Source organism: Micrasema longulum, unplaced genomic scaffold (assembly GCF_059751315.1).
Source record: "Micrasema longulum isolate JH-2025_06_02 unplaced genomic scaffold, ASM5975131v1 h1tg002296l, whole genome shotgun sequence".
Lineage (NCBI taxonomy): Eukaryota > Metazoa > Arthropoda > Insecta > Trichoptera > Brachycentridae > Micrasema > Micrasema longulum.
This window is the reverse complement of record NW_028279450.1, coordinates 19822-91910: the sequence shown is the minus strand read 5'-3', so window position 1 is coordinate 91910 and position 72089 is coordinate 19822. Positions and strand designations below refer to the sequence as shown.

Below are 72089 nucleotides of genomic sequence, written 5' to 3'. Positions count from 1 at the left end.
TGTTTTTCAGACCGGTTCCGTAATCATAGTGAAAAAAATATACAAAATATATCATATAACATATTGAATCTTTTTGCCAGCTACTTTATTAGAACTATTTATTCTATTACAAATCATATCTCAAAATATAAAGTAGGCTGCTAAATTTCCTTATCTCTTCAACCTACATCCAATATTTACAGTTTCAATATTTTTTGTGATTTTTTTACAAATAACATAATAAATCTACAAGTAGATTTAAATCACTGATTGATTTTTTTTATTTATTTATTTTATTTATTTATAAATTTATTGCAAAAAAATAATATACATACTTAATAACAGGGAATCTATATAAAACCAATTAATATAAAATGAAAACGGAGTGTTCTCTGTTTATGATAGTCTCCATCTAACATGGAACAGCCTGTTCTAAGATGGAGATTTTTTATCTTTAGAGCTTAAGTAGTCCTATACTAATAAAACAATAGCATAAAAAAGAAAAACTAATTCTACTTTATTATAAATGCCTAGCTAATCAAATGTAAGAAATTAAAAATCATTAGTATACAATTATAAAGTATATATATATGTGCCAAGAATACATGTTACTTAAACATATATAATATAGTATAATACATAATAAAACAAATATGAAGAAATGAAATACATAAAAATATAAATAATATGTGTACCAATTATATAAAGTACTACGTTTATTTATTTACATATATTTTTCAAAAAAATCTCTCGCTACACTATTTATATGTGCAGTTATTTTTTTAAATATTTTTAATTTAATTTTTTAATTTTTTTAATTGAATCAAATCATTGATTTGTTTCACACAAAGATATTCGTTGACGTGTTTACGTTTACGTGAACCCTATTCACCGGCGGCCTCCGTAATGTAATGGCTAAAAGGTTTGACTCTTACACGGAAATTCCAAGTTGAATATCCGGTGAGAATACAAAAATTAAAATGTGATTTCTCCCATGCCTGGGCCCCGATTACAATGGGAAGGAAACAAAGTTATATTCGACTGTCTATAAAGAAAAGCCGATATTTGTGTACGAAAATGAGTATTACGCATAAACATTCAAAGTATCTTCGTCGGTAATCTATAATTGAACATGTTTAGAAGAAAAAACTGTGTGCATATTCTGCGTCTTATACAGAAGATTTAATTTAATTTTGTAGATACAATTGAAGATAAATGTTAACTTGCCATTGTAATCGGGGGGCCTGGTAAGTTTTTTGCTGTATTCACCGCGGGCCTCCTGTCCCGTCGTGATGCAAAAATAAACAAATAAAAAAATACACCTTTGGTAATACTTGAGTAATATTCAATCATTTTTAAAACATGTACGCAACTCAGTAACTTGGCTAAGCCGTACAGTCGTCACTCTGCACAGTGTTTTTAATGTCCTGGTAGCTGGTATTACAGCTCAAGACACAAGGCCCGATGTGGAGGAGAGGACAAGCTCAAGGTAAACCAGTTATTGTGCTATTGAGCAGAAGAGTGCCGACCACGCGCTAGCGCTGGTCAGCAGCTTTTAACTTATACCATTATCAAAATAACATACTCCTCAAACAACAGTAACATTAAGCCATAAAACATGATTTATTTATGAAGCTTTTTCCCTCTCTTCCTGTTCTTTTATTCCACTTTTCCTTATGAAGACTAGTATCGATATGATTTTTCGACACACAGGTACACATATATCTAGTTCATTTTTTCTTTCACGTAAGTATTGAAACTAAAAAATGAATAAAAGCTTTTATTTTATTGGTCGGTTAAAAGGAATTGCCATTCAGCAATGAGCCCGCCAGAGTGCAAATATAATTTTACAATAACTAAATATTTCGTATCAATAAAATTAATAATAAATACAATTCAAAATACAAATAAATAAATATAACTTTCTATGTAAGGTACACGTAGTTCGATACCAGGCAGATTTGACGTGAAATATTGGTTTTGAGAATATACCCAACAATATCTCGTTGTCCTTGATTGACATCTGAAGCGTAAGATTGGTCACCTTACCTCAATGTAACAAAGGTGATTAAGATAGTTTCAACTGAAGTGCAGTGCCCTATGCATTCATAGATGCGGATAGGGAAATGTTGACGATGAATTATTTATATACACGTACTTTTTGATAAATTAATGATGGCACTAAATAAATAAATTATTTTTGATTAATTAATAATTTATTTCTCAAGAATTCATAAATTATTTCTGATGAATTAAAAAATGATTTCTTGGCTACTAGACGTAAAATTTTCACGCAAACAACGCAGACGCAGACTTTGAACAAGGGGTAGTGTTGTTTTTACAGAATTTAGTGCTATAATTAGGCCTCGGTCGTGTCTGGAACCTAATTTCTACCCGAGTCCGCGAGAAAACAATGCCAAACACACACAAAAATAATAATAAAGGCTGCTATTCTCTGCGCAGAACGTCCATAAAACCGGTGGAGCAAGTAATGGTATGTTAATCATAAAAATCAAGGGCAAAGTGGCTCAAAGTGCAAGGGGAAAAAACAAGACCGCCATCATAATAAATGTGATTTATAAAAAAACATTTTAAAAATGGCGAACGCGTACTGCTAGCTAGCTCTATAATCATCTGAAATAAGTACAAAAACCAGCGACTTACATATACGAGTATATTACAATAATTAACATAAACATAATAAACGATTGAATATTTTATTTATTGGTGTTAACTTAAGTTGGGTCCGTTTTTTTACCTTTTTTATTTCATATCTAACTTTTGTATTATACATAGTATTTGTACATTGGCGGGCTTATTAGCAAAGGATATTTTTTAAAAGGAATACCCCGCTAAGTCTTTATTCTAGAGCGTGTCAGCAGATGGAGAGACGAGGGGATATGGTTATGGAAGTTGGAATATGGAAGTTGAAATATGGAAGTTGAAATAGGTAGTATCATACATGATAAATATAGCGCAGGAAATTGGTAAAATAAACCAAAGTAGGGAACAAAATGCCGAACACTCCTCTAGTGGAACGGAAGGCCTGTTGACTACTGCTAACAGGCCGGCTTCTCCTGAAGAGTTTTAAGTGGTTTCCTCTCCACGTGAGCAAATGCTGAGAAGTTCCTAATTAGCCCACATTAATATATCCCTCCTGATCCCAATAGTTTAGATAAATTTTAAGATATTTAATTGCAGAAAATTCCACTTTTTGAAATATGAACCTTGTATATTTTAAGCAAGGTAAATAATAAAGCAACTCCCATATAAAAAAATATTTAAAAAAATAAAAATATGGAAGTTATAAAAAATACAAAAAAACATCCAGACCAATTGAGGAAAAATATTTTTATTGCAACTGGTGGGGTCAGACCCGCGATGCCAGTTGCACAGTTCGCCAAGGCGCCTGTCCAATCAACAAATAAAATAAATGGTGTAATATATTGATTGAAATATTGATACTAGTTTTCAATCGGAAAAGGGGAGTAAAAAGAGAGGTAAAGAAGGGTAATTTAAGAGGAGAAGGGAAATGTTTCTTCAGACGTATTTGAACAAAGTCGCTGTAGAAAAATCTTTGATATTGGATAGGCGATGATTCTAGTCTAGCCGCATGGACAGTATAGGTATGAGCTTGAAAATAAGGAGGAATATTATGGATAGAAAATAAAAAGGTGCTTTGAGAATGTGAAAGATAAGCATTGAAATTTTAATGTATGGGAATGCATATAAATAATCATCAACATAATTTCTCAAATATAAAGCGACCTATGTATATATTTGGAGCAGGAATGAAAGGAAACATTCACTAATCTTAACCCCGAATATAACGCGAAAGTTTTTTTTAGAAAAACATTTTCAGTAAAAAATATCGCGTTATATTCGGGCTAATACGGTAGAGTTAACCCTCCTACAACACGGTATTCCTGTAACGCGGTTTCTATAGAACGCGAAGCAAAAATTGAAACCAATCCTCCGATAGTGGGGTTCCATGTAACGCGTTTTTCGTACAAAACAACATTCCGACAACGTTAATGACTTTAAAAGTTTATCTATTGCTCCATAAACAGAAGTTTTGGCAGAATTACAAAATAAAACTACTTTTGAAAACCAAGATGAAAATTTGTAAAGTGAATAGGATTTTCCGCCCATGAAAAATAAAGGGTTAGGCCAATAACATGACAGTGATGAATGAAAAGCATCTAATATAGTATTCAATTAAGCTTTTTGGCAGAAACATTTTTTTTAGATTAAAATTTTATTACAATATAACAATAAATCATATTAAATAAACTTCACTCAAATATGTATACAACAAATATTAATTGTTGTTTGTATTATGTTCGTATACAATTTTATTTAATAAACAAATCCTTCAAAACTTGGACATTGAGAATGAAATTTATATATATTTATGTGTGTAATGAAAAACAAATTGGTCTGATTTATCCACAATTTCATGATTTCTTCAATTCGCTTATTCGCGGTTTCCATATAACGCGGCAGTGGTTTCTATTTAACGCGATACGAATTAATCGCGTTATAGGAAGGATGACTATACTTCATATAATATGAACGAAAACAGCATAATCACCAAACAGCCTAATCTAAATTTAGGTAGTAAGTAGCATAGGAGAATTATGTAATAATATCACCTAATCGTTTTCTTGCCACCTACAATCTACATGGCACTTATTCGTTTAAAAAATCCTAAAAACAAAAACATTAAAAATATTTTTTTGTACCTGATGTAAGAGATAGATAAAAAATGTACACGATTTAAATATGTATTGTAGGTACTGAAGAACTGTAAATATACAGTTCAGTAGGACTTACATAAATAATTGTTAATAATATGTACATAGCGGATATATTATAATTTTATGTAAATAAAAATACTAAAATATTGATTGGCTTCATAATTGAATGTGTATTGTTTATAAATCAAGCAACAAAATGTTAAAATCAGTACTGGAATAATTTCAAATGGAACAATAGAACCACAACGAAAAACTAGAGGTCGTCAAACAAAGAAAAATACATTTAATGGTAAAAGTTCCAACCTTGCTATAATCAGCAAGGTAAACATGGCATTTATGGTTAAATATGTAGTTATCAGTAGTATGCACTTGGCGAAATTTATTTATGCGGTACTTTGAAAAATAATGCAAATTTCTGATCGGGTTGTGTAAATAATATATTCTTATTCTTAGAGGTGGGGGTCAGTGCTATGATTTGAGCTTCTGACGTCACTGCGACATGTGAAAAAATATTGTGACGGTGAACAATCCTCGCCCTCCAAGCCCAGGTCTATAAAGAGCCTGGCTATTGTGTGGAAGGCGAGAGTTCTCATTTTGCTAAATCTCTTCCTCCAAGCCCAGATCCGTAAAGTATCGGGCTATTAGGTAGGGGGCGAGCTCTTTAGCATCCTCAGGTTAGCCAGTGGTCCCCCGGGAATGAGGCTTACTTTATTATGTATAGCATCACATTCACATATGTGTTTAGTGTATAGGTGTTTCCTCATCTGCACTGCAGAACCAGAAGTTATTAATTGGTTGGCAATTATTGCTAATCAATTTGGGAATATTGTTGATATTTTCAACACGACTGATTCACAAATGAAAAGATGTCTCGAATCTCACGTTTTACCTTAAATGTACGTCAATTATATTTTGTTTTCTTCTCATATACAAGCGTTTATTGTCTCTTATCTTAATTTTGATCTCTCTTTTTTTTATTTACAATTTTAAAAAACCCGTTAGGGTTACATTAGAAATTTAATATTGTCTAGTCATTTTATGTCTCGTCTAGTCTAGTTAGTTCAGTCATCATGTGCTTTTTCAGATTGATTTTAAATTTGTCTCCATTAAAAGTTTTCAAGTAGTAAGGTAGGTCGTTGTAGTGTTTAAGTCCATTATGTAGTATTTTTGACTGTCCTGTGTTTGTCTTTGCTTTTTCAATATGATAGTGTTTTTGTTGTCTGGTGTTATATTTATGTATGTCAGCATTTTTGACTAATATTATGTCGTCGTATTGTATATTTCCCAGTGTTATTTTGTGCACAATTTTTAAGGTCTCAATTTTAGTCAAGTAGTTTATGTCAAACTGGTGTGTTTTTTTGTACAGTTCAGTCGTAGAGGTCAGGTAGGGTAGGTTGTATGTTAGTTTAAGAATTTTGTTTTGTTGTCTTTGTATTCTTGTTATGTCTGTCTTGTTACCAGTTCCCCAAAAGGCGATCATGTAACTCAATTTACTTTTGACATAGGCTTCGTACATCATAATTTTTTCCTTTCTTGATATAAAATCTTTAATTTTGTAGAAGAGGCTATGTAGTGATGCCATTACTTTAGTGAGTCCGTCTATGTGTTTTGTCCATTTTAATTGTCTGTCCATTGTGAGTCCTAGGTAAGTCACATGTTCTAGTTCTTTAAGAGTTTCGTTGTTTATTTTTATGTTCATGTTATAATTAATTGTATTTGGTTTATTTAATGTATAATATAATATTCAATGTAATTTATTTGATTTACATCACGTGTACCAATGTAGAATGTTTATTTAATTGTATATTACTTTGCACAATAAAAGGCGGTAAGCCGTGTAAAATAAAAATAAAAAGCCTTTTACCTTAAGTCGTGATAAAATAACTATTGTAACATTTTATAAGGTTATAAAATTGACTACATTAACAGAAATAATCTATGTTTCATAGATGAAAAGATTGATTATAAATGCTTTATATTTATTTCCGGGTTAAAACATCTGAATAAAAAAAAAATATGGCAAAGGTAATTTTCAAAAACATTATACAATAAAAACATTGTTCTTAAGATACTATAATTTTAAAATAAAAGAAATCAAAGAAGCAGTGTAATTTTAAAATTGCCTTTGGGCGTAACAGGATCTTACGTTTGCATGTATAATAAGAATTCCATTCACTAGATTTTAATACGTAAAGCCTCTGTGTAATATTTTGCGGAAACAGCAATAAACAAGCGACCTATTTATATTATTGGATATCCAAAATCTGAAACAGTGATCTCATAGCGTCTATTCGCATCTCGAGCTGTATAACAAGTTTATATTATTTTCTACTAGGCTCAACAATACAACTAACGAACAGGTTTGAAGCCACACGGAAAGTTTACAATACGTACTACGTACGTGATAGATCACTGTATCCTTCATCAAAACAACTCCACATGTTCAAAACAAAAGGTAAGGAAAAATGCTTAAGGTGTAATCGAATTTATTACCCAATACATTATACATACAAAAATACATCAGTGTTTTATGACAAAATAAAATAAATGGAAAGTTCTGTTGAATAACGTAACTCTCGATTTCATTCTCGATAATTAGTCATTTATATGGTATTATTATTTTTATTGCGGATAACTTATACAGTAACATTTTCGTAATATAATACCTCAAAACTATTACGCGCTTTACAAAGTAAAAACACCGGATAACCTCTTTTTTCACAGTAGATTCTTTCCACGCGATAAGGCTTCTTGTATAAAAAAATCTGGATAAAAAAAAAACGTTGTTTACTAGTTATTGTACCTTCATTTAATTTCAAAATATAACTAACATGACAACGAAAGCCTTTAAACATCGTAACAAAGATTACCTAGTATTATTGTTATATTTTACGCCTAGTAAGGAAAAGAGTCATGCATGGCATTCAAAAAACTAATAGTATAATATATTGTGGTTGGTGTTGTGCAAAAATGTGTTAAGCTACACAAACCTCAACTTGAGAAAATTGATGTTAAAGTGATTCTGAACGAAAATGTGAAACAAATTATTCAAAACAAAACTATAAAATATTTATCTTATTTTTTGTTTTTACATCATTTTGTGAAAATTACCTTAATTATATTGTTATGGTATTTGTTACAATCAATATAATGTAAAGTTTCCGCAAACCAAGTTTTGTAAAATTTTCATTGAAAATAAACGTAAAAATGGCATTTTTCAATAAAAAATTACAAAAGCGCCATCTATAAATAATTAGTTTCATATTTTCGTTTAGAATCATTTTAACATGTGGCGCATTTAAAAATACGATTAACAATTTAGATTGGTTAAGTTTAATTTATAAAAAAGTAATAAAAATAAAAAAATGATATAATCTCTGTTTATTATTTTTCAATATATTATACAGAACATTTAAACAGAAAAACGCTTAAATGTTTAAAACAATGTTAAAAAAATAAATAAATATATATCTCTGTTAACATCCCACTGTACTCGATGCATTGGGCAACTATGATTCATGAATTTAAACAATACAACTTCCAGAACGTACAAATGTACAATTATTCTTTAATAATATATGTAAAAAGGATCCCTTGGCTTCACGTCGTTTAATATAACCGCTTTTTATAAATAAATTTACTAAACCATATTAATCAATCGTGAAATGGTGACCAAGTTGCACGCAACCTGTTGTACTTTAGTTTTACGCGATCAACAATCGTTAAACATTGCACGGAAAATAAAATAACATTCATTTTCACACCCCGGGATCGAACTCACCGCCCTAAATATGGTTGACACGAAGGGCGACACAGGGTAGGGCTCCCGGCCTGACCTATTTTCTACGATGCTAATATCTACTTCCATCCTCGCCGGAAAACTCGAAAACAGGAAGTGTACCTTATCCACTCAAAGACTGCGAATAATAGATGCCAAAAATATTGCTTATTGAAAATGAAAAGAAGAGGAAAAAAATGAGATGGAGAAAAAACAGATGGGAAATTTGTATTCGGTAATGTTAGTAAATATGAGTATATAACCACTTACCGAGTTTTTAGTCTACCGGTTTCGAGACGCACCCGTCTCTTCGTCACGACACTCACAACACCAATATGCAAATACTAAAATACACCTCCACCGTAGTGTATATGTATATATTTATATATATATATATATATATATATTTATATATTTATTTATATATATATAATATATAAAATCTCCTTTCTCTTCCTTAATCTCTCCTCTTTTCCTTTTTCCTCTTTTTTCCTTTTTCCCATTGAGTAATAGTCTTGATTTAAGGTAATTTATAAACAAATACCTTTTTCTATTTTTATATTTCTTTGGCTTTTTAATCTTTATTTTCTATTGAATATGTTCTGTAACTTGAATTATAAAAATAAAACTTTAATTTTATTGGTTGGTTGGAAGAAATTTCCATTTGGCAATAAGCCCGCCAATGTACAAATAACATATTGTACAAAAAGTTAACTAAATAAATAAATAAAAATTAAATTTCCAAAAACGCATAAATCACATGCAGATTTATAAAGATGCGAACTCCACCGTGTCTAAACATTCACTAGGCTTAGTTAAAAAATATTTTATCTTATATTGAAGAATTGTCAGGGAGTTGAGAAGGAGGGGGGGGTAGAGGTGGGGTTACCCGATTGGTCAATTTTTAATTCAAAAAGAGGGCTTTACTAAAAACTTATTTGATTATTTACTAAAGGCTTTTTTAATGTGAAACTCCGTATTATTTCATTAAAGTCCTTTTTTATTATTTGAATGCAAAATTTTTACTCCTTTATCCTCATCAAAATCGTGATTTGAAGTTGAAAAATTATTATTATTTAAACATCTCATATGTTCTTTAATGCGAATATTGAAGCTACGTGACGTCCTCCCGATGTATCTCGTCTTCCCAATGACGAAGAGACAGGTCGTCTCGAAACCGGTAGACTAAAAAAGTCATTAAGTGGTTGTATGCTAATATTTACTTACATTCGTCAAAATGTTTGACCACAAAGTTAATGCTTTAACATAAATAATATTTGTATTAGGCGTTTACGTAAGTTTTGACAGTTTTTTCCAAATTTAAAAATGAGCACCGAAGTAAAATAAAAGGTAAAGGTTATTCGAAAGAAAATTTTCTGCTTAACAAGATATTATATTATCCGCTTAACAAATCAATAAGGAGAATACATTTGGAAAAAGGGGACACAATTTATGTTAACACCCATACTTGAGATAATAATGAAACATTCACGGCGGTTTTCAAAAAAGTTGTTTTCATTTAACAACGACCCCGACGATTCTCCTTCATTTAACAACAAATTGGTCAATTATTATTTTTTTAATGTTTAAAACACAGAATTTTGAAAAAAAAATATCGAAGTCAACATGAACATGATCACAATGCCAGAGAAAAGGTAAAAATCAGACAACCACTTAGAAAAAAGGCTAAGTAAAAAAAATCTGCTTTATAAAAGGCAGTAAAAAAATATTATGAAATGGGAAAAAATATTTATGAAGAAAAAAAAACAGAAGGTTAGAAATACGTGTTAAATAATTCAAAAATTAAATGTGTTAACATTGTTATTATTAGAGCACACATAAGAATATGTTTATGTGTGCCCTATTTCATGATTCAAAATAATTTATTTTTTTATAAAATGTATTCTCCTTATTTGTTTTATTATGTATCCATATATATCCTTTATTCCCTCGATTGATCGCGAACAGAAGGCGTCGAAAATGCTCAATTTCGTCTGCTTGACATTCCATTTTGAAGGCTTGTAATAAAATAAAATAAAACATGTAACGTAAAAGCAAACACAATATCTTGTAGAGCAGAAAATTTACTTGCGAATAAAGTATGTTTTTTACAATTTTGTTTCACTTTTGGTGCCCACTGTTCAATTAAAAAACAGACTAAACGTATTTTAACACCCAATTCAAGTATTTTGTTAACAATTTTATCGCAATCGTTTTTAATAATAAAATGGTCATAAAAAGGAGTTGTAAATCAAAATTATCTATCTTTAAGAAGATATTTGTTATTCTGGATTCCATAATAATTTCTTGAGCCAACATATTCAGAAATACTTACTTAAATATGTAAAGGTATCACTTCACTATTATATTAAATTAATTCAGGATACGAAATAGTAATAAGCAATACAATTACCATCAAAATACGCAAGTAAAAACAGTATAAACCCAAAATGAATAAGTAAAAAGGTCCATATTTTATTGATGAGACTGATCAAATTAATTCAGTTGCTTACTCATATTAAATAATGCGAATTTTCAATTATTTACATCGTCATATTTTTAAAATACATAATTAAAAGTATAATAAAATGGGTACGCCTTTCCCAATCAACACAATCCATGTATATTACAATATTATACTTACGAGTAATTACAATAATGTTCAACAAAATTAATAGTAATGTGACCATAAAATTAATTAATGCAGCCATAATTCATTAAAAAAAAACAGTAATTAAATTTTAAAGAAGGTACTTACGTACCTACATTAAGAGGTAAATACATGGTACATTTTAAGAGTTTAAAAACGAGCACATACAAAACGTATCGCATTTTGTTATTTTGACGTTACAAATCATGCCGCCGAATGCGGTTCTAACAATAGGGAAATATCACATTTTTATTTTTTTTACATTTTTAAAGTAATAAAGGTCTATGAAATACTACTGTCCAGTAAAAACAAATATTACTTATTAGTAGCATTAAAAATATTTTTAAATTTGTAATTTTGAATTCCCGCAAAAACGGTCACTCCATTGGCCACGCCGATTACGAATCATTTTTATTTGTTCCTGACTATTCAAATTTGTTAAGAACATTGTCACGAATCTTGACGTCAGAACTATTAAGGTTAAACATGTCGCGTTTTTCTTGTGAAGGATTTAAGAAAAATATTTTTGAAATTTAAATATGAAAACATTTCTCCACAATATCCATATTGATTTTGAAAATAAAATTAATTATTCTAAATTTTTTTTCATATATTTTTATAGGTATCTGTAGAATGTGATATTTCCCTATCATTGCCGCTTGTCCCATAAGGGCGCGAAACGTCTCATTTTCAGGTAATTCAAAATATGCGTATTTTAAACTATTGTAGACAATTTATCCGACGTCGCACGAAAAATATAATGATACTGTTGCCATGGTAAGTTTTTGCTCGTATTTTAATCGTCCAAGTTGCTGTTATTTTTTAATTTAAAAAAAATAAATATTTGCGTTCGAATAATTTACCCAAATATTTACATTTTAGTGGCCATTTTCAACGGGTTGTAAATAACTCACTATTAGAAAATGGAAATCAAGTTGGGGTAGCGTGGGGTTCGAACCTCGTACCTCTGATCCCCGAGTCCCCAACACTAGCCACGGGACCACAATCCGATTCTTATGTTATGTTATATCTGTCTCGGGTCTAAAAAGGCCAATGTCAGTTTTCACTTTTCCTAGCCAACATTTTGTAGAGGGTTGACGTCAATTAACATATTTAAAAAAATTATACATACATACATACGTGGTAGTGTTTTTTTTTATTGAAAATAGTTTCAAAGACCTCAAACAGTTTATTATTATAGTAATTAAAATATATCATGATTAGAATGACAGTTGTTAGAAAAAGTGACGACATAACTTTGTAGTAACGTCAAAGGAGTTATTTATATTGACACACGAAAAATCATTCGTATCTGGCGAGTTAATTTTTTTTTAACACAATGCTTGAAACATAAATCAACATTAATATTTAAAATCATCTTTAAAACTAAAAGAAAACTAAAATAAACCTAATTATTAACGACGTTCTTACAAGGTTACATCATTTTGCAAAAATATTAGGACAAATTGATCAATGTAAATTGATCGTATAAAAAAAAAACTCATTTCATGTTGTTCATGAAAAAAGTATAAATGTCTCATTTTTTGGTGAATAATTGTGTTAAACACACTATAATAGGCTTGTTTTTGCGTTTTTTATATCAATTTTCGGAAACAGAGTTTCATGATTGCACGAAATAACTGATAAAATCGATTTGATCAGTGATCAGTAATTTCCCATCACTAATGAAATTAGTTTGACAGCTGTCATTCCAATCAAGCTATATTTTAAGGACTATAATAAAATTACTCTCCTGTAATGTTGTGATTTATGACATTGGTCTATTTAAACCTAAGCCACAAATATTGGGCATTTTTTCCAATATATGTTCTAGCTTAATTTTAAGATGTATTTTTCTAAAGTGTATTTTTGTAATTATATTTCTATGTAAATAATATATGTATGGAAATAAAAATTTTAAAAAAAAAATGGTATGCTATTGTTATAATAACATATTATGCAATTGTTGTTATATATATGATATTGTTATGTTATAATAAATGGTATGTTTTATAAACCATGAGGAGCGAAATAATCGTGAGAAAAACTCTAAACATACACGTGTCTCGTAATTAATCTCATTTGAAAACCTAAAACTATTTTTACCATTTAGATAACTAAACAAGCCTCTTAAATGCAATCCAATTTGCGCACATTTTTCACATATGAAGTGAAATTTTATTGGAGGTTTGCGTAAACAAAGCAATTACGCGTAATAATAACGGAATACCTGGTGTGGTGTGGTCACACTGTTTGGCCGAATCAAAACTGTAAACTGATCGTTATTTTACTTGTACAATATACTAGGGATGTTCGGTTCAGTATTCTTCAAAAATCGAGAGCATCAACTTTATCTATAAGCAAGATCAGTATTTTTAAAAGAATATATTGAACTAAGAGAAGTAAAAAATAAATAAATGTGTATCGGATTATAAGCGCAATGATTTTTTTAAAGTTTTGTATTTCTGAAATTACTCCGCGTGTGACGTCTCAAGTTCTTTTCCGCTTCTTCTCGGTCGGATTCATAGAAAACGTTATTTTTTGTTTTCCTTATATTCTTGTATTTTTTTACCTTGTATGCCTAGTGTAGCATATTGTCTAAACACCTACAATATGAACATAAAATTGAAAAAAGTTAAAAAAAACATGTTTTTCTCAGTATTTACCATAGAATTGAGAATAGTCCAGAACCGCATACGCGCAACAAACAGAAGGTGACTAAACTACTAAACTAGGAGTAGTTTTACGTTTTGACTCATTAGTTTCTTTGTTGACGTCGCTCAGTACGCAACTACCGATTTTAATTCAATTATACCGTGTTGTGTCCTTTTAAAGTGCAGAAATATTGCTGAGATCTTAAAGATTCAGGATCGGATCACATTTCATGTGTAATTAGCAAATGCATGTGTAAGTAGCATTCCATCTGTCAGATTGTCGAAAAAAACAAAATGGAGATTTTTTTAGTGTTGTCAGGGTAGTCAAATTTTTTACGCTACTTTGCTCATCTAATGAGATAAATAATGAAAATTGGACCTCTCAGAATAAACAACGCCGGGGTGGACATTTGACTGATCTTTTAAACATCAAATATTATTTAACATGACATTAAAATATCAGTTTTGTGTGAAATATATTTATATTTTTTTTAGTTCAAAGTTCATGAATTAAATTACTCTTATTAAATTGTCCTGTACTTATCTATTGTCAATAAATATCTCTGTTGTCAATAAATGTTTTCGCGTGTAAAATAATATTTTAGAGAAATTAAAAATTCCTTTTAAAAAATATATAATTATCTTACATTTGTGAGATGATTATATTTTTCGCGATCTGGCAACATTACGCAGCGACTACGCGCAGCGAAAGTGGGGCAAGGTGGGGGGTTTTTGGACACATTCCGATGTATTCAAATATGATTCTACGCTCCTTCTGGACTATTCTTAATTCAATGGTATTTTCATAATAAAAAACATACACAAATTTATATTTTTAGAATTAAAGCTAATTAAGCAACCGGTTTGACTAATTCAGGCTATGAACTAAAATTTTGAATGCGATCTAAATCTCTAAAACTACAAACTTTTTTTGGTATTGGTCAACAAAATATATTATATTTATTATGTTAAATTCAAAATATATTATTATATATTTAAAATATCGATCTACATAAAAGATCGCACGAGGTGCATCACTATCCCAGAGTACAGTAGACAGTGGTACCTAAAAGTACCTTCAAGACTTTACAAAGCGACCATAATACGGTTAATTTAACTGTAAATAGAAAGAAACGCGAGTTACTTACTGTAATGACCAATACAAAAGTTGAAAATCAAAATATTGTGTTCGGTAAATATCAAAGCGTTGAAACGAGACAATCACGCCATATTATAACGCTGCATTTCATAATTTACTCATAGATCGATTGATCATTACTTTGAGACAGGTATAGAGAACAAATAGAAAAACCATGAAGAAGTTTCCCTTTCATGTTTATTTTAAGTATTTACGTAACTTAAACATAAACGTAAATTTTTGTAATAATAACAATAAAAATCTTTATTATATAATATACATTATTATAAATACAAAATCATACAAAAAAAATACTAACATTTTGAGAACTAACCATGATTGGATGTGGGGTCGATTCTGTGTGGTTTTTTTTGTTTAATATCATCATCATCACCTTTCCGCACCCAATAGTGCATAGGGCACTGCATTGGTACACCAATCGCAGCGTACCTTGATCATTTTTGGTACATGAAGGTAAGAGGATCAGTGTTACGCTCCAGGAACCAGTCCAGAGACTATGAAATATTTTAGGGGAAATTCCATTTAAATAAATATTTCATATCAACCATGTCGGGAATCGAACCCGAGACCTCTTTCATGGTAGGCAAACGCGTTGGCCATTACACCACGAGGCCTTAAATATAAAATTATATATTTTAAATAAAAAATCTTTTTTTTTTAGTTCTTATGATTCTTATGACCCGAATATATAATTTTGAGGGTCATTTACAATGAGTCGTAAATAGCTCACTTTTAGAAAATGGGAACCAAGTTGGGGTAGAATGGGATTCGAACCACGGACCTTGGTGAGTCTGAAACACTAGCCACGAGACCACAATCCGATTGTTTAACATCTAAACATACATAATGGAAAAAATAAAAGCAATTCAGGTTGAACTTGCCAAAAAAGAATCAGGCTTTTGCGTATTAATATTATATTTTACCTTCAAATAGATAAATAACGTTTATCGATAATTACACTATTCATAAATACTTTGAGCCAACAAACATATTACTAAAACTAACAATGCAAAAAAAAAGATATCCAAGTTCGTGATCGATCTTCAATTACCCCAATCTGTGTGGGATTGTTTCCACAAATCGATTTATAACGACGGCCATTTTAAACATGCAAATACTTAGTCAGAAATAATGAGTAAGAAGTCAGTGGCTTGTAAGTCGGTCAGAAATATTACAAGGGAATCTCGATTACCATCATGAGATAGAACGATTTTAGTAACACGCGAACTTGAGGCTTTACGTTACATTTCAATATCATAACTAACGGATATAAAACAATATCAGTGAATAATACTATTTTTTTTTTATTTATTAAAAGACAAAAACAGCCATTGAAACAAAAAAAACAATATTTACAAATAAACCAAAATTATAGGCCAATTTTATTTATTTATTTTTGAAACCAACACAGTCATAGTTATAAACAATACAAAAAAAATAACAACAAATAACCAGACCAATTATGGGTTTTATATAGGAACAAAAATATAAAAAAACAAAACGTACAGTTCGCTAGGGGTGAAAGGAAGTGGGATGGAAAAATAGGGAAGGAAGAGAAGAAGAAGAAATAGTAAGTTAATATAAAACAATGAAAAAAGAAATAGAAATGTATTTAAATACATACAACATAATATAGACATACACACACACATCCATATATATATATATATATATATATATATACACATATACATACATACATACACATACATACATACACATACATAGTTTAACTTCACTTACTAAACGTAGAAGCATTTATGATCTGTCTTTCCTCTTCAAAATTTTAAACAATTTTATCGATAGTCCATATCTCTTGAAGCGTATTTCAATCAATTGTCCCGTAAAGTCAACACGACAAGTTCATTTTTTTAATAATTTATTGCCTAAAAAAAATATGTTCAAAACTCGTTTATTTATCGTAGCTGCTCCAAATTTAATTTACTTTGTCCCCATTTAGATATTTTTAATACAAAATTTTGTGACTTAAAAAAAAAACTTTTTGAAACACTGTAAAATAAAACATCTGTCAGTGTGTAGTAAGTTTATGTTCCTTTAATTATGTTTATTTTATTATAATATCAAAATTTTGAATTGGTCAACTATATTATGAAAATCCCTCTCCTCCACTCTATTTCCTCATCCCTTAACCTTCGTAAGAGCTCTTTTTTTTCTCATGTCTTTTATAATATATCATTTTTCTCTTTACTGTGTAACATGTTCTCTCATTATATTTGTGAAAAACTTTAACTGGATGTATGTACTATTTTTTATATTTTGTATTCTTATATAACAACTGTTGTTTTTCCTTAATAAATAAAAATTAAAATTAAAAAAATAAAAATACATATACACACATGAACATGCATATATATACACATACATACACACATGGACATATACGCATACACTAATAATACTTATACTGTTATGTTAATAATTCATTGCCACTTGGTTATAAGCCCGCCAGTGTGCAATTATAATTGTACATAAAGACAAAAAAATAAATCAGTGCATGAAAATTACCGAAATTAAAAATGAAAAAAAAAAACGTATAATTGGGTATAAGTAAGTATAAAATGAGTCTATAAAATGAAATGATCATGTGCAGTGATTAAATTAAGTTAGGACAGTGTTTTTCAACCATTTTGAATACGCGACCCTTCAACGAGTAGAAAAATAGGTGGCGAACAGGAGCGTGCGGTGAGGATTTTGATTAGGGATGCAGTCACTTGGTACTAAGTACACAGAAATTCAAATAAAGTGCTTTGAAATAAACTAAAATACAAATTTAAACTGCCTTAAAGGAAGTAAAACACTTGCGCAGTTCCATATTCCAGAATCAGAGAGAGCACGGTGTATTTTATATTTCATACCAGCCCGCGCATAACTGCATAGCCGAAAGGTTATGTGTGGGGTTGTCGCAATTTTTTAGGAGTTATAAATAAATGAATAAATGAACATCGAACCTATCTCAGATCGCTACGATTAAAACAAAAACCAATAACAAAATATTTCTTGTAGTTATTTAAAAGATTAGTTAACTTATAGCTGATTTTATTCAATAAAAAAAAAATAGATACAGATTGTTTAGAGGTAAAAATTTTAGGGAAGTATTCGTTTCATCCAATGTATGGACGGACCACGCACGGTGGCGAACCTTTTGCCTTGTTGGGGAAGTCGCAGTCGAGCAATGCAATGCAAAAGTTACGATCCTAGAGGAATCTGGCGGTACCCCACCCTCAGAGGATGCCAGTTTTTCATCCTTTTCTTTTGCTTTGCTTGGGCCCGCGACCCCCCTGCAAGGCTTCGCGACCCACAGGTTAAAAAACACCGAGTTAGGTTAAAAAATACTGTGTTGGCAACATATGGCTAGTGTAAGCTAAGAACCATCTGCATTAGGAAATACTTTCAACTTATCGTTAGGTTAGATGTATATTTGAACAATTTAATAAAATGCCATAATCCACAACGCCATTATTTCCAATGGCCGCTAAATTACAAAAAAGTAACCGATGACTCGCAGTACTAATATTATATCTTCCGACGTTGAAATCTAAAACGGAAATAATCTCAAAATAAATCATCATGATACCTTTGAAAAATTCCCACTTGTAATAACACTGTAATCTGTTATATCTCTTACACAATCTTCCGCAGATATACAAAAAAGAATTGGCATTGTTTGAAGTCTATCTCAACCATTATCTAATTCAGTTCCAAATCTAAAAACACGTCTATCAACAGATTTATCGATTTAGTCAACTTGCATTTACTTTGAGAAAATTGTAAAAATTTTAAAAAAAATGTTTTATCATCGTCAGGAAAAATATTCTTAGACTTGGATATCGTGGCTTTCCGAGTGACGGGGGGTCTAGTGGACCCCTGCTTTTTCATATGGGGGATAATCATGATTTTAGTATTAAGGTTTTTTTCCCCAATATATACTTCTTCTAAAATCCCTCATTATTTTAGTGGTTTTAAAAAAATATGTATATTTGTTAATAGACTATTAAAGTAAGCATTAAAAACATACTTATAAACACATAAATTACTGTTCTTCCATTCTTTTTTATGTAATAAAAGAGCAATTAAAAATATACGAATTCTTCAAAATAAGGCGGTAAAGCTAGGGTTTCCTAGGACAGCGGTGCCCGTATTTTAACGGCCGTAGTGAACGGTGATGCAGTGGACAGCCGTCGTAAAGGTGACTAGAGTGTGGTTTTCTAGGAAAACGGTGTTATCAACACCATTTAACACCGTTTTTCTAGGAAACCACTCTCTAATCACCTTTACGACGGCTGTCCACTGCATCACCGTTCACTACGGCCGTTAAAATACGGGCACCGCTGTCCTAGGAAACCCTAGCTTAAGGATTATACTCCAAAGAAATATCTATTCTAATGTAGAAATAATGCAAAAAGAAATTGTTCAGCATTGTGGTTCCTTTTCAGTAAATGTTCCGATTTCCGTGTCTGACCGGCCACACGGCGACAAATTGGGGAGGTTTGAATTGAAATATTAATGTGGCCCAACCACCTACACATTATATATTTCTCTGGTTGTTGCGGCAGTCGGCAGTCGGCAGTCACGCGACATAGTAGGGCTCGATAGTCGAGTATGTATGTACGCCCGCCCGCCCCATAGATTACCGGTAGCCAGAAACCGGGTGCTCGGTATCAATTATGCACAAATTGTGCATTCGGGTCATGAAGATACCGCCGAATTCCGTTAGGTAATCATATTAGAGTAGAACCTACACCGGACATTGCGCAACATAACCTCAACCGCTACGAACCCTTTCGCAAAGTCATTACGGAAGCAATTTGCCATATCCCAATGTATACATATTTATTAAATTTTAAACAATAAATAACAAGATACTTTGATAGTCGCGTGTTTAAAGAATTGGAGTTGAAATTTGAGCGGGGGCAAGGAGGTGCATATTTTGATGGAAAATATGTACATATAAAATGTCGTGTGATGCCGTGGTTACATTCCATCAGAAACACTACTAATAGGCTTACTCCCCAGCATCCGTGCGTGGTCTCTTAAGCCCTGGGAAATGTGGCCACTGGCATTAACATCAGTGCCATAGCAAATAGGTAGAGGATGAATGGTGAGTCTGGGGCCATAAAATCCGACCCTCCATCAAAAAAGGCAATGGAATCCACTCAAGAAGAAAGAATATAGGCAAAAATTATCGTAAAAAATTATAGATCAATTTTTAAATTCGCCCCGACCTGATGTTGACTTTTAATGAACTAATATTTAATATATAATATTTATGTGAGGCGAAACATATATGCGAAGGTGTATATTTAAAATTCGGTGGTGTCCTGCCGGTAAAACAAATTTGTGACTGATTGTAGATCATTTTATTGAACCGGAATATAACACTAGATTACAAATTAAGGGTTCCCTGCGCTGCTATTCCGAACGCTCTCGCGCCCGTAGAAAACACTTTTTTCGCTATTTAGTATGTAAATACGCGAGATAAAAGCTTTTTCTACGGCCTCGAGAGCGTTTGGAATATTAAAAATTATTTCGGAGAACGAACATTAAATTGCGTTATTCCAGGGTTGTTCAATGATCTCTCGCAAACCATTATTAACATGGAAAATTTTCGATTGAAAAAAAGGGTCCGAAAAAATTCGTGCTTAATACTTTATCATCATCATTCTCTTTCCGCAACTAATGGTGCATAGGACACTGCATTGGTACACCAATCGCAGTGTACCTTGATAATATATTTTTTTGTTACATGAAGGTAAGATAATCAGTCTTAGGCTTCAGGTACCAGTCTAGGGACTATGAAATATTCTGGTGTGAAGACACCCTTTTAAATAAATATTTTTTATCAACCATGTCGGGAATCGAACCCGAGATCTCTTGAATGGTAGGTAAACACGCTGACCCGCGAGGCCGACTTTATGATGCTATATAATGCCTGTTAAAAGAAAATAAATAAATGTATGTAATATGTGTGTAAAATAAATCTGTCATAAAAAATTGTGTCCGACCGAATATTATTTAGACTAATTACTTATAATAATTTAATAAAAAATAAACGCTGTTCTGCAGCTTAAACATAGGAATAATGCTGTGTGTTTTTTTTAAATATTTATTTAAATCAATCGACACGTTTGTTCAATCAACCTAACTTGTGGATTGGTATATAGTCATAAACAATAAAATATACAAAATATGTTCAACAAAACAACAAAAAGATTTTTTTTAATCTTTCCCAGAGAGACAAAATACTCGTATTTTCTTTGCCGGTAAGTCGATCCCGTAATATCTAAAAGTAAACATTTTATTTTTATTTTTTATAATTGTCAGTGGGGAAAGGTAAATCCTCGTAAGTTTCTTAGCTTCTATATTCCCCTCTGAAAAAAGTTATCTGTCGCTGTTAATAATGTTAATAATGTCGCTGTCGCGGAAATCAACAAATTACATTAATATAGAATCTATTTAAATGTAATTTGTTGATTTCCGTAGTTTTTTTTTACATTGATGTTTTCATTATTTACCGATTTATAAATCAGGTCGGCTTATCCAACATCCGGGAGAATCGATCGTGAAATAACGATTCTATCAACCACTAAAGCGAATGTCAAACTGATTACATCGACAAAAAAACTGATTTGTATTTACGTTTCAATGTCAGGATAACACAACATAGAAATTCCAATTATTTTTTTCCAACAACCTAAATAATAAGACTGTGTTTTAGAATAAAAACGGCAAATGTCATTTATTTACATTTTGATTGTACGATTGTCTAATTAATAGCGACCGAAAGGAACAAGATTTTTAGCCGAAATTGACACTTATTGAAATAAGTTATGCCACTACAAAACGCCCAAAATTAAGCGGTTTTATTGTTGAGCCTCACGAGTTCATTTAAATAAGTGTTAAATAAAATGCATAGTGAAATAAATGGCATAATTAAAAAAAAAAAAAAAAAACAGATTTATGTGGTTTACTCAAAATAAAGAAAGATGGATTTTGTCGGGTTTGCGAATAGTACCCCAAATCTTTTTGTTACTATTGTAGCTCCGGTCTTATTTGTTTCATCATCATCATTCCCTTTCCGCACATAATAGTGCATAGGGCACTGAATTGGTACACCAATCACAGCGTATCTTGATCATTTTTTGCTACATGAAGGTAAGATGACCGCAGTCTTACGGTTCAGATACCAGTCTGGGGACTATGAAATATTTAAGTGTGAAAACACACTTTTAAATAAATATTTCATATCAACCATGTCGGGACTCGAACCCGAGACCTCTAGCATAGTAGGCAAACGCGCTGACCATTACACCACGAGGCCGACATTTGTTTCACTCTCAGAGTAATAATTCTCTAGAGAAGCCCTTAAGCTCTATTACATAGAACACAAACAACGCGTAATGGACGGTTTCGGTTGGCGCTCGCAATTTTCAACCCATGTGGCCCGTTGTATTGCTGTAATATGTAGCTAACTTCGTGGTAAATAATCATAAAATGTTTTGTCTCCGTATGGGCGACTCTATTAGGTTATTACTTTTCGATTTCACTCCACTTTTTCACTTCACGCTTTCCTTTCTTTTCTGGAAACGTCTACTGATTTTTATGTCATTTTAGAAACTTGATGTTGATTTTTGATAGCAGAAAAATATTCTACCAGTTGTCAAATCGGTCGCGTCGTCACAAGATAGCTGGTTTGGTCAGCTGTGTAACTGCCCGTTATCTGTCATGGTGCCGAAAAAAATCGACGTACTGCGCAATTTTCAATCTTAGAAACTGCCCCGTGTTAAACAGGAAATAAAATGGCGCAGGATTTGGCACAAGAACTATTGTGCAAGGAACTGCACGAGATCTTGCAACATTTTCTGACCCATGTAATTTGAGATTTTTACAACAATTTTGCAAATCAAATTAGCCAAAGATTTATACAAAAATGCTGCTTTTTTATATATATATATTAAACATAAAACATCTTAATTTGAAACGCATAGTGTACACTGATAACGTGCAAACGGGATTCCCGCAAAACTTTAAATCCCTTCTTCAACTAAACATTGTATGCTGATGGATAATGAACTTTAAACTATTGAGTTAATCAGCATTTGCTTAGTACTTACTTAAATGAATTTACAAAAAACACACTTTTTTGTAACACTCACTGGTGGGAGAAATTAACTCACAAAACTCCAATAGTGTTTTTCAATATAAAATTTTTAGTTATGCTCGTATCTATGTATTTATCTCATAACAACTTGAATTCATGTTACTTTGATTGTTAAATCTCAGAATTGAACCCAGAACCCTACCAGCGTCTTGACCATGGAGGTGGTGGAGGCCACCTGTACTATACCTAGGTAAGTTCTAAACCCATGTTTTTTTCTCAATCTATGGGCCTAATAAATAGTATATATATATATTAGAATATAGTCTATTTCTAGGATTCCAAAACAAAAGTGGCTGATGGAACTATAAATATACTTAAACCAGTCTGCCTTAATAGAGGGTAAAAGAGCCTTAATACATAATGTTTATATGATATTTATTTATGTTAGATAATATCTTAGGTACAGTTACAACTAATATCACTAAGGTGGTTTAGTCAATTAGAACGAATGGGTGATGAAAGAATGGTAAAACAAATATAAATGGTGAGAATTAATGGTAACTTATGGCGAGGGCAACCAAGAAAGACATGGTATGATCGAATAAACCAAAATCTCAAGTCTGGTTGTGTAAAAAGCAGACACAACCGAAGGGAATGTAGAAGAAGTTAGGAATGCATGTCAGAATAGACGTGTGTGGCGGTCCATCTTCCTATAGAGAAATTGGCTGATGGTAGTAGTACAATAAATGAATAGAAAATTTACAAGGATATTATGTTCTCATTGTTCTCATAGCAAATATTAGGTTACCCCTATTAGGGATATTTATTCTTCATAGTTCATATTATGCTACCAATGTTGAAACTTTATACTTAAATATTTTGGCAGATCGCTAAAATTATGTGCAAATAGAAGACTATGTAGAATTGTACCATCGTAAAATGCAAACATTTTACATAAAAGTCAATACTGTACATAATAAAATAAACTTGAATATTGTCAGTAAACCAAGTAATTTATAAACATTCTGACTGTAAAACATTATCATAAGGTATCCATACATAAACAGAAACATTATGATCAATGCCGTTTCCATTCAACATAAGTCGGACTCTATAGTTAAAACTTTTTATTTAATGTCACATTGATACTACCAAAAATCATTATCATCATCCCAATTGCAGCATATCATGATCATTATTTGTTACATGGAGGTCAGCTGATCAGTCATATGCTTCAGATGCCAGTCCAGGGACTATAAAAACTTGCGTAAAAACACCTTTTTAATGAAATCTATCATATCAGGAATCAAACCCGAGACCTCTTGCAAGGTAGGCACTGACCATTACACCACGAGGCTGACCACTGAGCAAATTAAGCTTCTACAACCGTGTAATGCATTAACGTGAGTAAATATTAGTTAAAATGCTATTTTATTAGTCAATTTTACAATAGTAGACATATTTTACCTTTTATAAACTCTGCATGTAGAATTGTTAATCCTTTTATCAGAAATATGTCTTCTTCGATCCTCGAATAAATCCTTTACAGCGGTCACCCCGAGCACAAACAACACAGGAATCATAGCCACTTCCTTGCCAAACGCATTAATGGCTGGAAACCAGTTCAAAAGCACAATAAAGATAAAGTATAGGTTGGCCACTCGGTGAAACTGTTCAAGTAAGTTTTTAGGAATGAACGATAACAAAGTATATTTTGTGGTCCGCACTTTATTGTCGATTCTCTTACCATTAGGGTGTTCTTTTTTAGGGGTTTTGGGGGGAACCACATGGTTAGGGACGACGACTCGATAGCGCCTCTCATCCGCGGGAGGCGGCCTCCTCAACAGCCAGCCCACAGCGCGCCTCCAGACGGAGGGGGCGGAGTTCCGCCTCAGGGTGTAGATGGACTCGGAGCGGGAGGCTTGGCGAGAGTGGCCACGGGCCGAGGGGCGGTTGTGGTGGCTGGGCGGCAGTATGAAGTCCGTGCGGCTGCCCGTGCGAGCGTGGCCCTCAGCGGGCAGCTGGCCCTGCGACAGCGCGCGCTGGTGGCCGGGGGGCGGCGCGCGCAGGGCGGAGCGCGGTGCTCCCAGCGAGCTGGCGCCCCCGTGGCTGACGGAGCGCGTGTGGCCGCGCCCTCGCCCGCGCGGGAACAGGTAGGTGTGTTCCGGCCCCTGTAAGGCTCCCACGGGGGTTGGTTCGGGCTCTCCGCTCCCTGCTGTAGACATCCTTACACATCTGCAAATATACATAACCCATATTCATAAGCTTTCTACAGAGTTTTTCCGGAAGTGGATAGCGTATCGTTATTTTAGTGTTTATCTATTCATATATATAAGGCAATAAGCCCACCATTTCAAATTCAAATTCATTTATTTTACCAAAATAACATTACAAATAACACAAAATATTTAAGCCGTTATATTGGAACAACACATCAAACGATGAACACTTGCGCGATGAATATGTTTCTTTTATGGGTGATACCGTGTGTGTTGGATTTGTTCCGACGTTTCGCCTACCATTGCAGGAGCCATGGTTGCCTTGCCTTGAGTAATGGTTGACATTATTAAGGTGTAATACTCTCTAATAGTATTGAGTATTTCCCTCATAAACATAGTTTCATGATGTAAAAAATGTGGATCTCAAAAGTAATAATGTTCAGCTGCCTTACTTTTCTTCCAATCGGCATAACCAGATAAAAACCTTACAAATGATATGTAAGGCAGTTTTTAACATATTTCAGTAAAATTTAATTAATTTCAATGAATAAACATGTACTGTAAGATAATAACACATATTAAATTGATTTTGTTCTTTATCAGTTTGATTTGCATTGATAATAAAAAATTAAGGTAAAATAATTTCTAAAGTATAAAAGATAATAAAAATGCTCAATATTTTCAGATAATTCCTGTAATACACACAGCTTAAAAAACAAAAATTTATAACCACAGGGGTTAATTCGGGTCTAAAAGGGTTAAGGAATTCTAATAGGAGTTTGAGTAATAGGAGATAAGAAAAGTTTGAAGGATTTATTTGATGGCAGTAGAGGAATTAGATGGTTCAGGTAAAAGGGAAGGAAATCTATCATTTTAAGGGCAGTAGAGACATACATTATGGTTGAGATCCTCTTCGCCTAAAAACACTTTTCGGTCATATTATAGTACATTTATCCTTGTTTATTAATGACTGAGGCCCGTAATTAGCAGCGAATGAATGTACTAATGTCAGGAACAACTCTGAAAAACGAGAAAGAGTTTGTGTACCTTGAAAGCAGGATCACCTGGGATTGGAGAACAAACACCAAGCAAGCACCAGACTGCCGCATACACCAAGCAAGGCTTGCATTTAACAAAAAATCAAAGATTTTTGAGTCAAATAATATAAACTTAAAACTCCGCAAGCAACTTGCCAAGACATATGTATGGAGAATATTGATGTACGGTTGTGGGACATGGTTCCTAACTATGATGTGGTGCTACAGAAAAATATTAGGAATTTCTTGGAGACCACATCACTAATGACGAGGTTCTCAGCAGAATCGTAGAAGGGAGGCACCTAATCAAAACTATCTCAGAGAGGCGAGCCTAATGGATCGGCCACATTATACGCCATGAAGGTCTATTGCAAGACATAATAGAGGGAATGGCTGAGGGGACAAATTACAGAGGGCGACCCGACGGGAGTATTTAGAGCAAGTGCACGAGGATTTAAACTGCGTCTCATATACCGAGTTGAAGAGAACTGCAGAGAATAGAGACCAATGGAGGATGAGATGCAGGACTTTGCTGCAAAGAAGATCCTTGTAAGGTAGGATTTCATACTGCAGTACCTCAATGGCAACCAGCATTATTCTCCAGAAATATTATAAATATAATTTATGTATATCCTAAATAATTTATAACTATAAGAGTGTAATAAGTAATGTTAAAAACATAATAAACAAAAATCACGCACATTTAATATAATTTTATACATTAAACACAGGAGTAAATAAATAAAATGGAAATAAATGCCAGACCAGAATGCTTGGCAAGCATATCAGGAGTGAAGGGAATTGTATTTAAGTATAATATGAATTTAACATTCACCCTAATACATTCATTGTATCTAATAAAAAGTTAATAAAAGTTATTGTGATATTTTTTGTACAAACATAACCGTTCAAAAAGAATAATATTATAAAAATGAGGACATATTCTTTCGCAACATTTAAGTAAAAAAAAAATTTCAGAGGTATTAAAAATTTTATGTCTAGTATGTTGCGAGCAATTCAAATATAATCAATTAATAAAAATTTTAATTTAAAAAATCTAATTGCAAGTTAGTTTAGAGTTTCGGGAAGTTTCAAAAAGTTCGTGTCCTTGCATCCACATTCAAACGAAAACATAAGGCATTTTAGAAATGTCACAAATTGTATGTCTTGCGAAAATTAAACATTGCATTACCTTATATTTCATCACAAATAACGAAAAATTTCACGACACGTCTTCATTGATGAAGACAGACGTAACCTTTGAAAAATAACGATATTTTTTATTACATCAACAAAAACAGTACACGTTTCAATATTCGTATAACACGACGACGACGAGCGGAACTCGGGCGACGCGACAAACCACAGATACCCAACGAACAACACTGAACTCTGTACAGTTCATTAATGTCAAACTCCAGACCAGAAAACTTTGCGAGCTTACAAAAAATATTGCCAAGGTATAAATTTCTTGCCACATCACAAAAGTTTATGTCTGTTCATTATTACAAGAATTTCCAAATAAACACAACAGCCCCGTGATACCCGACGGAGAATAGCCTATTTCACACATATTTTCACCTAACCAACACGTTTAAATTATGGTGGATTGTCATTTATTAGATTCGTTTATACTTAATTAAATTATTTTTTTTATAAAACGCCTCAATTAATAAATTGTTTTCAAACAAAAAGAAATATTAGTGTTCTTATAATTCATCCAAATATTTCAATTTGGTAACCATTTTCAACGCGTTGTAAATAACTTATTAATATAAATGGAAATCAAGTTGGAGTAGAGCGGGGAACACTAGCCACGGGACCACTATCTGATTTTGAAATTATTGTACAACTCAAGAAAAGAGATTTTAATGATAATTTATCAAAATCATTATTTAAATTTAGCGAGTTCTCTCGGGTAAAAATCCTAAACATGGAAATCGACTAGAGATTAGTTGGTCTTCTTATGGTGACCTGTTTATTATTTTGCCAGGCATTCAATAAGTAAATAATTGTAAAACAATAAATATCGATCCGCCGTATTATATTTTATCATGCCGTGGTGTTAAATGGGGCAATCATGAGATATCACGCAGTGGATTCGTGGTTTGCACGTGCGCAACGGTCCAGTCTCCGTGAATGTTGGTAGTCAGGTAGTCTTGAAAATTTGATAGAAAAATGACACGTCACAGAACTAAAACTATTGTAAGATATTGAGTTAACACGATTTATGTTCAATTTATTTCATTTTGAAGTTAGAAGTTTATGTATCGGCAAACATCTCCATCGTTGTATAATGACAACACGTTGTTATACATAATTTTTTTTTTTTAAACTATGGTCGTACCCTTAACGCGACAGTCCATTAAACGAAAGTCTTATTAATTTCAGTATTTCTTTATTTTCAAACACTCTTATTCATATTACCTATCGAATATAATATTATTCTGGGTCCATAAGTGAGTTGACGTATTTGTTTTGTGGCGTACATTTGACTTTATTTTTGGGTACGTACAATAAACCAAAAATATTCTACTTCGTGTTTTCGATTTTATTGCATTTTATTAATCATTTTCATATTTATCTGTTTAATTAGCGAAATATAAAAATTCTTGATGAAAAAATATCAATTCGTTGCTTGCATTTCCAATAAATTTGGTTAAATAATAAAGATTACATGCATCTACCTCCGTTTAAAAACTAATATAGAATTTTAAATGAAAAATATATTTCGTTCCTGCTGAATTTTCAGTTTTCTGAAATAGGTGATTTTTATATTGTAATTGAATTATTCAATCGCAAGTCGATTAATAACCAATTACAATTCATTTATTACCTACTTTCGAATTATGAAACTTATTCCCGTGTTATCAAACAAACAAACCATCACGCCGTTTCCCCGTAGGGGTAGGCAGAGAGGATAGAACGCCATAACACTCTATCTTGGCATACAGACCTTGCTTCCTCTACATTCATATATCTTCTCATGCACGCACGTCAATTATTCCTACTTTTGACATGTCCATCTTCAAGTATTTGATGGACTTGGTCGTGCCATGTCTTTCTCGGTCTTCCTCGTTTTCTGCATCCATCAACATTTGCATCGTAAATCCTTTTAGCCGTTCTTTCGCTGTCCATTCGCTCTACATGTTCAAACCAACGCAGCACCCCTTTCTTGATTCTGTCAATAATGCATGTCTCAGCCTTACACACTTCACGGATCTTGACATTTGTGCACCTATCATGCATCGTTTTACCACACAAAATATCGTAAACATTTGTTCTGAAATACAACTAAACTCATTCGTGTTTTGAGTTACTAATATATTTCACCCATCAATTTGAATGTTTCTTACGACGGTAATCGGTGTTGGTTTCATATTTTGTGTTTTTAAATAAATATTATGGGTAGGTCCTGGGAATGAATTGTCAAAAATAATAACATTTTATTAAACTTCTGCATGTTGGTATTGCGGATTTGACGTAGTGCGTTGTCCGACATTTCCACCCGGCTGGGAGAGAAATCTTATAAATTTCGTATTCGGTGACGTCTACTGTAAATCGAGAAAATGGATGAAGAATACGACGCCATCGTCCTGGGCACTGGCCTGAAGGAGTGCATTCTCAGCGGTATGCTTTCTGTATCTGGAAAGAAAGTACTGCACATCGATCGTAACAAGTATTACGGCGGTGACTCCGCGTCAATCACACCGCTAGAGGAGTTGTTCTCCAAGTTCGGAGCTCCCGCGCCTGACGAGACTTACGGTCGCGGGCGGGACTGGAATGTCGATCTGATCCCCAAGTTTCTCATGGCGAACGGTCTCCTCGTCAAGCTGCTAATCCACACGGGCGTCACCCGATATTTGGAGTTCAAGTCGGTCGAGGGAAGTTACGTATACAAAGGAGGGAAGATCTCCAAGGTCCCCGTAGACCAGAAAGAGGCTCTGGCGTCGGACTTGATGGGCGTCTTCGAGAAACGTCGTTTCCGCAACTTCCTGATTTATGTGCAGGATTTCCAAGAAGATGACCCCAAAACATGGAAAGACTTCGACCCCACCACCGCCAACATGCAGGCGCTGTACGATAAGTTCGGATTGGACAAGGAGACACAAGGCTTCACGGGACACGCTCTCGCTCTATACCGGGACGACGACTACCTCCTTCAATCCGCGCAGCAGACGATCCGCCGCATCAAGCTGTACTCCGACTCCCTCGCGCGCTACGGCAAGTCCCCCTACCTGTACCCCATGTACGGGCTGGGGGAGCTGCCGCAAGGCTTCGCCCGCCTGTCTGCTATCTACGGGGGCACCTACATGCTGGACAAGCCCATTGACGGGCTGGTGCTGGACGAGGCGGGCCGAGTGACTGGAGTCCGGTCGGGCACGGAGGTGGCTCGCTGCAACCAAGTGTACTGCGACCCCAGCTACGTGCCGGAGCGCGTGCGCAAGCGCGGTCAGGTGGTGCGCTGCATCTGCCTCCTGGACCACCCCATCGCACAAACCAAGGATGCGCTGTCTACGCAGATCATTATACCCCAAAAGCAGGTGGGTCGTCACTCGGACATCTACGTGTCGCTGATCTCATACACGCACCAGGTGAGCGCCAAGGGTTGGTTCGTGGGCATGGTGTCCACCACGGTGGAGACATCGAACCCCGAGGCGGAGATCAAGCCCGGTCTGGACTTGCTAGGCTCCATCCGCCAGAAGTTCCTGTCCGTGTCGGACTATATGGAGCCAACGGACGACGGACTCGGCAGCCAAATCTTCATATCGCAGTCTTACGACGCCACCACGCACTTCGAGACCACTTGCCTGGACGTGCTAGACATATTCAAGAGAGGGACGGGCGAGGAGTTTGACTTTTCTAAAATAAAGTTGGAGCTGGGAGACGAGGAGCAGTAAAGGGGGGCGTCGTGCGCCTGGACTGGCTTTTACAGGAATTTATTGTAAAAATAATACCACACGGGCATCTGGAGTATGTCGTATCGCTTAGCATATATTATAGATATTCATTATCCCTAAGTTGTATCTGTAAATGTTTATATGTTGATGCTTGGAATGTTTGGCTAGGTACGTGGAATAGTATATTGTATGCTCGCATGCTGACTCCATTTTTTATTTAAAAGCCTTTATGACAGTCATCGTAAGCATAATTATTAAAGCGTAAAAAGTTAAAATTTATTTTCACATGTTTTATTTTTTCAAAGAATGTTTCTAAAAATATATATAAAGCCAGCATTATGGTTCTTTAGTTAATACTCAAATTGTGTACTTTATAGCTTCCCAACTAACTGTTCTCTACAGCAGCAGACTGATATCTTGGCTTGTTAATAATTTTACTTTATCTAAGCGTCGCATTCCATGTGGTATGTTATCCCTATTTGTATTTACTATCATATCTCTTTTTTTATGTAACCGAGTGATAAAAATAAATAAAAAGTGTCAATTTAGTTGTTTTTTTTGTTTAATGCAATCTTTTTAATACAGTACAGATTATCATCTCTGCATCCGACATATATCATTCCTCGTAGAGTAACGGGAGAAGAGAACACCTTCCCCGGTAGTCTGTATGTGGTCAGCAATTGTTTGGTACTAGGATGCATGATCCGCACATCTCCTTCGGTGGATATGGAAACGATTCCGACATGCTCGTCCATTGCGGGTGTGGCATACACCTCCGAGGTGTGTTTGATTCTAGTATCGAGGACATAGTGAACCTTATCGGGACTCTGAAGGAAGTAGGTGTGTTGATCGTGGCATCCGAAAACAATCATTTCTTCATTACGGAGGTTATAAATAAGACTGGATGAAAATATCAACCCGTTTGTGTCGGTAAATTTCCATATCTGAAAAGTCAATTTGAATGTTTTGAGATTATTTTTTGTTATTATTCATAATTATTTCAATCTGCTTAGTTCGGTGGGTATATTAAAAAATAATTTTATGTCTGCACTGAAACAAATAGTATAATATAAGTTTAAAAAAGCACTTTTTATAAACCAAATTATGTGGTAACTTGGCTTCAAAATGTTACTGTACCATTGCTGTATGTATTTTGTTTAAATTGTTATCGATATCTAATACATTGGCTCAAATATAATATGTTCTTTAATTTATGTGAGTTTTAATTCGGATCCATTTTAAGATGGTGTTTGTTCAACGTAAAACAACTGAACTAATATTGATTAATGAATGTATAGAGAAAAGTTTATCTTAACAATGTAGCATTTCATACTCTTGATGCATTAAAAAAATATATCTATGTGTGGGAGGAACAATCACAAGTCAAAATGTATTACTTTTCAGGAGACAGTTTTTTGTGTCTCAAACATTGCAGGAATCAAATCTAACATTGAAAGAATGCCCCCTTTTTTCTCCATACTTATAGAAATTTGATTATTGCTAATAACTAGGAATACATAGCAAGGTTATAACTCTTCAATTTTACGACGTTTAAGGCATACAGTTAGAAAATGTTCTGCTTCGAGAAAACTTTTTTGTAGCCGATAGATAACTAATAAATTTATTTTGTGTAATAAAGTACATTGACAATATTATCCTTAATAACGTTATCTGACTTACAAATTTTGGAACATGTGTGAACATAGTTATTTACTACAAGATAAGTAAATAAAAAAATAATTGAAAAAGTTGACTTATGTGATTGTTCCCCCGCCCATAGATATGACAAGTGTATTTTGAAATAAGAAAATAATTTTTCGTACTTTATCTGCTTGATTCTCAATATTATATTAAGTCTTGCAAATTATCAAATATTATATCTAGAATTTACGAATTTGATCATAAAAGATTTACTTGATTCATAAAATACGAAGGGTACACAGCAAAAACCATCTCATTAAAAACTCAACCCCTCCTATGTATTTTGTCTATATATTAATATATCTTTAGTTCCAACAAAGAAAAAAAATATTTTGCAATTAGTTATATTTTTTGGGAAGTATATTGACGTATCTCGTGTTTTTTAGAATTGTATGAACCCTTGCGAATTTTTTTCATATATTTCTTCCAAAATAAATCCACTTTTTGCGAAAAATAAAACAATTAAGTTAACTAGAACACAAAAATGTGATTTAGCCTTTGAAACTGAACCTACACTACAATATATATGGATAATTTTTATAGCGCCGTTTTTGTGAAAATCACCTCAAGGGCGCTGTACAATAAATAAATATCCCACCACATCTTGCAGCTACAGAGCGCATGGACGGTTGGAGTTCTTGTTCCTCGTCTCCAATTATGATATACAGGAGCTAGATTACAGCACGTCTTGCAGCTACAGAGCGCATAGACAATAAGAAATCTAGCCCCTATTTACATTTTTTATTTGACAATAAAGTTTAGAGATTTCGCGATATTTAAAAAAAAATAATAAAAGACAAATTTATAAAAATAGAAGTTAGATAACAACAAGTCTTGCAGCTACTGAGCGCATAGACGGTTGGAATTCTAGACCTCACTTACGTTTAAAACTCCAACAGATTCATCGTATTATTTTATTTTGGAGAAGAGATGCACAATAAATTCTGTCCTATACGTCACAACCCAAGGGTTAAAGCATGTCTTCAGCGAGTTCATCCTAAGAAAGCTATGGCGGATGTTCTTTTGCATAACAATTTGCATTTGAAGATGAGGAGGCTGTGAAAACGTCCGTGCGTTAATGGTTTAGAAAGCAGGGCTATGCTTTTCACCACAATGGAATACATGTCCTTGTTAAAAGATGGACCAAAACTGTAGAAATGAGTGGAGATTATATTGAAAAGTGACTAATTCATTGTCAATAGTGTAGTTTTCAACCTAATTGCATTTTAATATCTTGACAATAGGGAAATACCACATACTACGATTACGGATAAAAATATATGAAATGGATTTAGAATAATCAATTGTATTTTCAAAATCATATGGATATTGTATAGAAATGTTTTCATACACTAATGTAAAAAAGAAATTCAATAAAAATATGTTAGTAAAAAAACGCGACGTGTTTCTTGATTGTTGTGACATGAAGATTCATGAAATTGTTCTAAAAAAACTTCAATGGCAGGAACAAATAAACATAATTCGTGACGTATTAAGGGCGTGGCCAATGGAATCACCATTTTTACGTGAATTCAAAATTACAAATTTAAAAGTATTTTTTATGCTTCTAATAATTAGCAAAAAATTATATGTTTTTACTGGCCAGTATTTTATAGACCTTTATTACTTTAAAAATGAAAAAAAAAAGTGATATTTCCCTATTACAGGGAGAAAAAATAGGAGGCATTAGTTTTTGACTGACCCTCGTACATACTGATATGCTTTAATAACATATGTTCAATTTTCACGCATGAAACGATTTAGCAGATTTATTTTTTCCAAATAAAATATTTCAGGCTAGAGGAATATGGAATCCTGCGAGAGGAATACATTATACATAAAAAAATAAAACAAATTAAAGTTAGCGCCTTAGTTTCCTCGACATTTGGACATGACTTGATAACTGCTGGTTAAATCATTTTCAGGATATTTCAATAAGAAATTTGTATGTTTTGAACAGAAATGAAGTGTTGTGTTGCAAAAACAAGGATAAAGGGACGTTTACATGCAGACAATACATAACATATGACAATATTGTCATGTCCCAGCTCCGTGAACAGCCTCGATCGCGTGCGATAGAACGCTGGGACAATATGTAAATTTTGCCGCACTTCACACGTGAGCGCTGTGAAAATGAATACATGACGGTGTTTATTATGAGTGAGTTCACGCAAAAGACTATTTATTTTATACCAAGATGCATTTGAATTGTTAAAAAATGAATTAAATAATAAAAAATACATTTTTCCCTTTATTTTTGACAAAAAACTGCAATACATTCAAATCGAAAAAATTGCTATTGTCACAAGGTCTCATCCGTGCGTGTTCACACAAGGACAATGCGGCCCTTGGCGGCCACACGCGGTGGTGTGGGTAATCATTGTCCGTGGAGATAGCCTGGCCATCTATCTTGGTGGCAATGTCTTAGGACAATTTTTTGTACTACAAATTGCTATTTACATGTGCACAATGATCAAGTCCTTGGACAAAACAATATTATATTGTCCACGTGTAAATGGTTTTTCAAAGTAGTCCTCATAGCACTTTCTTAATTACTTATTATTCTTAATTAATCACTTGTTTAAATATGTATCCAAATGGATAATGTTATATTATGCATGCTTGTTCACAAAACATAGATTATATTATCAGTAATTTGGTCATTCCAATGAGTAATATTACATATTTGGCATTGACCGAATAGGCCGATGCATATTGGTAATTTCAGTGAGTTAAACTTTTACACTGTATTTCTTTAAGTTGCATATCTTTAAATTGTGTTTGTTTATCTAACTTTTTATTTTTATATCTTATACAACTTTTTCTCTCTTACAGCATACTCTATTTCATTATATATTTTTCTATACTTTCTATATTTATATATACCGTACTTTCTTTTATTTCCTTATACTGTAAAAGCCATGGTCATGAAAAATAAATAAATAGAAAGATTACACATTGCACATCTGAAAAACAGTCATAACCCACCCAAACAAGCAGAATTTCCAAAAGAGCCTAAAATCTAAAATAACTAGTTGTCTTAATAACATGTTTTTTTATCGAGTTTAATATTTAGATTTGTCTTGAAAAATACTTTTATATTTTTCAAAGAAAATCTCGATTGTTAAAGAAAATAGTAAAAATATGGCACTGTTTAAAAATGTCCGTGTTAAAATAAGTGTTAGTGTAAGGGTGTCATAAAGCCATCAAGCGGTTAAACCGAAAAGCTAGAATTAGGTCTATTTTTGAGCGTATGAGAGTTTTTTCAAAACAATTTTTTCTGCAAACTTAACTCAAAATATTTTTTTAGAGTTATGACTATTTTATCAAAGGTGTAATATATAAGACAACTACCGTTTATGTTGGATAGATTTAGCCTGTTCAGGCAATTTAGTTAGATTAAATAAATTTACATTATTTTTTATTTTCACATTTCACCAAAGATAGATGCAGAGATTGCAGTAATTTTAGTTATTGACTGATTGATATGGGATTTATGATAGAAATAAAAGATGAATGATACTTATATCCATAAATTTGGAATAAGGAGTGAACGGTTTCATTGCTTTTGAGACATCAAGCCATTTTTTATTTATTATAAAAATAAATCTACAAACTCTGTAAGCATAAAGAATCTATACATGAATTGCTATAAAAATGACTTATTACCGTGCTTCCATTGGAGGTATCCAAGCAGTGAGTAATTCCTTTAACTTCAGAAAATAAAACATGCAAGTCATTCTTTAGGAACTTAGGCATAGCAAAAACTGGATTGGACAGTTGTTTTTTCCATTTAATGACTAAAGAGTTTTTTATTTGTTCAGCGCAAATAATTGTTCCATCCAGGGTTGCTGCAAAAACATTATTTCCTGACATGGCCAAATCTGCACAGATTCCTCGACTCCCAACACAAATGTTCGATAGAATTTTTCCAGTCTGAAAAATATAATAAATCAAGTATGTATTACAATTTTATGTACACAATTTTTAAAATGGCTTAAAGTCTCAGAGTAATAATGTTATAGAGCCGAGCCGCCCATATCGACAAAAATCATTGTAGGATTATCAATCAAGAAGTTATCTATAGTTTACAGCAAAACAATAGGCCGTATATACTCAGGTCGATAATCGCAAGTGCAGCGATGAAATTGCCCATTACACGTCTGTTGTTAAACCAAACCAAAAATTTACAATGCTTTCTTATTTTTCTTCTTTCGTCTTTACAGCTGTAGCACATTATTTATCACTCTGACCTTAAAATGCATAAGGGTATGTTGTCAATTATAAATGGTATGAGGAATGAAACAGAATATTCTATTGTTCACACCATTTATTCTATATAGAATCTCTAGCTTTTACCCGCGGCTTCGCTTGCGCGGTATTAGGGATATTACGAAGTGTTTGTTAGCAAAGAGACACAGAGGTGAGAGTCACTTGAACCTTTCAGTTTAACCGAACAGGACAGAGAAATGATAATAGAACTGAGCTCTGTTTAAGAATGCTACTTTGAGTAATGTTAAATGAATAAGTGCGACTGCAATGTAAATTGAGGGTGCTTCAGACCATGTAAACTAAGCGACAACGATCAGAAAGCGAAAACTGGTGAATACAATGTGAATTGCGGAGTTATGGTTCTTTAGTTAATACTCAAATTGTGTACTTTATAGCTTCCCAACTAACTGTTCTCTACAGCAGCAGACTGATATCTTAGCTTGTTAATAATTTTACTTTATCTAAGCGTCGCATTCCATGTGGTATGTTATCCCTATTTGTATTTACTATCATATCTCTTTTTTTATGTAACCGAGTGATAAAAATAAATAAAAAGTGTCAATTTAGTTGTTTTTTTTGTTTAATGCAATCTTTTTAATACAGTACAGATTATCATATCTGCAATATCTGCATAAGAGGCAGTTCTCATTTTTGCTACTCAATAGAATTCATGTAACATTGTACTTCCCAGAATATCCTCCCTTAGATAATAACTATAATTTGTGTACTTTTAAACCAAATACTCTTGTGACTAAATCATGTCTGTCAGTAGATTGTTTGTCGCTCAGCTGCGACGTGAAAGAAGCACAAACAAACACCTTTGCATTTATAATATTAGGGTGGAAGTATGGACAGATTAAGAATTCTAATGGTGATTTGTAAAATTAATTAAAGTATAAAAACCTCAAATAATACAACATACTTAACTTTAAAAAAAGACATAAGCACCCAGAAATTCAACACTAGTTTCTATAAATATTATAATTTTTACTTACTTTACTACATATACTCCAAATCAAACTATCGTAAGTAGCAGCATGTATAATAGATTTGTGATAACAAGCTTTGCTCTTGATCATATTCTTGAGTGAACATTTCCACACCATTTTGAAATTCATCATTGATAAACACCACAACGACCCATCGTAACAACCGACAACAGCAAACGAATTGTAAGATTCATCTTCAAAACTGAGAATTGGTGCCTCCACTCGAGAAGAGACATCGACCATGTTTCTCAAATTACCTGTCAATGCATCTACGGCTACAACTTTTCCCGAATGACTCCCTACCAAAATCAATGGTGTTATTCTGAAAATAAATTGATATTTCAAAATATTATCATTATTATTCATTAAGCAAAATAATGAAAATGTGTATGTAGTTAAAAATAATTTCCAGAGAAAGTGGTGGAATTTTTATTTACGAATCCTTTGCCCACCTTGAGAAATGGCGTGATGACAAATAATTTTAAAATAAAACTTCACTTATTATCTGGGGAAGTCATCAAATTGGTATAATGTTTTCTATATCATTTTCAAATTATATTTTTATTTTAATCCGTACCTGTCCGAAAAGTAAATAACAGGACTGGCATCAACACATTTCCCCAGGTCAATCTTCCACAAAACATCTAATGCAAATTCATCACTTAAAATGTTTGGTCCACTGCTTATTTTTTCCGAATGCCCGATATGTGATGGATATGCAGCTTTTCTCTTTCGTATTCCTCTATTACGGTTATTTGTACTTCCCAGGTGATTAGGTATTTCTTCAATATTCACATTTAATGTATTTTTTGATTCAATGAACTTTGTTTCTACGATTTCAAACACTTTACTCAATGGAGTTTCTGACATAAGGTCCGATAATAAATTCAAATAATTTATTTTGGTAATATTTTCTAATCGATTGATAAGTTGCATAGAAGCAATAGAACTGCCACCAAGTTGCGAAAGTGTTTTATGTCCTAAATTTTTTACATTGTGGTCAGAAAATGGTAATATTTCATTAAAGAATTCATAAAATAAATTACGCAATTTCGATTGATGTTCTAATAATTGTTTATATATCATATACGATTGAGATACGGACACTTTCCCGTGATTACTTAGAGGAATTTTATTTACCCTGTATATTTTATCGGGTAAAGAATGTTTCTCTAGCTTTAATTTTAACTGGCTCCATATTGTATCATCTATGTCTTTATCTGCAGAAAACAAAAGTAAAATAGAATTAAATTTAGGTAACCAAACACATGCACTCTGGCTGACTTCAGGTAGGTTTAAAATGCATATTTCAACTTCCAATAAGTTTACTTTGTGACCATATCTCTTGATGATCCTATCACATCGGCCTTTGAAATATATTTGGCCATTTTGATTTGCTTCTCCTAGATCACCAGTTTCACGCCAGAGTATCATCTTATTATTAGAACTTTCACTGTTATATATTTCTGCTCCAACTAAACATTTTCGCGTAGAGCTTCCTGTAATAATCAAAATTGTTATATTAGTGTGATTGAATATATTAGATAGAAAACAAATAAATACTTTTCTAAAAGATAATGCTAAACTGAAACTAAAATGAAACAAAGTTTATAAAATACTTTCAGAGTATATTCAAGGATTAGGACACACTGCAACATGGGGATTACAAGAAGAATGAGCTCAACACTTTCTCTGCTGAAAAATATGAATTTTCTTAATCTGCCATATTCCAGATTTTCAATAAAACGACTTTAAAATGACAGATAAGTATTTATGTATGAAAAAATTAAGAAAGATAGTTGTTATATGCTTGTCTCACACACGGATGGTTTCAGGTTCGATTCCCAGTGAGATTACAATAATTAAACATGATTTTTCTTAAGACTGGGTGTTGTGCTCTAATTCTCCACTGTAATTGCCCAAAACTAATACAAAATAAAACAATCAAAATAATGTACCTATCTTTGGCTAGTGAACACATAATATTGTATAGCTTGTGTCCAAAGTAAAGTAGAATAAAACATGGTATCCGGTTTATCAATTGAAAAAGTATGATTTTGATGAAACAATTCTGATTTCAATTCAACTATGTACTTCAAACAAGACAATTCAAAATTACCTATAGAAATTTCTCCACAGCCAGATTCTATTATTTGATCATTCTTTTTTATTTTAATAAAGGTATCGGAGAGTGGATTCCCAATTGAAATTTCATGACTAATATTGGAAAGATCTATTTTGCACGCAGAAGCCCAACAGGACACCTCGGTGATACCATACAGATTGTAAATGTCTGTTTTGTTGTCTGGATGTTTCATTTTCTTGAGCTTCTCACAATTGGGAAACGGTTCACCTCCGAAAGCCAATATTCTCAGTCTTGATTTATCTGTCAGAATGATTTTACTTATATTGTCATGGCCGAAGAGAAGAAATAAAGATGGAGTGGTTTGCCATATTGTGATGCCGATGGTCTCGGAATCCTTTTCCGGAAAAAGAACAGACAGATCATTCGCATTTAGTAATAAAGCAGCTCCATTCAGGGCTGCTAGATAAAGTTCTACAACTGATGGATCAAAAGTTAAAGGTGTAGAGAAATATATAACATCGTCATCTCGAACATTGAATATTTCATTTATTGCTTTAATATTTAGATATATACACTGATGGGGCACTGCTACAATTTTGGCTATGGATGTTGATCCAGATGTTTTGATTAAATAAGCAAAATCTTCTATGCAATTCTTTGACACCGAGTTAGGTTCTGAAGTCCACAAATGGAGACCGATTACGACTTTTTCAATTTCACATATTGTCGACAAGTCCATGGATGAAAAACCTTCGATTAAATGTTGAGATCCAATTGCAAACACTTTATTAATATTTAAATCAAATATAAGTTGTCTGTTTGAATGTTGACTGTCAGGATCCAAAAATATAAATGAGCAATGCAACCTGTGTATTCTGAAAGAAAAGCTTGAATTATTTACATCATCAAATAACTTAGATTGTATTAATCAGTGCCTATAAAAATATATGAGACTAACTTACAATGCTAAGATTGGTGGGATTATAGCATTATGCTTTAACAAAATTCCTATATTTTCTCCTTTACTTGTCGTTTCTCTAAGTGCATTAAATAACTTGTCGGATATTTCATGCAATTGTCCATAAGTAAATTTATAAACATTACTCGGGTTATAAGAAATTATAGCCAGATTTTGAGGTTTATACGTTGCTGTGTATTTAAATATATCCCAATATGTCATTGTCCCCATAGTACTCTGTAATTTAAAACGTATTTTATCTAGAATAAAGGAAGTTCATTATTGAATCATTTAAAACTGTTGACAATGGTAGGCATGGTAGGCATTGAAATTTGAAATGACATTATTTTTGACGTTTTTGACAGTAACGGAGTACGCACATCTTTGTTAAGTTGTTGCACATTTTGCAGACTATTTTTAAAACATGTTAACCACCTTACAAAAAAAACATTAAAAAATATTTAGTACCTACTTACTGACAGTATGATAAAAAAAAAAAGTGGAAAAATATTCATATTGTTTTTTAATTTAGTCCGTCACTATATTAAGTTTAACGTTTTGATGGAACTTCAGGAGAGTATTGAAATAATAAACCCCTTAAAATATAATAATGAATTGCCACCGTTGATGTAATTTTTATTTTATTTCGTTAGTGAGTTCCTTTTCAATTTTTGTATTCCTCATTTCTTAAATTTATTCTATTTCTCAATTTTCCATTGTTTTTTGGATATTTTTTTAACATTGTAACTTGTATTGTTTATATTGTTTCATTAATAATACATGTATTTTATATATTGTTATATAATTATTTCAACAAAGATGAATTGATTTTATTCATTAAATTAGTACCTACTGGACTCCCGGAGAAATGATTTTGATTAGATAAGTACTCTCAGGGAGATAATACGAGTAATAATAAATTATTGTTTATTGTATTATTACCTTTTTATAAAGGTTGACAATGTTGAAAACCAAATGTTTGAGTTTGCTGTTTACTGTATTAATGTGCCATGTGTTTATATAAAAATATTATTATGTTTCTGACCCTTTATAATATTTGTGGTGATATACTCGAATGTCTGTATTGACAAATTATTTGCCCCAACTCAACAGAAGACTTTTCGACCCATGGAGTTGGAACTTACATAAAAAAATGTAATTAACGGAATATAAGTAAATAAAACAATTTTTTTACCATGGCATCCTGCAAATTTAACAACTTTTTTATTATTGGGTATGTATTGTGATTGATTATTGCGTAAATGCGTAAATATGTAGATTATGCTATAATTTGAATATCATTAACTCGCCATTTGATTATTTTTAAATTTAGATTGTATTATTTTACTTTATTTTCTTACATTAAAAAAAATATTTCTTTAAACCATTTTTATCTGGTTTTGTTGAGTTTTTTATTCTTACTAATATTTTTCAAAGCATCAAATATATATGTTATACAAATAATATATGTTCATTATTTAAAACGTATACAGTATTATGTATGTACTCTTTTATTTGATTATTAATTAAAACTAATGTCCGAGCACCCGATGACAAACTATTATTGAATAGTTTATGGGGACAAAATATGTTTTAATACTTTGTTTTCTTTATAATGTATTATTATTGTAATAATGTGTATATTTTATTGAATAAAGACTATGAAAAAAAAATCAAATGCTGTGCGGAACATTTATTAACTAGGCGCAAATTGTAATAATGTTTTCTTACCACCTTTTCCTAGGGTTTTTCTGAAAATCAACGAATAGCTTTCGATTTGTACAATAAATAGCCTTTTCCAGCGATTATCCTATCAACGATTTTTTGTACACTTCGTAATTTTTAAAAAACCTCCCCTGTTCGTACCATTTATATGCCGATGATTTGCAATTGTATATTCATTTCGAGTCCGTCGACATTGTTGAAACACATAGAGTAATGTCACTTGCACTCGACCATATCTCTTCAAAATCTCCTTGAAAATCTAAAATTTTTGATAAAGAAATGTAGTCCAGTTTTGTAACGTCTCTTTTCATTTCTGAGTAATAGATATCTATACTATTATTGATGGATTGAATTTTTCTACTGACATTTTTTGGTGGAAATGTATTTTAATTATAATAATACAAATACATATAGACTTTTATTCCACTTTTATTTATAATTTCAGATCATTCACATCGTCTGACTGGTGGGAGGCTCAAATTTCTATATTATGCACAAGAATAAATGACTTTGAATTAAAATAATTTAAGACTTGTTTGAAATTATACAATAAAAACAGATGTAAATTATAAAATTTTATGAAGTTTTAAAGTAAAAATGAATTTGAGTTATGTGTATTAAAATTTTATTATAACTGTAACAAGGGCCGCTGGTTGGCGAATCCTTCGACAGCCATCCATTATATAATTTACATCTGTTTTCACCATATACATTTAAACAAAACTTAAATTCACACAATTGTTATTACTTTATACTTCTTCTTGCGGTGCCATATCAGGTCTCCCTGGCGTTAATTAAAATTAAATTAAATTACATTTTTAAATTTTTTTTATTCCCATAATTATATAAAATCATGAAATACAACCCCTGCTTGCACTTGTAATATAGAAATATAACATAGAAATTTGTTTAGTCTCCCACCAGTCGGACGATGTTGGTCACGACGAAATCCGGTCACCGGTAAAAATAATAAATAAAAGTGGAATAAAACTACACACGTATTTTTATTATTATAATTATAATATTGTTCTTTCAGTCAGAGGCCGTGCACGGTGCAGACCCATCAGTCGCACACGAATAATTCAAAAGGTATTTTTTTTAAATTTCTCCCAGCACAATGTATATCTGCTTGTACGGGGCGAATTTCAATCCCAGTAATTAAATCCCCGTAAGCTAAAATGATAAGAATGGAAATTCAAATAAATGTTAAAAACTAAAAACCTGAGACTTCAATTGAGTAGTTTGAAAAATGTGCTGACCCTTTTTACTTATTACCCTATGTTACACGCGTAATGTGAAGAGAGATAAATAATAAATCATTTTAAGATATTTTTTTCTATATTTGTATTATTATAATATTTACCTCTCAATTTATTTTAAAAATTAGTTACGAGAAAATTTTTCAGTTTTCAAATTTATTATTACATTTTCCATTAAAATCGTGACGTAAATTCTAAATAAAAAACGCGTATCTTATGTAAACAAAGAATTGAAATATAATAATATGACCATTCATAAAAGCCAAAAAAAATTGTTTTTGCAATGTGCGGATCCGAAAAGAGGCCACAAGACCTTTAAAACGGATCAAGATAAGTGGTTGGGGCTTTCAATTTAATGTAACCCAGTATTCCCTTGCAACACGCTATTTTCAGACCTAGCGCCACTTTAAGTATCCTTCACCGCCCGTTAAAATTTTATAAAAAGTAAAAATAAATAAATAAAATAACACTGATAAGGAAGTTTAGGCTTACGGAAAATTGAATATGAAAAATGTTTTCTTACGCGCGGTAAAAATTAGAGCATTAAATTGTACCGCAAAATTTCCCGAAAATGTACGAAAAAAAACTCGGAGTAATAATTCTCTAGAGAAGCCCTTAAGCTCAATTGCATAGAACAAAAGCGTTCCAAATGTTTGGTTTGGTTTTAGTTTGGTGTAATGGAAGGTTAGTGTAATGGAAGGTTTCGGTTAGCCCTCGCAATTATATACACGAGTACCTATAGCCCTTAGAATATAGCTTGATTAGAATGACATTTGTCAGAAAAAGTGACGACATAACTTCGTAGTAACGTCAAAGGAGTTATTTATATTGACACACAAAAAAACATTCGTATCTGGCGTGTTAATTATTTTTTTTTAAAACAATGCTTGACACTTGACACATAAATCAACATTAATATATAAAATCAGCTTTAAAACTAAAATAAACCTAATTATTAACGACGTTCTTACAAGGTTACATCATTTTGCAAAAAAAAATAGATATGGAACAAATTGATCAATATAAATAGATGGAATAAAAAAATATTTTTTTGATGTTCATGAAAAAAGTATAAATGTCTTATTTTTTGGTGAATAATTAAGTTAAACACACTATAATAGGCTTGTTTTTGTGTTTTTATATCAGTTTTCGGAAACAGAGTTTCATGATCGTATGAAATAACTGATAAAATAGATTTGATCAGTGATTAGTAATTTCCCATCACTAATGAAAATAGTTTGACAGCTGTCTCTCTAATCAAGCTATATTTTAAGGACTATAGTACCTACGGCCTATTGCCGTAATATTTATGTAGCTAACGTCGTGGTCAATAATCGTAGAATGGCTTTTCTCCGTATGAGCGACTCTATTAGGTTATTACTCTAAGGAAATAAAAGTATTTTATTTAAAATGAACTATTTTGAACGACGTCACTAGTTCATATGAATCAACCAATGATAAGATAGTTGTGAAAAAATCCGGCTTATAGTAGGTCAACAGGCTAATTGTTGGAACTGACAGAGAAAAAGCGGAAGAGAACTTGAGACGTCACACGTGGAGTAATTTCAGAAATACAAAACTTAAAAAATCATATCACTGATAACACGATAAATAAAAATAAAATAAATAAAATTAGCTTAGTTCATTATTATTCTTATTTTTATGGATAACTTATATAGCGCCATTTGCGTAATCATTATCAATGAATAGAAATTATTTTGAATGTTTCCAAATTTTTGTAGAAAAGTCTGGATTCCACTCCCTAGGGAATCAAGATTAAAATTTATAGCAACATAATTTTGGGATGGGAATATGGATGTTTAGGTATTTGAATATTTACCTGTAATTGTCTTATTTGAGGGGCCACTTTACACACTGTGCAACATTTACATTATGCCTATCTTAAAAAATCCCATTTTCCTTAAATCTTCCAAATGTCACTTCAACTACTAGGTAACCTAAAAAATTAAATTTTTCAAAATTTTAAGGCAAAAAAATTATGTAAATTAACCCGTTTTCCAATTTCAACGAAAACCTAAGAGTTATTAATTTTTTTAATATTTTTTTTATTAATAAATTTTATAAAGGTACATATTTAAAAAAAATTCTATACATATCTACTTTTACATATCTAGTAAATGTTATCACTGTAACTCTCCAAAAAAGAGACTTACTCTTGTGCTTGGAGAGTGACTTACACTGTTGTAGTTGTTTATTGTTTATTATATAAGAGTTTATATAATTTTAAATACGAGTACATGAGAAAAAAATATAAACAAAGGATATATAAATAAAAAACAAAAAACAATAATACATTCATACTAATTAAAATTTAATGTAGTTTTTTCACGTGTTTTTCACAAAATTTCTTTAGATTTTCATTAAATTCAATAATATTTTTTTTCATTTATTTTTGCACCACTACAGGCCAGTAGGCCCAATTACAGTGGTGAATTACATCACAGAACACCCAGGCTTGAGAAAAAATCATTTTGATTTTTGTGTTCTCACCGGGAATCGAACCCGGAACCTTCCGAGCGTGAGTCAAGCGTCTTGACCACTACACCACGGAGGCCGCCTATATATTATTTTTAATAGTTTTTAGTTCATTGGGAAGATTATTATAATTTTTTACACCTTTGAAGAAAAAGCTACTTTGACCATGACATGTGTGGAATTTAGGAATTTTAATATTATGTTGGTATCTGAGCGACTTATTCATTTCAAATTCTTTTATTTTTTATATGTTATTTTTTAAACATTAACTTTAAATTTATGATGCAACTGGTCCTTGTGCGACTGCATATTTGCACGATAAAATTGGATCACAATTTGTTCGCTTTTCTAATTTTTAGATTTAACAAATAATTGAATATTAACATATTACAAGAGAAGTGGCAACACTTATGAGAAGGGAATATAGAAGTTTATGCACTGTCATTGGCTGGTTTAATTGGTCATTTTACGCACTGGGTAACATTCACCGTTCTGCCTCAATTCGAACATCTATTTTCCTTCAATTCTTCTATCTGGAAGTCAAAGAGCTAAAACCTTTATTGATGCGGGTGAGATTCATCTGGTTGATCTATTTCACCTACATCCTAAGCAACGTCTGAAAATATTTTTCAATTTTTTATACTTCTTTTTGGACCAGGTGGATTCACCTAAAATGTAATAGAAGAAGAATTAATAATATTTCGTTTTATTTGATAAATATTTTGCTGCGTCTATAAACATTATTTTTATTAATGTCCAAAGCCGCTCCTTCACCTTGGGAAATGTTAGGGGAGTCAAATTTCTTGAAGGTTAAACTAAACATGAAAACGCGTAAGTAATAAATTTTATTCCTACGTACATAATATGTGCATATATATTTTTTACAAAGAACCATATTCATTTCTGAAAGTAATAATTTAAATATTTTTTTAATAAAAATAGTAACGAAAACGGAAGTAAACAATATTTTGAATATGTCTAAGTGTTTGTAGACAAGGCTGGCTTCCATTCCTTAGGGAGTTATTAAGATTGAAATTTATTGCAAAAGACAGAAAAACATTTTTGAAAAGAGATTATGAAAGTCTGGAAAGAGCTTATGACCTGTCAATGGTTGGTTTAAGTGGCCACTTTACACACTGTGTAACATTCAGCGCTCTGCCCATATTCGAACATCTATATTCCTTCAATTCTTTCATCTGTTGATGTTTGTGAAGTTAAAGAGCTGAAACCTTTATTAATGCGGGTGAGATTCATCTAATTGAATTATTTCACCCACATACTAGGGACTACATCCCCAGGGAGTTGAATCCAGTCCTTGTCTACAAAAATTTGGACAAACTATTGTTGATAAATCCACCTGGTCCATGAAGAAGTATAGAAATTAAAAAAAAAAAACATTTTCAGGCGTTGCCTAGTAGGTAGGTGAAATAATTCAATTAGATGAATCTCACCCGCATAAATAAAGGTTTCAGCTCCTTAACTTCACAAACATCAACAAATGAAAGAATTGAAGGAATATAGATGTTAAAATATGGGCAGAATGGTGAATGTTACACAGTGTATGAAGTGAGTTCTATATTACCTTCTCTTAAATGTTATTCATATCTGTTGTAATATGTTATCTACCAATCAATGTTCAACTTTTATTTGAGGAATAATAAGTTACGAAGCCATTTAATTTTATTAAATATTCAATGTAATGAAATGGAAAATCGATGGATTACTTTATAATTAATTACCGTTACAAAACTTATGGGGCTACTGTAATTAATAACCCCCTTGGTCTAACACAGAATAATTATGATTAAACTTAGTATTAATTTACACCTCGTGTGGCGGGGGTTGGGCGGGTGTTCGAGGTATAGAGGTTTAGAATTTGGGGGATGCTATGAACGGAACTTTACTTTCGGGTAAGTGGAAAGTTTTGTAGTTCGGGTTTAAGTAGAATGTACAGCCAACTTGGGAATATACTCATAACTTTGTAAATTGACTGGTATATTTTCCCTCGGAGAATTTGAGAAGATATTGTTTAGAATTAATGTTACGCAAGTTAAATGAAATATCTTAAAAACAATTGAAATAACTTTTATTTATTAATTGACGCCCGAAGGGCTTTTACAAATGCAGAGGTTATAAACAATTTACAAATATATAAATAAAAAAATAAAAAAACTAGATACTTAATTAGTATTTAAACATTTAAAGAATAATTGGTTTTTAAAATTGATTAAAGTTGTAACAAATATATCTATTTTTTAGTCATCTGTGTGTTTGTTCCCGAGAGAGTGAATTCTCGGAAACAGAGAATTAATGTGCGAATTTGACTAGATTTTAATATATCTTAAAATATGATGCCCCAGTCTATAAATTACATTGAAATAGATAAATTTGATTAAACCAGGAATATCAAAAGATTATTTACAACTTTATACAAACCAAAAAAACAAATTAATAAAAAACTAAAACCAGATCACAAATTATTCTTCTAACACAGATTTAAGTAAATTAATTATAATATACATGTTAATAGACTTTTAAACCAATCCAATTTTTTTTTGGTAAAGTATTATTAGCGATATGATTTTTCTAAGTTTTGTTATCTTGAAATAACTCCACCTGTGACGTCACAGGTTCTAGTCGAAGAGTTCCGCTGATTGGTGAGTTGGCTTCCCAGAAACCGAAAATCTATTACAACACTCTATCATTGGTTGATTCTTAAGAATTTGTGACGTAGTTCAAAGCAGTTCATTTTTTGTTTTCTAACGTTTTCGAGAAACTTTGCGGTAAAATTGAAAGCTCTAATTTTTACCGCGTGTAAAAAAACATTTTTTATATTTAAATTCCCGTGGCACTGAACTTTCTCATTGACTTTGTGATTGCTTTATATAAATATTATGTATTTGATTTTTTATGTATTAAGCAATAAATAAATAAACACATTTTTTTAACGTTTTATTATTCTTACGAATGCAATCTTGGCAGCTAAAACCCATATGTGTCTCTACAGTACAGAGCACAGACAATGCGATGGTTTAGTTTTGTGTGAACATATGGATAACACAAATTCAAAATACCAACAAGCCGTATCTATAAACTTGTCACGAAAACACAATATAATATGTTTTGTGAGAAATATGTAATTTTGAGGAATATTTGGGTTCTTATGATTAATACAAATATTTTATGTTTTGGGGATTACAAACGAGTAAAAAACAGAGTGGGGTTCAAATCTCGGACCTCTGATCCGTGAGTCAGCAACATTAGCCACGGTACCGCATCCCAATTAAAACTAGGACAGTTAAAAGAGCCTATGAAAGCAATAAAAATGCACTCTCAATGAAATCCAATTCTCTATTAAAAAAACAATTACTGGGGCATTCTATGTAAAGTGGAAAAATGACGAATATTTTGTTTTTCCATTTATCATCACTCATTTAATAATGACATAGATAAACGTCTAAAAATATATTTTTAAATAAAAAAAAACTTTTTTGTAAATGGAAACCATCATTTAATACATATTGACTAATTAGAAATCTCACAAGTCACAAAGCTCTGTCCTACCAGTCACAATTTCGCTTTTTTCTGTTTTATTAAAATATAAGAATTCAATATTTATTTATGTATTTATTGCATAAATTCTACTCTAAATACACAAAAGTAGAAGCAGGGATTTTCTAGTGTCCTACCAGTCAAATTTATTCAAATAATAATTATACTTATAATAAAATGAGTCTCTTATCTTGTTTTGAAAAAACATTTACTATTGTATGAATTCAAATGACACAGCTACAACTCAAAGTTGGTCAAATTCTGGAATCGTATAAAAAAATAACAATACGTAATGTTTATAATCTAACAAAGATTTTGGAATTAAAACTTCCCCTTACATACCACAACGCACACACCCTCACTCAAACACGTACTCTCTCTCTCGCATACGCAAACACACTGAGAGACATTTAAACATAATAATATGCCAAAATCCAGGTAATTTAATGTAATCAACATCATTATATTGGTAAAGTACGTGCAGGGTATCTTGGTCACGTGTTAAAAAAAGGTAAGGTGAAAGCACATTCTTCCAAAAACTCGAAACCGTTTTAAAGACCGTGGGTCTTTCCATCGGTTTCACTCATACAAAAAAGAAATGTATTTTTGTCAATAAACGAGTTACTCTTTTAAAATTTTCAATTTTCAACAAAAGTTTAAGACTTAAAGTCTACTACTCTCACTGCCCCTTTCCTGTGAGTTTGGCAGGGCCTTTGTCGGATATTGTAATTTTTCTCATGGTAGCAAAAACTGTATTTACATGTATCACAATATCCTATGTCCGTTATAGTAATTTTATTAATTTAATAACGTTAGATTAGATTATAATTTTTATTGTTATTTTAAGATTTCTTAAAACCCGACGCCCTTCATATCACTAAGTCCCATAATAATGCATGTATCACCGCTTAGTTAAAGGTTATTAACCACATCAATTTAATAAAGTCACAGAGCAAGGATTTTTAGAAGGTAAGTACTACGTTTGACAATTTTAACACCTAGGGTTAGCAACACTACTTCCCTTTGATGGGAAAGGACGGTAAAAAATATTAGTTCAGTTCATACCTAAAGACATTGGGTTCCCTGGAAAATACGTAAAATTTTATTTAGAGAGGTAAAGTGATCAGTCTCACGATACAAACAAATATTTTATGCTGACCCTCCCAGGAATCAAACCCAGGACTTCCAGCGTAGCAGGCGATCACGGCAATACGAGGTGGACTTTTCTCAACTCTATTTACTTTTTCAGGATTTTTACTTGAGAGTAGCCGTCGAGCTGAAAACACTCGTCCAGGATTCTGATTATCTTTCACACACAGAACTGTATTCTTCATCTCCAGACGAAAAATAGTAATAGTGAAATGTTTTTTTTTAACGCAACCACGAATCGAATACGGGACCTCATATATGTCAGTTCCATGTGCTCACCTTAACACCACGCGGCGGACAAAATTAATTAATAAGAATTGATCGGTTTTCCTTTGGTAGCTTGCCAAGGTTTTTTCTCATGTCGCGGTCGGAACTTTGTACTAAAAAATTAAGCGGTGTATGGTAATTCTGAGTTCATATTACTTACCAAGAAAAAATTTCGGAAATCACCGAAATAATCTACAAAAATAAAGTTTTTATAAAGCCAGCGATTTTTAATCAACATCCGTATATAACTTCAGTTAGTAATGAATATAATCTAATTGAATGTATTTAAATATTCGGTTCATTACTAATGAGTAAAATACATACTATTAACTGATGTAAAACAATATTTTTTTAATGAAAAAATAAATATTTTGCGTTCTTATGATTGGCCAAATATATCAACGTGGAAGTTATTTTCTTTTAGTCGTAAAAACCGTTTTAGAAAATGAGAAACAAATTGTGGCGGGGTGAGATGAAGCTGTCAATAATAATTGACCTATAATTACTAACCAAATTAAAGCTTTAAATAAATTTAAAATGTCATTCAATCCGATTTAGCAGCCTATCCCTTTTTGCTTCTCTTAGAATAGGGAAACATCACGTTTTTTTTCTTTTATATTTTCAAAGTAACAAAGGTCTATGAAATACTGTCCAGTAAAATTTTTTTTTTGTTGCTTATAAGTAGTAATTTGTAATTTGGAAATCCCGCAAAAACGGTCATTCCATTGGCCACGCTCCTAATACGCCACGATTCATGTTTATTTGTTCCCGACCATTCAAATTTGTTTAGAACATTGTCAAGAATCTCGACGTCACAAATATCAAGGCCAAACATGTCGCGTTTAGCTAGCAACGTATTTTTTATAAAATTATAAAAATTATACATTTTGTATAAAATTATAAGACAAAGTACGAGTATAATTCCTTAGAATATGTCAATGTACTTGTAATTTTCTCAAACTGAACGATTTGGATAGGTAGGAAGAAATTTCCTTAAGGCAATGTCCCCTCTTTAAATGTATATTTATTGTAAAAGTATAAAAAGTGTAAAATAATAAATAATAATATATATTTCTTTTTAAAATTTATATTTCAGAAAAGTTTTCTCCACAATATCCATATTGATTTTGAAAACACAATTAATTATTCTAAATTCCTTTTAAATATTTTTATCAGTATTTGTAGTAGGTGATATTTCCCTATTGAACACATGTTAGCAAATTATGAATTTTTATGTATCTACTTGTTTTATGGTAATATTCATAAAACATTAGCTTTTAGGCTTCGCGTTCACGCGGGAGTAATTAGTTGGGTAATTAATTATAATTGTCATTTAGCAATGATAATTTTCCAGGCGGAATTACATATTTTTCAGAACGGAAAGTAGCTTGTATCGAATGCCGGTCCTCCAACTATCACTATGAAAAAAATATGACGTTCCGTTCGTCTATGGCGACGATGCATCGTTATTCTGTTGACAAATTCAAAATTCTACTACAAAACTAAAACGAAAAGCAAACCAAACTAACTATTGATAAAGCAAGTCAGTTGTAGAAATTTAAAGAATTATTTTCAAGTTCACCCACCTCATATGTCTTCCTGGACAACAACAGCTTAACGATAACTGCAAAAGTCAAGTATCTAGGGCACATACTGACTGATGATTGTAAAGATGATCGGGACATAAAGAGACAGAGAAGAGCCATCACTGTCAGGGCTCTATGCTAGCAAGACTTCTTTCAGTGCTGTGACGAAGTAAAGAAAATAATCTTTACATCGTATTAGACGTCCATGTATACAGCGGAACTATGGAACAATTATACGCAAGCAGCATGGAATAAATTAAAGGTCACGTTTAGTAATTCATACAGGCAATTATTTGGACTGCCTAGGTACTGCAGTGCCTCCGATATGTTCACAGCTGGACGGGTAAACAAACACCTTCGCTGCCCTACTTCAGCAAAGAGCCTGGAGCCTATGGGAATACCTGAAAAGCTCTAATAACGCGCTTCTCCAAGCCACTGCAGGGTGGATCCTTCACCCTTGTTTGAGCGATGGCGGGATATGTTGAAACCATCATTAGTGCTTCAAATATGAATTTTTGTTTTATACGGTAGAATTGACTCTGCACTATGAACCCATTTTACTAGAATAATAAAATAAATTAGAAATGTAAAAATTATTATTTAAAAATAATCAAATTACAATAAAAAAAAAAAATAGTATTAAATGTGGTATTTTATTTATATGTACTTGTACATTTCATACTTTAATTAAATAAGGATAGTACTTATATGGACGTTTATTATTTACTGTACGTTTTATTGATATTTAATTCCTGTAAAAGAAAATATATAAAAAACCAAAGAAATAAAAATATTGCGAGAGTTTTCATCATATATATATATTTTTTTTCAGTAATTTTAATTTGAATGAAACAAATAAATATTCAAGCAACGAGGAAATTTTCTGCTACCCAATTTTATATTTTATTATGCCTACAAGATTGTTTAATGGTATTAAAAAACATCCTTAATGGTTTGTATTATTTGAAGGGCTATAAAAATAGCGTTGGCGCCATTGTGGCTTTCCCGCGTGTCCGTCGTTCTTTTTTTCTCAAAAAATTTCAAAAAAAGCTTCCCGCTGCACTACAATCCGGGTCACGTGCGATGCAGTGCGGCTCTGGGTGAGGGGAAGCGCGCGGGGCGGGGCGAAACATACTCGGGGGAAGGGGTGCGGGAAAAGCCGCCGCGGAGGGGTACGAGCCTCCACACATCCCCAGAGAAAATGCGCTGACCAAATAAACAAACAAAACTATTGCATGGAAACGTTCTTTGTGTCCACGCGTCGGTGTCTCCTTTTTTGTGGCGTGGCTTTACTTTGCTCGGCCCGTGTTCCTTTCCCCGCGGGTAGGCTGTAGGCTTCGAGTATCGATGCGAGCGCGCGCCGCCCGGGTCGCCAGCCGGCCAGCGCCGAGCGCTCAGTCTGCCGCGCCGAGCCGCAGCGCGCGCACGTCCTGCGGAAGCGTTAGGATGCGGCCGCGCTAGGAGATATGCCCGGCCCGCTGGCGCTACTGGTCGGCCTGTGCTGCCTGCGGCTTGCCGCCGGTAAGTCCCCAACCCCTTATCGATTTGTACTTTACTACTCTCATATTATCCAATACACCCCGCAATCGTATCATCAATAGGTATACTGTACATAGTATACATGGACAGGACACCCGCGCGACAGTTGCGAACATTTAATAGTTTTTTAAAAAAATCATTGCATTAAAAAAAAGTTTTGTATTTTTTAAAAATACGCACCTCATTTGAGTATTATTCATTTTTTGATTTTATAAATTTTGTGTGTTTTTATAATTATATTTTTAAACAACTATTTATATGTAAAAACTAACCCGTTAATTATTGTTTTCAGTACTTATGTGAAAATAACATGTTAGTTTTCGTAATAATTGAACTTTGTATCGAGTATGGTTTAAATTAAGTGATTTCAATTGTAGCTTTCAAATCAAAGTGTAGCCTTTTAAATAGTTTTTTTCCATTCGGGAAAATATCGTGAAAATTTTCTTAAGATTTATATAACATTCGTCGGTAATCACAACATAATTTTTCGTTGTTCGTTTTGTACCCGTTTCGAATAAAAGAAGGGAATAAATGTGTTTTTACGTGAAAATATTTTAAAAGTGGAATAAAGGAGATCTTTCCATTTTCTTCATCTCATCACATTATCCCAGTTGTCACGTTCGTCCTTTATTCGTGTGTGACATTAAACCTTTTTGGGACATGTTACTGTGACAGTCACCCCAACTTCGCTCGTCGTTTATGTAATAAGAATATTTTCAGGAAAACACTTTGCAACCCCTATTTACTTTTAAAAGCATATTTTATTGCTTTCGCGAATTACTTAAATTAAACCGTTTTGGCGATATAATACTTCAAGGGCACTTTACAAAAAATGCGTTTTTTTATTTTAAATTTCAATTTGAATTAATATATTAAATAATTTAAGAAAAACATTCATACACAATTAACGATGCAGCTCAGCTATTATAAATTAAAACAATCAATATATTTTCGGAAGGTACTTAATTTTTCGTATGATAATTTAGATTTCTTAGATATAAAAAGAACAAACCTCATAATTATCATTCTCCCTTTTTCGCACCAAATGGTGCTCAAGGCACTGCATTGATGTAACGAAAACAACGTATCTTGAAAAAAAATTACATAAAGGTAAAATTGACTGTCCAGGGCGGCGATTATGAACGGCTATCTTCATCGGTATATACTCAGACGGTATAAACTAATATCGATATTAATTTACGAAAGTGTGTATATTTGTATGAAAATTCAAAGTATCTTCATCTGTAACCGGTAATCGAACATGTTTAGAAAAAAAAATTGTAAACATATTCTATTTTTCATACAGAAAAATTGAAGATAAATTTTATCTTCCTATCATAATCGAAACCCAGGGATTATGAATTTTTGCGCTGTAAAGATACTTTTTTCATAACCATTTCATGACGGATATCGAACCCGAGACCTCGTGCAAGGTAAATAAGATTAATTTGTTTCATACTAACATACGTGGTGAAATACAAAAAAAAACCCTTCTTTCCTCACAAAGTGTACCATAGGGCACTGCATTGGTTAACCTAATTCAGCGTAGTTCGATCAGCTGTTACAAGAGTAGTCTTAATTAGTAAACAGTCTTACGCTTCAGGTGCTAGTCCAATCGAAGTTCAAACAACTGTTAAAATCAATAATTTTCTCGTCCACCCTGCTAGGAATCGAACCCAGAACCTCAAGCGCCAACCATTTTACGTCGAGTGAGACTTATCTCCACTCGTTTTTCTCATTCAGGATTTTTACCTGGTTTAGGTTCCATTTCACAAACAGAATTGTATTCTTTATCAGCCTGGACACGAAAGAATCAATCATATTTCAATGCCCCTTTTCATCGTTTATTTTTAGAAAGGAGTTTTAAAAAATCATTTTATAAATGACAATGTTTTTAATATTTTGAGAGTTATTAAAATTAATGAAAATATTTACATCTCACTTTGGAAAATTTCGACCATCGAATGCCATAGTGAGGAAGTTCAGTGCTACGCAGCAGTTGGATAAAAAAAAATGTTTTCGTACACCTTGTAAAAATAAGATTATTATTAATTATTGTACGGCGAAGTTTCTCCAAAACGTTTTTTTTTGTAAAAATAAGTTTTAAAATAAATAAACTACTTTTAAACGCCACAGGTTTTGGTAAACACACTTTTTTGATTTGAAAATTTATTTATAAACCCTTACGGATTATTACATTCATTTTACAAAAAAATAATATAAACATTTTTTATTCATACTCTGTTGTTCAAAATAATATTTTGTACATCTTTTGAAAAGTTTGTCTGAGTCTTTTGTTTAGTTTTGTCTGGTAGTTTATTGTATAATTTCAGTCCCTGGTCCATTAGTCTTGATTGTCCTTGTCTTGTTTTAGAAAGTTGCATATGGTATTTGTCTGATATTCTCGTATTATGTCCATGTTGACTACAGTTTTTTACAAGTTTTAGTGTTTCTACATGTTTCCTAGTAGCCAAGTTGAGCATGTTCTGAAGAGTACGGGGTTTTCTTTTTAAATGCCAGAAAAACTCTGACACACCGACTTGCACTTGTAACGCCGCCGACCGTGTAATTTCAAAATAAAAAACTTCATAAAATCATAGCAATGATAATAAGGTACCTATAGGTTATTAAAATAGAATTCGGCTCAATCTGATGGTCTTCTAACAAACTAAACCAGTTTTAAAATTCCACTGAACTTCACATTATTTACCATTTCTACTAAAAATTCGCAGAATCTAATCTTTCACCCTAAAAGCCTTGTTTTATCCCTTATGTCATATCCTGTTATTTCTTCGGTCTGACATAAGACTTACGACTTGAGACTGATCATCTTTCCAATGTATAGTAAAAAATATCAAGTCATATCTACATAATATGAATCAACATGCGAAAAAAAAATCGTTTTAAATTACGAAGAAAACGGTAGTATTTTTTTTTATGTGTGACGTCAGATAAATATTATGGGTACAATGGTTTTCAAATACGCATTTTTTTTTAATTACTTGCTCTGTACATGCGCACTCGACGGGCATGACGTTTGACGTAAAAATGACGTAACGCCAGCTGCGAGCCATTTTGCATGTGCTCAATTTTAAATCTGAAAATTATAAATGAAAACTGCTTTTTCATAACGATATTTTGAGTTTGTTCAAATTTTTGTAGACATTGATAGTGCTTTTTTATACATTGATAATTACATCATTAGAATCGTTAAAAATCAACTATAAATATTTAATTGATTTTCAACGTTATTACCGATTTATGAAAATACTGTATTGTATGGCAGGTATGGGTACTGGGTACGTAGCGCCCTTTGCACTGTCTGTTCGAAGAAAAAATGACGTCTTACTTTAGCATATTTGACAATTTTCACATTTATTTATTTTATTTTATCTATTCATATAAAGACACATACTACAAAAAATAATAACGTATCCCTAACTCTTTGAGGCCAAGAGCCCTGTAAAACATTTTCGGCAATTTAATTCAGGAAATCGAATATAACAGGATCGGGTTTTGGTCCTGTGGCTAGAGTCTCGGACTCACGGCTCAAAGGTCCGTGGTTCGAATCCCACTCTATTCCAACTTGATTACCATTTTCTAATAGTGAGTTATTTTTAATTCGTTGAAAATGGCCCTCAAAATTAAATATTTGGGTAAATCATGAGAACGGAAATATTTCTTTGAAAAAGAAAATAACCACCCCGCAAATTTTTTCATTCGTGTTTTCATGAACCGACTATGCCACGAATTCCAAACCATTCTGATTTATTTTTTAATTTTATTTATCATCATTGACATTCTATGTCCGCTCCTTCATGCATCTCTATCAGCTGCCGGTTCCTTTGCATCCTCCCAAGTCAGGTTCGCGTTCCGTAGTTCTGGCATAAACTGCCAACAGCGGATGTCCAGGACGTCGAGAACCTAATGCCTTGTATTCTATTAAGCGTGGTTAAGGCTCTCAGATGGCATCCGCAGTATATGACCTAGCCAAGCATATCCCTTTCTCTCGATAACAGTTCTCAGCGCAGTATGTTACGTCTCTTCTCTTATTACTTCATTCATCACAAAGTTAAACCACTGCACACCCAAGATTCTTCTGAGACACTTATTCTCAAAACTCAGTATTTTGCTGTTTCGGGCCCTAGTGGAGTGCCATGATTCGCATCCGTATACATATAATATATCTTTAAATTAAAAAAATATATTTATTTGTCTGGTCAGTCCATTAATAATAAATTTAAGTAAATATTTGTCTATAACCACTTACCGACTTTTGTACGTTTACCGGTTTCGAAATGTTTCCGTCTTTTCATCAGGACACCAATTTATTAGTATTCCGTTTTCCCCGCGTCCTCGCATATAAATAAATAAAAATGCTTATATTATAATTAAAAATAGTTTTCGGAGATGAGGAAATACAATATTTATTTCTTCCAAGTAAAAGTTCAGAGTCTAAATATTAAAAATTGTCACGCATTTAGCAGCGAGAAGAAGAAGAAGAAGAAAATAAGAAATTATTCGATAATCCAATTTACTTACCAATCGAAGTTATTAATTATTAGTTGACAGGCGTCGTGGCGCAGTTGGTGAGACGGCCAACTGTGAAACTGGCGTGGCGGGTTCGATTCCCGCCAGTTGCAAGAAAAAAATACAAGAAATATATTTTTCTCAATTGGTCTGGGTGTTGTGGTGTATTTTTCATTACCTCTTTCCATACCCCCTCTATCCCACCTGCTGACAAGCCTCAAAATAGAGGCTTAGCGTGTTAAAAAATAAAAAAAAAAAATTCAAACACGTTCACTTTTTGTAAATTTTTTCCTGCGCAACAGAAACGTTAATGTCATCTACTAATTCCTTTTCTTTTTTATTTTATTTATTTAACTTTTTGTAATTACATAATGTTAATTGTACATTGGCGAGATTATTGCTAAATGGCAATTTCTTCCAACCAACCAATAAAATAAAAGTTTTATTATTATAATTCAAGTTGAAACATATTCAATAGAAAATAAAGATAAAAATAAAGCTAAAGATATATAAAAATAGGAATAAATGTATTTGAGTATAAATTACCTTAAATCAATACTATTACTCAATGGGAAAAAGGAAAAAAGACGAAAGAGGAAAGGAGGAGAGATTAAATAAGAGAAAGGAGATGTGAAAAGAGATGAGAGAAGAAAGAGGAATTGTGGATGGGTATTAAGATTCTACCATCACGCCATTTCCCCTTAAGAGTAGGCAGAGAGGATGGACCGCCACACACGTCTTTCCTGGAAAACATTCCTAGCTTCTTCCACATTCATACATCTTGTCATACATGCCCTTCTGTTCTGCCTACTTTTGACATGACAAGAATTGAGATTTTGATTTTTATGATTTTGCCACTTTTATTTGGTCGTCCTCGTCCCACGTCACCGTTCACTCTCGACATACATACCTGCTTTACCATTTTTTCGCTATCCATTCGTTCTACATGCCCAATACATCTCAGAGACCTTCATAATATTGTAATGAAATAAATACCTTTACTCGAAAGCTCGACTTCGCCTTGGTGTGTAGATCAAGTCCCTCTCCAAGCACAAGAGCGTATCTCTTTTTTGGAAAGGAACATCGTCAATATAAAAAAAAACAAAATCATCAATATTTTGAGTATGTATAAATGTTTGTAGTCATGGCTGGATTAAACGTTTCAGCTCTTTCACTTCACAAAAGTCAACAGATGAAAGAGTATAGAATATAGAATGTTACACAGTGCGTAAAGTGGCCCCTAAAACCGATATATGACTGGTAATAGCTCTGTAAATGCCTAGAATTAAATGTTCCCTCCTCAAAAATATTTTCCCTCTTTGTTCTAATTTTTAAAAAAAACATGTTATACCTGTACGTATTTAAACTGTAATAAATATACCTTAATTAATGTATATATATTAAATAAAATAAATAAATAAACTTTTAATATGTAGGTACTGAAGATTGGTGTCGTTAAAACCGCGCTGATGTTCGTTCGCACCCCTCTCTACCTAAACTTGTTTCCTATTTTCTAAGAGTGAGTTATTTACAACTCGTTAATAATGGGTAAAACAAAATATTTAGGTAAATCACTAAAACGCGATTATTTCATTAAAAAATAAAAATACGAAAGAATTAATCAGGTTTCACTTAGAAAAAGTTTATATTTTTAATTTTCGTAACACCGACGTTTACTGAATTAAGTGCAATGATATCAAAATACGTGTAATAAAAATACCTACACCATTTTAAATTTAAGTTCGATGAATTATTCGTGTAAGTAATTGGAGATTATTCGAAGTCCGAAATTATTTACTATTTTGTGTTCAACATCTAACTATTCTCCAATGAACTTCCTTCATTTTTCCATTAACATCGCGTGTCCACACAACGCACCCCTCTCTATCTCACCCCTATTTAACTTTCAATCTTTTATCATTTTTTATTACGTCACGTATTTTTTAAGCATTCTGAGCTCATACAAATCGACCCGAAAGCCTTCTCGAAAGCTCTGAGAAATTAATATTTGATAAAAAGGTATACGAAATCAATTAAATTCTTAATCATAACTTGCTTTGACTTGAAGCTTGCAGGAGTAACTATAAAAATAAAATTAATACGAGTAATAAGCATCAAGAAAATAAAAAAAAGATTGTTAGCAATATACGTAAAGTATAAAAACAACTGATTTTCAAATATTTATTGAATATAAATATATGTTCATAATCATGTCCCTTTCTGCACCCTATAGTGCATAGGGCACTGTATTGGTACATATGCACTATATATTGATATAGATGGTTAGGTGATCAGTTTTACGCTTCAGGAACAATAAAATATTGAAGTGAAAACTCTCCTTTTAAACCAATATTTCATCTCCATCTTCCAAAAATAATTTCAAGGCTTTGAACAAAGTTTTGCTATCATTTCGGCGGATTGATCATAGCCAATCAATTTTATCCCAGTCAGTAAAGAATTCACTTGGATTACCTTCTTTCAGCACAAAAATGCTAAGGCTACCAAATTACAGAGAGCTTTTTCTGGCAGCTTATCTTGTTTTAATATTAATAATTAAAAATAAATGTAAATAAAATAATAAAAAAAATTATTTTTATACGCTTGGACATTGACCGAAATTTTGTTATTGAGTTAAAACGGGCTATTCCTTCACGACTGTTTATTACGACGTTCTTATTTGCAAGGATTTTTCAATTTGCAAACTTATAATATCTGATATATTTGAATCGAAAAGAAAGAAAATATTTTACAAATTCTCAATAAATACAAATATTCGTGTTTTCGTAACTTGCAGTTATTTATTTTTATTTTCCACGCTTTTGTAAGCGGTATTTATTTGCTAATTTTAATTAGGAAATAATGCCGCGCGGGAGTTTTTACACTCGCATATCAATAACACAACCTACGTCACTTGAATATTGATTTTTATAACTTATTGATAAGCCATAGAAAACCTTTCGACAAATGGATGCGGTCATGCAAAGTAAAACTGGCCTTGAACTGGCGTCATGGCAAGTGTCAATTTTACCGCTCGTCTTATAACATACGTAACCTGTGACATGCATCCCCAGATCCCCTAATAACGTGCACGGAATCCATTGAGGTAAGGTTACTTGCTCACTGTAAAAAGAGTTGTTTGGTACCAAATGCCGGAGTACCGAACACTATCAGCAATGCAAATAAAGCTTTAGATTATAATATCATGGCCCACTTATTATTTTTCAGAACTTCGTTTGAATAATGCCGCTAACAGAACCGTGAGCTCATCCTTTGCACTTTACACGGACTCGAAATGAGTATTAGTAATAATTATAAAAATATTCAGTTTGTTTTTTGTTTTTCGTAGTTTTTCCAAAGAAATTGTTTTTTTCTTCCACATATTGTTGATATCCGATTTTTAAGGATACAGATGTACTTTTATTTCATTTTATTCAGAAAACATACCGTCATACATAATCAGTATTAAAAGCAGTGATTTTCTAACACAAAAGAACCAATTAAGTTTTCATAAATTATGCCGAAGATTTAAACATTAAATGTGTCAAAAAATAAATAAAAGTGAGAAAAGAAAAATCTTTAACATTTGTGCGTTTTCCATGGACGTTATTAGTGGTAATAAAAAAAAAATACCGAATGCACACATATATGAACGCACATATAAAATATACACAAACGCACACATCACATGCGGTACATATACATATTATACCCCACTTAAATTGTACATTCAGCAACTATCCCAAATAATCAACTCCATGAAGAAATTTTCTGTGTAAATGCAACGTGCAGCTAAAAATGTTCACATTAATACTGAGTACATTATATTTTTTACAGCATTTGAGGTGTAATTGTTTTTACAAGTTAGTATAAAAAATTGGGGATTCAATCTGGTATGGTGAAGATGACAACGGAAACCAATATTAGCTAGTTTAGGGCTAGTAACATGTCATTGGCTTATTTAAACGATCACTCTTTACGCTATGATATTAAATAACAGTTCGTGTTTTAAGAGAATTACAGTTTCCTAAGCGTTGCGCTCTCGGAGTAATAATTCGCTAGAGAAGACCTTTAGCTCTTTTGCATAGAACAAAAGCGTTTTAAATTTTTGGTTTGGTTTTAGTTTAACAACAAACGTGTAACGGGCGGTTTCAGGTTGCGCTTGCAATTCCCGACCTGAGTACCTACGGCACGTGGTATTGCTATAAACTGTATTTGACTTTGTGGTTGATATATATAGAATGGTTTTTGTTCGTATGGGCAACTTTATTAACCAGTGGCGTATTATTACTGTAAGGTTTAGTAAGCTTAATGTTGCACAACGTTATAAATACATGGTATCTAAAATCAGTTCACAAATCTTGTAAACGCTTAAATTTCCTTATCTTCTTCTTAAATATTTATCCGTCAATTGAAACAGTCAAAACATATTTGACATAGAAACAAACTGACAATTGAAGACATAAGTGGATGAAAATAAAAATAAAAGTACTTTTAAAAAAAATGCCCTTTCACATAAAGCCAACTACATTATCGAAAAGCAGCAAAAAAACGATTTTGAGAGCGAATGAAGGTGTTGTTTAATCAATGACTGTACTGGTGTTAAAAACTTTAACCCCTGATATCTCTGATTTTTGTTTTTGTCACATAACACCTTCATCCACTCAAGTCTTCAATTTGTAATATTCTTATCTAATTTTACTTTTCGAAAAATCGTTTCAATTTTAGTCGATCGCTGAAAACTAAAAGATTGTCCCATCTGATTTTAAGTTTTCTTAATGTAGTTAGCGTAATATAGGTGGGTTATTATTATTTTTTGAAATACACGATGAAAAATAGTTTGTACTTTATGCGTTTGTATGTGACTGGTACTACAGGGGTAGAATCCTCTTTGTGCACCGTGTAGCAACATTTCTCAATTTTAATTGGATTTGATTTTCAACGTAGCCAAGATTTCACTATATATTTGAAAAATATATTCATATACATATTTATCTGTTAGATATCAATTACCGATTCCTAAAAATACTTTCATTTTTACGCTTTTCCGCCTTGTTTGAACGTTACGTAATTTTGTCTAGACGAAGCGCGACGTCAAGTGAAAATGGGTGGAAATAAGTCATAAAAAAGCGACCACCTCATTAGTTATTATTTTTAAGTTGATCCGATGTTTACTTTTTGACTAAGTTGCGTAATTCAGTAGGCACATTTTGTAAGACAATAGTGAGTATTATTTATGTAATAGTAAAATTACGTGCTAAATTTTCTAGAAAAATTGCGTTATTATGAAGGTAGTTGGGTCGAAAGCGCAAAATGTTTTTATGTCGCGTTTTATGTGCGGTGTTCACATTTTGACACTTTTACTAAACTGTCTCCAAGTGGTCATAACCTTGATGGTATAATGCTCTAGTATGGGCCTGATTTCTTATCCTAAGAGATAAGATTTAAGCATGTGCTTCACGCATTTGTCAATACACTTTTGATGTCAGAGAGAGATAAAAGTATTTACCTTATAAACAAGTTTCCAATTCAAATTCCATACTTATTAAACTAAAATTCCTGTAAACTATTCAAATTTTTAAGTGAATTTGTGAGCCTAAAAATTGATTTTACTCAAACATATACGAGGATAATGCCAGGTAAATAGTAAATACGTATACTAATAACAGGCATTTGCCATTATTCGGGAACATGTGGCGTCCACACCCAATTTATAATATGACACTTATTGCATCCAAGGTTCATTTTTGATATATTTGAATTTAGAGTGTTAACAAGTTGTGTCCGTTTTTTTTTCAAATTAAAAAAAATGCACCAAAATAAAAACAAAATGTTAAAAGTTATACATAATTGAAAGAAAATTTTCTGCTGTAAAAGATGTAATATTTGTTTGTGCGTTAATTTATTAATTTGTTTGATTACAAGCCTTTAAAATGGAATTTCAAGAATACGAAAGTTGTATTTCCGACAGCTACTTCTGCTCGCGTTCAATCGAGGGAATAAAAGAGAAAAAAAACGAGGAGAATACATTATTGACTAATTTGTTGTAAAATAATGAAGGAGAATATACTATTGACTTATTTGTTCTAATTTGTCGTCTTGTCGTGTATTTATTTTTTTCATTTAAAATTACACTCGTTTAAATATAAGTGGACTAATTAAGGCTTTTTAGGCTGTGCCCGTTCGTGTCGATCCATAATAAATAACAATAAAAAATACAAAGTAAAATAATTTAGATTCAAGTATAATGACTTGTGATGCAATATAATAACAATCCAGAAAAAAAGAGTAAAAGTATTAAATAATAAAATTCCAAAGAATACAAGGAAAAAAGATAATCAGACATAAATATTAAAATGTAAATTTTAAATTACATACATTTAGATTAATACATAATCAAATATTTAAAATAATAGTATCATTGAAATCAATAGAAAAATAATATACATATAAAAACATAATTGAAATGATAATTGAGATACGGTTTCTATAAACTCACTCTACACTGTAATGAGAAATAGGAGTAATAAATAATATGCCAAATAAGATTGAGTACTAAATTAAATAATACAAATATACATAATGAATTTTGGGTATAAAGTTAAGCTTGAAAATAGTGGTAGAATAATGATGGTATAACAAAATGTATTACTTATAATCCTCGCATAGAGTTAAACTCGGTTTAAATCTGGGATAGCGACCGTAGAAACTTATACCTACACATTATGTGGTATAACGCTGGAATAAGCACGCGATCTGTCAAAAGTCATGTTTTTCGGTAATCGAAATGGATAGTTTATCAGATTTTTTTTCAATTTTAAACAATTTCTAAGTCCTGCGACCTTCTCAATGCGATTCAAGTGATTTTTAATAATATCTGAAACGTTTGTATGTATTTTAATTGTGATAAAAAAAGAAACACGAATGAACTAAAGAACTCGTTTTTACCTTCTCCTCTTCTTCCCAATTTTTATTTCTTTTTCTAACGTTTTTCTCTGTGTTCTCCATCACACTGACAGGAGTCTCGATTTTACTTTGATGTTTGTTTGTTGCCGTTATAAAAGTTGGTGCGCACGCGCACATATCAGTGTTGACTGTTTAAAAAAATGAAGCCTAAAATAACCAGTGAATTGTTATTCCAGGTAATAAATATTTTTGTAAGTGAGCTTTTTTATATCGGTTATTAACAGTTCAACCGGGTTTAGCAATTTCTTAATACAAACCTTGTATAAGGAAATCTAATAAGTAAGGCTCATTTGGTATAAATGGACACAACATATGTTGACACTCATACATTCAGGGCGGTTTTCTAAAAGGCGTTCTTATTTAATACCGATCCCGATAATTCTCCTCGATTGAACGCGAACAGAAGTAACTGTCAGAATTGCTTACTTTCGTCTACTTAACATTATATTTTGAAGGCTTGTTATCGAATAAAATAATAAATATATTTAACGTAAAAGCAAACACAATGTCTTGTAGAGTGGAAAATTTGCCTTGGCCATTTCGTTTTACTTTTGGTGCTATTTTTTAAATTGGAAAAAAAACGAACACAATTTATGTTAACTCCTAATACATTTCTTAACTTTCATCTATAGACTTGAGGAAGAGGGAATGTTCAGTCTTCGTAGGTAGAATATTACACATTATGTAAAGTGATCGCTTAAACTAAACAGTTTCAGGTCATAAGACTTGTAAATGCCAAGACTTCCATATTTAATTCCAAAAATATTTTTCCTCTCTGGTTACGCCACATTAACTCTATGTGTACACACCCATATTCATAGAACATTAACTAGGATGAGGTGTTCAAATATATTTGCTACCTACGGGGCCCTGGTTAAGATGTTGCAATTGCCTACCGTGAGTACCAATTATTGTTCCGGCCCCAGAATAACAACTGAGCTGATATATATATATATATATATTTGGATAATTTCTAAAGCGCCGTTTTTGTGAAAATCACCTCAAGGGCGCTGTACAATAAATAAATATCCCACCACGTCTTGCAGCTACAAAGCGCATGGACGGTTAGAATTCTTGTTTTTCGTCTCCAATTATGATATACAGGAGCTAGATTACAGCACGTCTTGCAGCTACAGAGCGCATAGACAATAAGAAATTATTACATTTACATTTTTTATTTTTTTATTTGACAATCGACTGATCGTGAGTGCATGTGCTTTTATATTTTCATCGCGATCGGGAAAAAGATATTTTGCGATCAATAGCTATTTTATCTGCTGTGTCGTGTAATCGTCAAAAACCCCTCCTTCCTGAACACAACATAGAATCTGATCCTGACTACCGCGACAGAAGTTCAGACAATAAAGTTGCCAGAACCCAGAATAATGTAGGTAATTGCATTAATTGTATTTAGGGTTCCGTGGTAAAGCAAATAAAGGATAACGCATTCCGCGAACCAACATTTCAAGCGTTCATCTGCTAACAAGCAAGTGGCGCGATCACTATCTGTTGCAAACAATTTCAATGTTGATAACTCACTTGGGGATATAATCCGAACTTTTCTACAAACATTAGATTTGGACGTATTCTAAATATTACTGATCATAAATTAAATCAAAACTGAACAAAACATTCGCAAATATCAACAGTATCAAGTTTACTTAATTCTATTTGCAATATTTATGATTCTATCGAATTCAATGCTTTCTCTATATATCCAATATATTTATTTATTTATTATAAATATTAAAATATGATTATTTACCATGCATTTAAATTAAAACTGAATCAATTATCTGCACCGTTACATTGCTCCAAATCGAATGCGGAATTACAATTCGTCCGGAGTAAAATAAATATTATTAGCGCAGTAGCCAGTATGACCTACCCTAGCAACAAATCATCCCAGTAATACCTAGATTAGGGGTAGCTTACATCATCCCCTAACTTCGGCGAGAGATGTGTGAGGAGGGATTACACTAATACAGGACTGAATAGCAAATAGGTTCAGTAAATAATATCTCCCGAATTTCGGTTGACCCAAAATTTTATAGGCAATTTTATTGCGTATGTGGTACTTATATTTAATTACCGTATTTAAATAATGATAAATTATATTGAATACGCACAGTTTCCTTTTAACTTCTAACCACGAGCAAATCTCTCTTTTCGGTAGGACTTGGTAATGTACATTTTCCTATAATGTATTTATGAAAATAATTATTTGCATTTTCATTATTTACCAATAAATTTCAATTCTCTTTTTTTCTAGTATGTAAGACATAATAAATGTATTAGAAAATGAGAAACAAGTTGTGGCAGAGCGGGGTTCGAACTGCAGACCTCTTATCCGGAATCTGCAACGGTATTAAGGAACCTCAAACTGTTCATAAGTAGAATAGATTTTTTTATAAAAAAGGTATACAAGTTATACTTAGGTAGGTAGTTAGTTAAGAAATCATACAAAATTTGGTTTAGCTTGACTATTTCTGCTGACATTTGGTATAACACTTGGTATAAAACTCAATACAGTAAATAAATCGATTATTTTTAATTATTTCAAAGATGGTGAACGGTAGCTTACATTTGTCAAGCTATAGTTATGTACCTATGTTATATTTTAAAAATTTTATTATCTTTCTCTTGACTTTTTTCTAGTTTTTGTATATTTTTATGAATACATATTTTATGTTTTCTGAATTCTTATTTTTTACTTTAAAAAAACACTTTTTCTCTTAAACTTAGTAAAATTACATTTCGTAATTTTCATTTTTTTTTGTTCAATGTACTAATGACCTACTTTTAAATTTTTATATTTCATTTTAATAATTTATTTTTAATGCAATATGTTATCGTGTTCATTGTATGATATTGTGTTATAATAATGTACATATAAACTTTTTATGCTTTTTTTTCTCATTTATCTACTGTATATTATTTGAAGTGTTTATTTCTAGACTATATGTATTTTTTGTTAAGTAAAAGGCATCACGTGCTATGTTCATTTTATATATTTTTGCTGCATTTTTAAAAATCATATGGACATGTAGAGCGAATGGACAGTGAAAAAACGGGTGAAAGGATCTACGATGCGAATATTGATGGATGCAGAAAACGAGGAAGACCATGTCGGTGTGCGTGCACGAGAAGGTGTATGAATGTAGAAAAAGCGAGCTCTGTATGCAAGGATAAAGTTATATAGCGTTCTACCCGCTCTGCCTACCCCTACGAGGAAATGGCCTGATGGTTTGTTTGTTCTACATTGCAATATTTCATTGTTCTTGTACTGGCGCCCGAAGCGTCGGAGTGATCACCTTACCTTCACGTAACAGATTATTGAAATACGATTCATTTGGTTTACTAATGAGGAACTTCAGCCCTACGGGAAATCGGATACAAAAAATGTTTTCTTGCGCGCGGTAAAAATATGAGCATAAAATTGTACTGCAAAGTTTCTTGAAAATGTGCGAAAAATATTTTAATAAAAACGCACTACTTTGATTGACGTCACTGGTTCATATGAACCAACCAATGATGTGAGAGCTGTGAAGGATGTCCGGTTGGCTAACTGTAAACGAACCAATGGGAAGAACTAACAGAGAACAACCTCTGACGTCACACGCGGAGTTATTTCAGAAATACAAAAGTTTAAAAAAATCTTAGCGCTGATAATACGAAATGTAAAAAAAATATATTTTTTTGGCTTAGTTTAATAGTTATTTAACAAATAAAAAAAATAAAAAAGACACTGAACTTCCTCATTCGGTGCCTTATACACCATTGGGTGCGGAAAGGGTAAATATGATGATGATGAATAAGTATTTGATGAAAGTTTAATATGATGAGCATTTAAGTACGTAATGTATGTTTTTACGGTTTGTTTTCTGGGTAACCATGGCGCCAGCAGCGTCCCCACCATGAATTTGAAATTCGAATGCCCTCAGAATGCGATTCCATCGGTACGATAAGCTTTATTCGAAAAATGTTCGCCATATTTTATATAACATTATATCGTCCGTGCGTATTCAATCCGTTAGTAAACTATGTGAAATAATCGATTTATTCACGAAATTATGATATAATCTTCCTTTACGTATTTAATTGTTATTATTTGGCCTTCGTTTCATAAAGGGTTAAAGCCGGCATTGTTTGACAGGTGTACACGATGGTTGGTAGTAGATAAAAATTGACGTGTGAAAATATAAATATTACAATCTTAGTAAAGCATTTTTAAAAGCTCTTAGATCATATCATTAACGCCGTGTAAAATATTAACTACGAAATACGAGTGAAACAAATTTATTTGTTTGAAAATAATGTTTACAAATATTTAAAAAAATATTAAAAATATTAAATAATATTTATAATGACATGATTATTGCCTGTGTATCAGAGAAATATGTATGAAAGGGGGTAATAAATCATTTATTCAAATCAGTGCTTTCATTTTCTTATAGACTTTCACCACGTTTGAGGTCCTTAAATGTTTTTATGAAATTAAAAAGATAACTAGATTTTTTAATAAAAAGCTGGCAGAAAACGATTTATTCGGGAAGATTATCTAACTTTGCTTTAAAAATAACCTGGCCATTAAATGTGGCCAAATGCAAATCTATGAAAATACTACAGCCACGGTGTCCTAGATTGCACAATGCACACACAAATATACATATCAGATGGACCAATTTACATACTTTTACCGCGATAATGTTAATTTAATATAATATGGGAAAGACTTACAATATTTTTTCATTGACTTATTTATTTATTCATTCAAAATTACACTCGTCAAATTATTAATGAACTTATTAAGGCTTTTTAGGCTGTGCCCGTGTCAAACCATAATAATTAACAGTACAAAATACATGGTAAAATGAATTAAATGAAATTATAATGACATGTTATGATAGAATAACAATAAAAAAAAGTATAAATAATAAAATTCCAAAGAAGGCAATGTAAAAAAAAAATCAGTTATAAATATTAAAATATAAATTTTACAAATTGACTTTTATACATAGGTAATCAATAATAACACGTCATATATTTTTTTCTACATTATTTTTAATGAGGAAGTTTAGTGGTTTTGTTTTATGCATGCTTAAATTATAATGTAATCTTCGTTTTTAATTTTTGTATAAAATTGTAAGATTCAATATGTCCATGTACTTGTAATTTTCTCAAACTGAAGGGTTTGGGTAGGTAGGAAGAAATTGAAAAAAGAATTGAATATGCCCGCCCTTATATGTATATAAACTGTATTTGTATATAAAGTGTTAAAATAAATAAATACATAATTAAATGTAAAATATAATTATTTGAATCGTTATGAAGGACTTGGTATCACATACATAAAACATGTAGAATGTGAATAAAACAACCTTAGTGAAATAAATATATTTACACCCTAATAATATTTTTATTTGTAATCAATAATGTCGGGGTAGTTATTATTTCTTGCTTCCGTTACGAGCGGAAAATGGCGCTCGGTGGTACTAAACTAGCGACTCGTGATAAAACTGGCTCTAGCACCTATTTAGACTTAGCGATTGCTCTATAGAGTTCTAAAGCTAAAGACTACTGACTCAAAACCTACAATGACTATAGAAATAGGCATTAGCTATTGTGCATTTTGGTAAAATATAATAATTATGTACATAGTACATACTTATCGGCGATATAAAAAGTATACGTAACTAAATATAAATTATTGTTTCAAAAGAAATACATCGGATATATTTTAAATAACTTTTTTTGAACT

General features: G+C 32.1%; 3 protein-coding genes and 2 long non-coding RNA genes across 8 annotated transcripts in view; 3 read left to right on the top strand and 2 right to left on the bottom strand.

Moving 5' to 3' along the window:
- The window catches only part of LOC148272556 (uncharacterized), a 2687-nt gene extending 2668 nt beyond the window's left edge, over nt 1-19 (top strand). Inside the window, exon 2 of the long non-coding RNA XR_015824817.1 lies at nt 1-19. This exon is cut by the window's left edge and continues 1334 nt beyond it. This is a non-coding gene — a long non-coding RNA (uncharacterized LOC148272556).
- A 23310-nt stretch (nt 20-23329) lies between these two features.
- Nucleotides 23330-24551, top strand: LOC148272555 (uncharacterized). Its single transcript, XR_015824816.1, has 3 exons — nt 23330-23349; nt 23434-23498; nt 24403-24551. It is a non-coding gene; the product is annotated as an uncharacterized LOC148272555 (long non-coding RNA).
- On the bottom strand, nt 23549-27764 carry LOC148272554 (uncharacterized). Of its 3 annotated transcripts, XM_088239893.1 has the most exons (4): nt 27548-27764; nt 26267-26338; nt 24567-25334; nt 23549-23809 (listed from the first exon to the last, which is right to left on the bottom strand). In XM_088239893.1, exons 3-4 carry the CDS (start codon nt 25322-25324, stop codon nt 23779-23781), a joined length of 789 nt encoding a protein of 262 aa, XP_088096019.1. In that variant the 5' UTR covers nt 25325-25334; nt 26267-26338; nt 27548-27764; the 3' UTR covers nt 23549-23778. The 3 variants fall into 3 exon arrangements, with proteins under 3 accessions (XP_088096019.1, XP_088096020.1, XP_088096018.1); XM_088239894.1 differs by lacking the exon at nt 27548-27764 and having other exon boundaries at nt 26267-27218; XM_088239892.1 differs by lacking the exons at nt 26267-26338; nt 27548-27764 and having other exon boundaries at nt 24567-25889.
- A 2060-nt stretch (nt 27765-29824) lies between these two features.
- Nucleotides 29825-41671, bottom strand: Aasdh (Aminoadipate-semialdehyde dehydrogenase). Of its 2 annotated transcripts, none has more exons than XM_088239897.1 (6): nt 41267-41671; nt 40338-41179; nt 38796-39717; nt 38225-38540; nt 36627-36893; nt 29825-32200 (listed from the first exon to the last, which is right to left on the bottom strand). In XM_088239897.1, exons 1-6 carry the CDS (start codon nt 41491-41493, stop codon nt 31802-31804), a joined length of 2973 nt encoding a protein of 990 aa, XP_088096023.1. In that variant the 5' UTR covers nt 41494-41671; the 3' UTR covers nt 29825-31801. The 2 variants fall into 2 exon arrangements, with proteins under 2 accessions (XP_088096023.1, XP_088096021.1); XM_088239895.1 differs by having other exon boundaries at nt 40338-41191; nt 41267-41624.
- Nucleotides 29925-32468, top strand: Gdi (GDP dissociation inhibitor). The gene has a single exon (XM_088239898.1). It carries the CDS (start codon nt 29925-29927, stop codon nt 31254-31256), a length of 1332 nt encoding a protein of 443 aa, XP_088096024.1. The 3' UTR covers nt 31257-32468.
- Nucleotides 41672-72089: the final 30418 nt, after the last annotated feature.

Coding starts and splice junctions, on each gene's coding strand:
- Gdi (XM_088239898.1), top strand. CDS start 29,925: ATGGATGAAGAATACGACGCCATCGTCCTGGGCACTGGCCTGAAGGAG.
- LOC148272554 (XM_088239892.1), bottom strand. CDS start 25,348: ATGTATATTTGCAGATGTGTAAGGATGTCTACAGCAGGGAGCGGAGAG. Junction 23,810..24,566: donor ACATGCAGAGTTTATAAAAG/GTAAAATATGTC, acceptor ATTTCTCTATAG/GAAGATGGACCGCCACACAC.
- Aasdh (XM_088239895.1), bottom strand. CDS start 41,493: ATGGGGACAATGACATATTGGGATATATTTAAATACACAGCAACGTAT. Junction 41,192..41,266: donor ATCCCACCAATCTTAGCATT/GTAAGTTAGTCT, acceptor AAATAATTCAAG/CTTTTCTTTCAGAATACACA. Junction 36,894..38,224: donor TTTGGAGTATATGTAGTAAA/GTAAGTAAAAAT, acceptor TATATTTTTCAG/ACTGGAAAAATTCTATCGAA.